The sequence below is a fragment of the Triticum aestivum genome, chromosome 7A, assembly GCF_018294505.1.
Source record: "Triticum aestivum cultivar Chinese Spring chromosome 7A, IWGSC CS RefSeq v2.1, whole genome shotgun sequence".
Taxonomy (NCBI): domain Eukaryota; kingdom Viridiplantae; phylum Streptophyta; class Magnoliopsida; order Poales; family Poaceae; genus Triticum; species Triticum aestivum.
This window is the reverse complement of record NC_057812.1, coordinates 129601130-129669320: the sequence shown is the minus strand read 5'-3', so window position 1 is coordinate 129669320 and position 68191 is coordinate 129601130. Positions and strand designations below refer to the sequence as shown.

The 68191-nt window shown below is 43.5% G+C and overlaps 4 protein-coding genes across 4 annotated transcripts; all 4 read left to right on the top strand.

Annotated features, from left to right (window-relative positions):
* The first annotated feature begins 8541 nt into the window (after positions 1-8541).
* LOC543046 (transmembrane emp24 domain-containing protein p24delta3) lies at positions 8542-11243 on the top strand. Its single transcript, XM_044570270.1, has 4 exons — positions 8542-8862; positions 10102-10311; positions 10416-10492; positions 10896-11243. Exons 1-4 carry the CDS (start codon positions 8644-8646, stop codon positions 11038-11040), a joined length of 651 nt encoding a protein of 216 aa, XP_044426205.1. The 5' UTR covers positions 8542-8643; the 3' UTR covers positions 11041-11243.
* A 2361-nt stretch (positions 11244-13604) lies between these two features.
* Positions 13605-19643, top strand: LOC123148906 (aminoacylase-1). Its single transcript, XM_044568427.1, has 4 exons — positions 13605-14500; positions 18715-18852; positions 18962-19201; positions 19280-19643. Exons 1-4 carry the CDS (start codon positions 13643-13645, stop codon positions 19358-19360), a joined length of 1317 nt encoding a protein of 438 aa, XP_044424362.1. The 5' UTR covers positions 13605-13642; the 3' UTR covers positions 19361-19643.
* Positions 19644-24773: 5130 nt separating this feature from the next.
* Positions 24774-25958, top strand: LOC123148905 (ethylene-responsive transcription factor ERF014-like). Its single transcript, XM_044568426.1, has one exon. It carries the CDS (start codon positions 24916-24918, stop codon positions 25651-25653), a length of 738 nt encoding a protein of 245 aa, XP_044424361.1. The 5' UTR covers positions 24774-24915; the 3' UTR covers positions 25654-25958.
* Positions 25959-65227: 39269 nt separating this feature from the next.
* Positions 65228-67019, top strand: LOC123151654 (scopoletin glucosyltransferase-like). Its single transcript, XM_044571332.1, has one exon. The coding sequence runs from the start codon at positions 65357-65359 to the stop codon at positions 66848-66850; it is 1494 nt and encodes a 497-aa protein (XP_044427267.1). The 5' UTR covers positions 65228-65356; the 3' UTR covers positions 66851-67019.
* The last annotated feature ends 1172 nt before the right edge of the window (positions 67020-68191 follow it).

Sequence of the window (68191 nt, the reverse complement as noted above, 5' to 3'; positions counted from 1 at the left end):
CGTCTGTCGCTCGGGCCTTCTTCGATGGTATTGTCCGTCTCCACGGGTTCCCATCTTCGATCGTCAGTGATCGGGACCCCGTGTTCATGGGACACATGTGGCATGACCTTTTCCAGCTGGCAGGCGTTAAGCTCCGCCTGAGCACAGCTTTCCACCCTTAGACGGACGGCCAGTCTGAGGTCGTTAACAAGGTGATTGCCATGTATTTGCATTGTGTCACAGGTGATCGCCCTCGCGCATGGGTGGACTGGCTCTCGTGGGCGGAGTACTGCTACAACGCCTCTTATCACTCCGCCCTCCGTGCTACACCTTTTGAGGTGGTTTATGGCCAGCCGCCCCCGTCGATTCTTCTTTTTGATCCGGCCCTGGCACGGACCAAGGCGGCCGGTGCTCTTCTACGGAACCGTGACGAGATGCTGGCAGAAGTTCGGCAACGCCTCCTTCAGGCCCAGCAGTTGGCCAAACACTACTACGATGGCAACCATCGTGAGGCGGAGTTCACGGTGGGTGATTGGGTGTGCCTGCGTCTACTTCATCACTCTATGCAGTCCCTGGACCCACGCGCAAAGAGGAAGCTGGGTCCTCGCTATGCCGGTCCCTTTGCTATCCTAGAACGCATTGGGAATGTGGCTTACCGTCTTCAGCTTCCAGCAGGTGCACGGATCCATGATGTCTTCCATGTGGATTTGCTCAAACCCTTCCGTGGAGAGCCACCCGCGGGTCCTCCCGCACTGCCGTCGGTCACCGACGGGCGTCTACTTCCTGAGCCGGAGAAGGCGTTGAAGGCTCAGCTGCGTCACGGTTTCTGGTACATGTTGATTCAGTGGGGTGGACTTTCAGAGGAGGACGCTACTTGGGAGCAGCGTGAGGAGTTCCGCCAACACTACCCAGACTTTCAGCTCGAGGACGAGCTGTTTGCACAGGCGGGGAGAGATGTTATGATCAGCCGGACCTACGGCCGTAGGAGTCCCACCGGGCAAGCTTAGCCCGCAAGTTATCTTAGTTTTTATTTCACATCGTGGTTATATATATAAGTTGCAAGACTATTTTGAGATTTAAGCAATAAGACTATTTCTATTGCCCGGCTCCCAGAGGAGTCGGAAACCCTAAACCTTAGCCACCTCCTGTCTTCGCCGCCACCGCACCGCGCAAGGACGGCGCCACGCCGGCGGCCGCTGCGCTCTAGCCCTCGCCCGCCTCCCTCGTTCCCCTACAACCTACGTCCGAGACCGGGAAGAACCCTAACTCCTATCAGTACCAAACAGGTCCTAAGCAACATATATCTCTCCTTGTATCTTAATGTGTTGGACATGATGGCCTGTGTCTTCAGTCAACTTGTCTATTATGTTTCAACTGACTTGTATGGTAGTATACGTTTGAAGAATCCATGTGGTTCGTTGATCTCCTATGCGACCTGTGTCTGATCAATGGTGATAATGTTGAAGGGCATAAGATTTGTGTGTGCCTTTTGTTTTCTAGACTGTCTTTCTACTTGAACCAACTTAAATTACTACTAGAGTGGTATTTACTTAATATGTGTCTTTTGTCCTTTCACATTGTACACTAGATCATGGTGGCACGCCATTGCTGTGCCTGCCTATTTTTTACAATAAAAACAATGGGAATTTATATAAATATAGAAACATGAAAGTTGAATTTGCATAAAACAATACATAGTTGTTAGCAATAGAAGAGGGAGTGAGGCTTTTGGGCTCTCAGACTCCTTCAAAAATTCAAAAACCAACCTTTTATGTTTAAAAAAACTGAAAATAAATACAGAAGTACTTATAGATGTATAATAGATGTGTATAAATTTCATTATAAAATGCGTTTTGATGTGACTTGTAAAAAAATCATGTATTTTTATAGTGAATAGTATATGTACTAGAAATACATGATTATGTGTAGATTGCGTGAAAATGCATTTGATGGTGAAACTTTGTAGACAAGTGCTATACATCCATTGGTGTATGTGTATTATTTTTAGAATTTTATGGAACCTAAAATTGTGATTTTTGAAATTTTCAATTTCGCAGAAGAGGTAAAGTCAACTATTTTCTGCTTATATCAAATTACAAGAGGCCGTTGTGCACTGTGATCTTATAAATTAAAGGAAACTACCAATTACATATTATGGTCTTGGTAATGAAAAGAATTCCTAAGCTTAGTGTTGCAGGATCTCCATCTGCCCCGAGATTTGCATGAAGTATATGACAAATACTCCCATCCGTTTCTAAATATAAGTCATTTTAAAGATTTCAATATGAAATACATACGGATGTATATAGACATAGTTTAGAGTGTAGATCCACTCATTTTGCTCCATATGTAGTCTATATTGGAATCTCTAAAAAAGACTTATATTTAGGAACGGTGGGAGTAGTATGCATGAATGATCCCGAACAAATGTTGTTGCTTTTTGCAAAAAGAACTTAGATCTATTATAAAGATTCACCAGAAGTACAAAGTACCTCAAACATAAGACAAATTGCAACAATGTCTATGGACCACCGAACGACCAGAATCGTTGATCGAATGTGTTGTTGGTGTCATTCTCATACCGGAGCCGGCATGGCCTTATTCATGACAGTTGGGAAGTCTTTATGCACCTGCCCTGAGGACCAACACCTCGGAGTCGCAGTCGTCGCCATTGAACCCTTGAATCGATTTGAAGAACCTGACGCCAATGTCAGCGTCGTGTACGCACGATGAGAATCGATGTTGGAGCTTCGTCTAATCCGTCCCAACAAACGAACTTGACAAAGATCAGAGCCCGGAAGACTAACTCGAAGAAGAAGCGCTTCCATCCGTCTGAGCATCACCTATGAAAGGACTAAAACCTTAATGTAGGATCGATAAGCATGTCTAGAGGGGTGTGAACTAAGCTCAAAATAGACTCTTTCCCAAGTTTTAATTTCTTGGCTGATTTTAGACTTTTCTAGCAATCTATAGAGCACCCTATAGGCAGTGGAAAGTAAAGATATGCAAGTGCAAAATAAATGAGATAGAGTTGAGAGAATCGCAAACACAATTGGCTTAGTGAAGGTTTTTCTCGTGCTTCGGATAGTTGGCACTATCTTACATCCACGTTGATGGAGGCTTCGATCTGCAAAGGATCTAAGATCACAAGTATCCCAGTTGCGATATTCCACGAAGGAATAAGGTCCACAAAGGCTCCACGAAGGAGAAATCACAACTATTCCACCATGGCACACGCCCATGAAGGAATTGTCTCACTAAGGTAGATCTCCATGAAGTAGGCGATCTCCAAGACTGTACAAACTTCTTGGGTTCTACACAGTCTTGAAGACTTCCAAGCAACACCTAGCCAACCTAGGAGGCGCACACCCTCCAAAAATAGCAAAGACAGAGGTTGATTGGTGATGAATCATTTGCTCTTGTGCTTCAAAAGATAATTTCCTCAACACTCAAACTCTCTCAAGATTTGGCTATGGATTTGGAGAAGTAGGAGTGGAAAGCAAGAGGGGATTAGATCTCAAAGGGTTTTACTAGATAGTTGGATTGGAAAGCCTATTGCACATCTCGGAGGTTCCGATAGGAATTGCTCGGTGGCTCCAAAGTGAACAAAAGTGTCAACTTTCATATGCATCTGTAGTTCCGAATGAAAATCAATTGGTGTCTCCAAAGAGAGCACTTCAACAGTGGCACTCTCTGTTAACGTTGCATAAGTTCTGGCTTGTATTGCTCGGAATTTCTAACATGGTAACGATAAGTTTACCAGGTTGCTTTGCTGGCTCTGGATGGACTGTTGGAGGCTTGGATTGAATAGGGTTTGTCCATCGATTATATCTTGATGATTAGGTGTTTTTCGAGTGGAGGTGCTTTAACAACACCGAGATGAATGTCACTAGGTATATATAGTGGAAACTTTTGACAAGCTTTTCGTGTTTGATCTTTAAGCACATGGAGCAGAAGGCTCATTACCAGATGAAAGAACATGCGGTGCCCCCATGTTTGGTTTTGGTAATTGATGACAATCTCTATGGACTAATGGTTGCCCTGAGTTATATTTAAAGGTTTTGTCCATATGCTTTTCTTGGAGTACATGTGTTGGTTTCAAGGAGAGTTTGTGTCGACCAAGGTGCTATTCAAGGAATTACCTAAAGATTGGTCTTGTGAGAGGTTGATCAAGACTAAGTCAAAGAGTGAATCAAGTTTATCAACCCACAAAGCGTAGAAAATGTACCGAGAGGGATCAACCCACAAAGCGTAGAAGATGTACCGAGAGGGATTAAGTGATCCCTTAGTATAGTAAGCATTGTCAATTACGCTTGGTGTACTAACCCATGGTCTTCGTGAGAGTTCTTTATGGGGTTAGGTTGCGGTGTGCAAGTTCAAGTGGAGCATCACGAAGAGATCAAATGCTTGAAGCTTGCCATCCTTTTTGGTGACAATGGACTTGTGAAGATGTGCGGAAGAGTGGCTCACCCATAGTGGAGTATGGGGGAGCAATCAACTAGTCTTCATCGAGTCAACCCAATCAAGAAAGGTGGTCCAACTTGAGGGAGTCAAGATCGTCATCATCTAGCTCAAGTGGACCATGTGCAAGGCAAAGGTTTGCCCTTGATAGGTTTTCTATTTTACCGGTCTCATGATGGTAGTTGGGAAACCGGGTTATAGGATCGATTATCGTACTATCAAGGGGGGGCTCTCGATGAGTAGCTTGATCGTATCGTTCGTAGAGAGCTCAAACCATTGCATCCTTGCATCATCTTTCTTGGTTCTTGTTTGGTTCTCTTTGTGAGTCTTAGAGCTTATGGTCATCTTGATGACAAGCTTGAGTTCATCGAAAACGGAGTTCGCATGCATCTTCTATGATGTTTTTGATGTCGGAGGTTTTGCCGGTTCTTCTCGGTTGGAGGTTTCACTCCTCTTCTTGTTAGGCATTTCTCGGTCGTTGTTTTGATGCTACTCGTCGTCTTGTATCCAACAAGCTTGAGTTTGCTCAATTCGAAGCTCGTATGAAGAAGTTATGGCAGTTCTTGTTTCTTGAGAGTGGCTTTTGTCTGGTCCCAGCGGTAGTATCACTTGGAGCTCTCAGCCATAGTACCACTGCAGTGCCGCTCTTCTACCGCCTCGATTTTTGGGTCCTGCTCTTCTCGTGTTGGGTTCAGCGGCAGTAGGAGTAGCAGTAGGAGCGGTAGTACCGCTGGGCCAAGCGGCAGCACCGCTGCGGCCAACGGTAGTACCGCTGGCTACAGCGGTAGTGCCGCTCATACTGCTCTACCTCTCTGGCAGTTTTTCAGCTCGTGTTTTTCTCTCTCGTTGGGGTGTTTTGACCATGCTAAGCGGTAGTACCACTCGTGGAGCGGTAGTACCACTCGTGGAGCGGTAGTACCGCTCGTGTGCGGGCTGAGCACATAACCGTTGGATTCGGGAGCTCCTATAAAAGGGGGTCTTCTTCCCCAATGAACCTTATCCTTTGAGCTCATTTTCTTCCCCCATTGTTGACCTTCTTCGAGCTTGCTAACTCTCAATCCCTCCATGGATTCTTGCTAGTTTTTGAGGGAAAAGAGAGAGGAGATCTAGATCCACATTTCCACCAATCACTTTCTCCTCTATGTGAGGGGAACCCCTTGGATCTAGATCTTGGAGTTCTTGGTGTTCTCCTTCTTGTTCTTCCTCTCATTTTCCTCCCTAGCATTAGTTGCTTCGGTGGGATTTGAGAGAGAAGGACTTGGGCACTCCGTGTGCCCTTGTCATTGCATTTGGTGCATCGGTTTGAGTTCTCCACGGTGATACGTGGAAGTTACAAGTTGAGAAGCTTATTACTCTTGGGTGCTTGGTACCCTTGAGCTTGTTACTCTTGGGTGCTTGAGCGCCCTAGACGGTTGGTGGTGTTCGGAGCTCAATCATTGTGGTGTAAAGCTCCGAGCAAGCATCGGGGTCTCCAATTAGGTTGTGGAGATCGCCCCGAGCAATTTGACGGGTACCGGTGACCGCCCCAAGGGTTGCCAAAGTGTACGGGTTTGGTGACCGCCCCCAAGGATTGCCATTTGTACGGGTTCGGTGACCGCCCTCAAGGGTCCCTTAGTGGAATCACGGCATCTTCCATTGTGCGAGGGCGTGAGGAGATTACGGTGGCCCTAGTGGCTTCTTGGGGAGCATTGTGCCTCCACACCGCTCCAAACGGAGATTAGCATCCGCAAGGGTGTGAACTTAGGGATATATCATCGTCTCCGTGTGCCTCGGTTATCTCTTACCCGAGCCCTTTACTTATGCACTTTACTTTGTGATAGTCATATTGTTTCTTGTCATATATCTTGCTATCACTTAGTTGCTTATCTTGCATAGCATAAATTGTTGGTGCACATAGGTGAGCCTAGTTGTTTTAGGTTTTGTGCTTGACAAATTAACCGCTAGGTTTATTCCGCATTTGTTCAAGCCTAAACCGTAATTATTTTAAAACGCCTATTCACCCTCCCCCCCTCTAGGCGACATCCACGATCTTTCACCACATCCTAGTCCCCTTTTGATAGTAGTGGCAATGCCTATGGACTCAATGTGATATTGGATCACTAAAATGAAAATGTATTCCATTTGGAGGGAAGCCTTTCAGTTCCAAGTTTGGAGGAGAGAAGGACATTTGACCATGTCAAAAGCTTCCAAAGTCAGTTTTAGAAGGACACCATAGACTCTTTTACTCTATCCAGTTTTTTTAGTGTTTCATGGGGAATCAGTATCCCCTCAAATTTGTATCTCCCTTTTAGGAAGGTTGTTTGAGAACACTAATCCCCCCTTTTATGACTGCAATTAGTCTTTAACCATGACCTTACTGATTATCTCAAAGACAAGATTCAAGAGACATATTGGCCTATACTTCCGCATTCTTTCAAGAAGACACCATTGTCATCTTGGCCAATATGTCTCTTGAATCTTGTCTTTGAGATAATCACCAAGGTCATGGTTAAAAAACCTTGTTTTATTCATCTTGGTGTCATCTCACCCCGTGGCAGCCCAAAAACCTTGTTTTATTCGTCTTCTTTTTGACCACCTTCTCCACATTGTACGTGCTCACCTCCTTCTACTTGTCAGTGTTGAGGCTACCGTTAAGTCTATATCAACCATTGCCTCCCACTCCTCCTCGAATGAAATCGAGCTCGACATTGTGATGATGTAATATCCTGCGATCTATTGTAGGAGAAAACCAGACGCTATCACAAAGATTTATATCATTGTGCCTCGGATAGAGACCTTCTTGAACGCGGTGACCATAACACAATTTGTAGAGTGCACCTACTCTTTATTAGCTAATGATAGTTTGATGAATACAAATTTCCTTGGGGGAACTATTAGCCAAATGTTACGGCCAACTGAAGGTACAAAGCGCTACAAGCTAGGTTATGAGCATATTTTTTGACTTCATGTTCTCGTGCATGAAATGAACTTCCCGAAAAGCCTTATCCCTCCCTTGTACCATCAAAATGTGTCCATACAAAATCGATGACGATGCCTGAAGAATCATCACAACAACCCGACAATCTCTTGTAATTGTGATTTTATGTAATATGGGATATTCCGCTACAACGCCTCTCAACATGCCAATGCTTGGAGGGTTTACAGATAGGACAATTCCTCGAAGAACAGTGTAGATGCTCCCAAGAAGACACCGTTGTCATCTCTTGTCACTGCCACCAGCAAACCAACACACATATTCTTATATATCCCTGCGTCGACATTGATCTTCGTAGTTCCTGGTCTTGGTGTAGTCCCATCTAGGATGACCGCAACACGATTTGGCCCATAGGAATTTTGGTGAAGAAGCTCAGTTTTGTGCTTGATGCATGAAGCATAGTTTTGTTCTGGTGCATAACCTAATGCAGCCAGCATAGGGCGCTCCTCCTCATCATTTATAGCGTCGATTGGGGAACCAACACCCATGCGATAGTTATTGGGCCGTAGTCCATTAGCGCCGCTCTCGCTACTTCGCTCGTGTGGTTTAGCTAGCCAAAATTTTGTTTGCGCTAGCTGCTAGCTAAAAAACAGCTCTCAGTTTTTTGGGTATAATTTTAAAAATCCACATATTCAAATAAAATGCTTCTGAGTTTGAAAGGTTCAAAAATAAAAAAGTTCATGAATTCAAAAAAAATCATGAATTAAAAAATTCATGATTTTAAAAAATTCCACGAACTCAAAAAATGTTCACGAATTATAAAAAATGTAAATTAAAAAATTCTGACGAATTAGAAAAAACGAATTTGAAAATTTTTCACTGATTTTAGAAATGTTCAGGATTGTTTTTAAAAGTTCATGGATTTTTAAAGTTAAAATTTAAAACTAAAAAAATGAACAAAAACCTGCCCCCAAAAGAAGAAAAAACCGGTTATTCACAAAACGAGAGCGAGCCTTCCGAGCCCATTACAGGCGATACAGATGGTCCAGCCCACTAGCTGTGCCTTCGGCGAAAACAGTAGAAACCGGCGCTCCTCGGGCCAAAAAAAAGCAGCACGTCGCGCGTGGGTAAGGAATTTCTTCGCGTGCACCCAAACGGAGTACATAATTCCAAAAAGACCCTCCCCCGGGCCAACGCCACGCCATTACTACCGTCCAACGCTACTCCAAGCTCCACACGATTTCCCCAACCGGAGACTCGGACAGACAGGGTCGCCCAGATCGGAGCAGATGACGGCGGCAGCGGGAGCGGCGACCCGGCCGGCGCTGGTGGTGGGGGCGCTCGTGGCGGCGCTGATGATGCTGGGCTCGGAGGCGGTGTGGCTCGACCTGCCGCCCTCGGGGACCAAGTGCGTCTCCGAGGAGATCCAGCCCAACGTGGTGGTGGTCGCGGACTACATGCTCATGTACGAGGCCCACGCCACCGCCCACCCCACCGTCGCCGTCAAGGTAAGCGCGGCGCGATCCCCTCCCTTCGTCTTCGCATGTTTGCTTTCTTGTTCCAGTGGTTTGATCTTGATCTAGACCGGTGAACTCTCGCGTGTTGGGATCCAGGTGCAGGCGACTTTGGGGGCGATAGATACTAGCTTGTTTTAATTATTTGTGTTAAGTTTAGTTGGTGGATTGAACTTTTTGAGTCAAAATTAGAGCCTCCGTGGCAATTGAATTTGGGCATTTTTAGAAGAGAAAACTGACCAGCTTAAGTTAACATCTCCTAGAGAAGTCAACAGGCAAAAGTTTTACATTTAGTGTAAGTTGGTGCACAGGGTCTGTGCTATGTGGATTATGGTAAGGTTAAATGATGTTAATCCAGTACTCCAGTAGTTTGTCATGAATCTGCTCATATGCTCCAGTGCTTTGTTCTGGAGGAAGCAGCTGAGGTTTGAACCGTTGAGCTAGACATGGTGGACTTGATGCGAATTGACCCAAAGTGCCACTTCCTAGTTGCTTCACATCGGGGCAACATGCTGTGGACTGATAATTTCTATGCATGTAGCAATATCCCAAGTAACGTGACCTGCAGCTGCAGGACTCTTTGGGCACCTGGCACCTATTATTAGAATAGCATGGTCGTAGGTACTGAGACTAATAAAAGATGATTGGGGTTAAGAAAACAAGCGAGGGATGGATTGTTATTCATTATCACCGCTATGGATGGGCTGATGAGATTCTGGTAAGATGCAATCATGTTTGCATGTGGGCAGACGGATGAACATACAGGGATATGACATAAGGTCCCACTTCTCACCCATCCTGTTGTAGATAATGAGAACTTCAGATTTCAGACTCATGATGTGTGTTGCGCAATCCAGGGAACCAGAGATTCGATGATACATGTGTATTGTAGCTCATAACTGGAAAAGTACCAGTAAGTAACTGGGATTAGCCACATGTTCACAACTCTGTCGTTCATATGTCCAAGAATTCTGCAAGCAACACATGGATGTTGTATTGTACTTTTGCGGTGCCTATGTTTTCTTCTGTAAAACTTTTGTGGTGGCTAAATGGTGCTTTGGCATGCTGAGTGTGTATGAATATGGTGACTTTTTTTGCTAATGTTCACACACATAATTAGCATAGCATGTCCATATATCAGTTAGTCTTATGGAAGATTTTTTTAGAAATGATGATTTCTGAAGACAATTTTTTTTTCTTGCTTACTCATTTGTATTGTACATGTTTGTGTAGGTTACCTCACCATATGGCAATACTGTACATCACAAAGAAAATGCCACAGTGGGCCAGTTTGCATTTACAACTTCAGAAGCTGGAAACTACCTTGCTTGCTTCTGGCTAGACAGCGCAGAGAAAGGATCAGGAGTATCTCTAAATCTTGATTGGAAGATAGGGATTGCGACAAAGGACTGGGACTCTGTTGCCAAGAAGGAGAAGATTGAGGTGTGCCAATTATTTAAATACACCTAGTCCAAATGGCACTATACTTCAATGTAATGCATTGTTTTTTGTTCCTGATTATTTTAATCTGAAATTTCTGTGTTCAGGGTGTTGAATTAGAGCTCGCGAAACTTGAAGCTGCAGTGGAATCCATTCATCATAACTTATTATATCTCAAAGCAAGGCAAGTTATCTATTCTACTTTTTGTGTGTGTTTTAATAGCCAGACAACAGATTGTGGTCGTTGTGCTACGTTGCACCAGTCTATTTAGGTAGGGGAGTCTGTAGTCTGTACTATTTCCAGTTGGATGTTTTTATATAGGCTAAATATAAATATACTTTGAACTAACTGTTACATATAAAAGTTGGTGACTATGAAACTACAGCATTGTGATTTGTGAAACAGAACCTACGGGTCTCATCTGTCTTGGGCTGTAGATTGAGCTGCTATTTGAAGTTCTTAGGTGGTCTTACAGTTCTTGGGATATGGACAAGCAAACCTACTAGCTTTACTTATCTTTACTACAATATAATATTTGGAACTGGCAATGCATAGCATAATGCGTGATCTTGATGTGTTTATGCAGGGAAGCGGAGATGCGGGAAGTGAGCGAGAAAACGAATTCCAGGGTTGCCTGGTTCAGCATCTTGTCACTGGGCGTGTGCATTGTGGTCTCCGCTCTGCAGCTATGGCATTTGCAAGGCTTCTTCCAGAAGAAGAAGCTCATCTGAATTCACTCGTTTCACCATGTACTCCTGTGCTGTTAACTACCTTAGCAAGAGGACAGTTTTGTCGTATTTATTTCGACAAACTCATGTGATGGACAAAACAGTTCCCTGGTACAAGATACATGATTTCAATACCAAGCAGTTCCTTGGTGTTTGGTGCTTGATACATGATATTATGTGCAATAGAAATATTTTCAAATCTGCTACTTCTAGGATTATATTTGGCCTTTGTGTGTGACATAGTATATATAGATTGTGAAATTTTATCATTGTCTCATCTGAATTTCTTTTGGTACCAGGGAATTGAAATACTCCTAGTATTAAAATTTATTACCATCTACTCCCTTCGTTCCATAATATAGAAGTGTTTTTGATACTACGCTTTGACGGAGGGAGTATTTTCTTGCCGGGGTAATTAGAGCTAGGGGAACTTCAAATCTATTGTTTGGCTGGAGGGATTGAGAATTCACAAGGGAATATGCATAAGACTTGAGACTCCAACTAACAGGCGAGGGAGTGTGCTGAAAGGGAATTGTTTTAGTGAGTCAATCGTAACCCTTCATCCTAACTTCTCTTGTCTAGTCCCTTGTCAATTCTCATGAACCAAATAAGGGAGTACAATTTCTTCGCAAATTGTCAAACATAATAATTCCTATCATGCACCAAACAGAGGATTGGGATAAAACGACTTATCTCATGTCTAATCTCAATACAACTCCTTACTTTAAACTCTCATTCCCCCTCTCAAATACTCCCCCCGTCCGAAAAAGCTTTCTCTCAAATGGATGTATCTAACATCAAGTTAGTGCTAAATACATTCATTTTAGGGACAAATTTGAGACAAGTTTTTTTGGATGAAGGGAGTATTGCCAAACATGCTGTAGAGCACTTGGGGCCTGTTTGGTTTGCGCCCTAAGCTTGCCACGCCTAACCTTAGTCGTGCCACAATAGCTTAGGCATATATTTGGTTTATTGCCATATTTGTGGCTTGCCACACTTTTCTAGCCACTTGGTCCACATGTCATAGGCCTAACTTTTTACCAAATCTTGCCACACTTATGGTGGCCATTTTGTGAGCCACACTTTTTGTGGCAGCCACACTTTATCTAAGATTAGTTGTCGTAAAGTTAGCCATGAACCAAACAGGCCCTTGATTTTGGGGCTGTACTAGGCTTGGCCGGGCCATGTCAGACACAGACAGTGGGCTTCCCTAAAAAGTGGTTAGACAGTGCCCAGTGGGGCTTCGCCGGATAGACGAATCACGGTCGGTCAAACAAGGGAACTGTTTGTGGCCGGGGCACCGGCCGAACCGTTGCGCCGGTCCAATCCACGCGCGCCTCCTCCCAGCCACTCGGCTAACGGCACGTAGGATGGGCCCCTGCCCACGTGGGTCTTCTTCCACCTTTTTCTCTTCTCCCCGTCGCTCGTCGCTCGTCTCTCTCTCTTTCTCTGCTCCTTCTCAGGCCCCGCTGCCTTGGTCAATCGTCGTCGCCCGGAGGCCTCCCAGGCCGCCGCCGCCATGGGAATCAGCCGATCCGGCTGTCCTCGGCCAGATCCGCTTGGTTCCGCGCCACCGGAGCTCTGCCTACCTCGTCAGACCCGGCCATGCCGGAGCTGCAACCGGCCACGCCGGACTACACCCGCGGCACAAGTTTGCTGGATCGAGGTTACAACCATGGTCATTTTTTGCTACAACCGACGAGCCTCGGTGCTACAACCTGCATCGGTTTTTGCTACAAACAGTCACGGCGAGACGACGGGCGACGAGATTTTTGCTACAACCGTTATTGGTTTTTGCTACTACTAGCGACCTTTTTTGCTACATCAGTGACCGCGGACGACACGGCATAACAAGGAAAAGCTGCAACCGTAGTTAATTTTTGCTACTACCGACGAAGTTTTGTGCTACACCGATCAAGCCGGAGCTGCGACCTCGTGACGGCGGCAATGGCGATTTGCTGCAACCATAATAGGTTTTTGTTACTATCATCGAAGTTTTTTGCTACAACCGCTGCGCCCCTGCGACGATGACGACGGTGTGTTTTTGCTGCAACCGCAGTTGTTTTTTGCTACTACCGGTGAAGTTTTTGCTACATCCGTTCAAACTGCGCTGATTAACTGGCGGCCGTCGTCGATGCAATCCCCTGCAGCCAGCATCCACGGCGAGGGCGGCGGCGGAGCTACAACCATCGCAGTCGAGAGCTGCAGTCGCAGGTAGAGTTGTTGCATGGGTCGAGGCGACGACGAGGACGGCCGGGGATGGTGGGGACTGGCGACGAGGACGGCCGGCAAGGGCGGGGGACCGGCGATGAGGAAGGCCGGCGAGGGGTGGGGCTCGGCGACGAGGATGGCCGCAGAAGGGGGCAGGAGGCGCCGCGCCGTGCTCCCCCGAGCGAGAGATGCGGATCTGGCCTGACCACGCGAGGAAGAAGCTGTTGGGGCGTTTTTTTTTAACCAGATCCAAAGGCTGCGCGGCTTACATCCAACGGCTGGGGCTGGACCGGCCGAACGATTCGGCCGGCGCACCGGCGCCTATCGGTGCCCGTCAAACAAGGCAGTCCAAACACTCCGCAGCGTCAGACCGCACCACAACCAACCGCGCACCATGCGTCGTCTCGGCCACTTCCCCCTCCTCGCCGCCGTCCTCCTCGCGGTGGTCCCGCACCCGGCCCACCCGCTCACCGAGCTCGAGACCTCCCAAATCCGGCGCTTCCAGGACTACCTCCGCATCTGCACCGCCCACCCCGCCCCGGACTACGCCGGCGCCGCCGCGTTCCTCCTCCCCTACGCCGCGTCACTCGGCCTCAGCTCCAAGACGCTCCACTTCAGCCCCTGCAAGTCAAAGCCGCTCCTCCTCCTCACCTGGCCGGGCACGGACCCGTCGCTCCCCTCCATCCTCCTCAACTCCCACCTCGACTCCGTGCCCGCGGAGCCCGAGCACTGGATCCACCCGCCCTACGCCGCGCACCACGACCCCGCCACGGGCCGCGTCTACGCCCGCGGCGCGCAGGACGACAAGTGCCTCCCCATCCAGTACCTCGAGGCCATCCGCGGCCTCCAGGCCGCCGGCTTCGCGCCCGCACGCACCGTCCACGTCTCGCTCGTCCCCGACGAGGAGATCGGCGGCGAGGACGGCCACGAGAAGTTCGTCCAGTCGGAGGAGTTCCGCGCCCTCAATGTCGGGTTCATGCTCGACGAGGGGCAGGCCTCGCTCACGGATGTTTACAGGGTTTTCTACGCGGATAGGCTGGTGTGGAAGCTGATCGTCAAGGCCACGGGGGCTCCCGGGCATGGGTCGAAGCTGTTTGATGGGGCCGCCGTGGAGAATCTGATGGATTGCATTGAGACCGTGGCTGGATACAGGGATGCACAGTTCGAGAAGGTGAAGTCGGGCAAGTACGGTCCCGGAGAGGTGGTGTCCGTGAATCCTGTCTACATGAATGCCGGCACGCCAAGCCCCACTGTAAGGATACTCCTACTTGTTACTTTGTTAGCTATTTCGTTCAGTGCACGCTGATGAAATAGTAGAGAGCAATGATTATAATTTGAGATGGTCAGACAACATCATATAGAGCATTTATTATTATTAGCACAACTGAGATCAGCTCTGTCAGCCAGTGCAAACTGACGAACTTCGTAGGCTTATCCTAAATTATTCTTTCTACAAAACGTACATCAATGGGTCGAAGTAGTAAACCTAATTAATTTGTTCAAGAGATCTAGTACAAAATGAAGACTTGAAGCAATGCCGTCACGCACTTCGTCAGTAAGTCAATACTGTGGGAGGCAATTGCAAAACCAGATATTTTTTTGTAGAAAACAGTGTTTGGGCGCTAACTGCAAAACCCACACATATCTAATGAGGATAACTAACAGGGAAAGGCTAGATGGCATTGCTTCAAGGGAACTGGAATATGTGCAAGGGAGGAAGGGTAGAGGAACATAGATTAGAATGCGAGAAGATTAGCAAAGAGTAGATTAATTCTTCTTTACTAATAGATGCATGTTGATAGGGACTGTGTAACTCTATCTAATCCCTAGGTTACAATCTGAACTGTAACGAAACTTTTACTTTACATGGAATATACCAAGGACATAAACTCAACTAACAACGGTGCTCATTATTCTTATGTCTAGTTTCCAACTAACAGTAGCAGAACAAAGCACAGTTCAGCATGAACAGTACTTTGCTGTTACATATGCCAAACAGTACCACAACACAGCATATCCTCCTGCTCTACGCCTATTCCATTCCTTTTGCTTTATTAATTGAACTTTTCTATGAACTGAGATGAGATCATATTATTTTCTATTACTTCCAACGTAGCAACTGGCAGTTCAGAACAAGCAAAAAGGTAAAAGAGTTCGGAGTACTAACAAGAAGCCCACTGATCAAATCAGGTCTGGGGCCCAAACTGTTGAACAAAAAACATGTTAGCAACCAGTGCCATCTCAGATTTATTAACTAAACTTATGTTGCTCTCTCTGCATTGCACTTTGCAGGGGTAAGACTAGGTTCCTATAATCCCTCCCCAGACCCCACCTTGTGTGGGAGCTTCTATGCACTGGGTCTGTCCTTTTTTTATGTTGCTCTCTCTCTCATACTAGCGTTTTTGTTAAGGCCAATGTTCAGGAAATCGTTAACTGGTAACTTCTCGGTCAACTGGCTATTAGGGGATTAGTAGGTGAATCGGCCAATTAATCGGATGATAAATCAGTTAATCGGCTACTCGGCGACCCACCAAGCAGGGATTAAGCAGTCAGTTAAACTGATTTATCGGCCGATATTTTGAACACGTGGTTAAGGCATTGGAATTATCTAAACACAGAACTCTTGTGTGATTTACTTAAATGTTCTATCTTCTATGTTCATGCAAGTATGTAGTTCATGTAGTACGATATTAGCATGCATGCCAGCATCATGTTGCATGCACATGAGCTTGCTGGACGATGAGCAGAGCATTGAACAAGGGCAGTTTTGCTATATGGCTAGGAGCAACCAACTGCTTGCATTGACCACCCCCTGTTCCAAAATGTGGAGTTAAAGGATCACAGCTGACCAAGCTGCAAGTCTTAAGACCCGCTTATTTCTACACTTCCAATCCTTCTTTAAAATATTCTCGCTTAGATCAGACAAATATCCTAGTACTTGACATGCAGGAAACATAATCTGACTTTTTTCCGTAGATGTTCATCATTCTATTACCTTGTTTTATACTATATTTTAGATCACTTTGAAGGTAATCATCTGTCGGAATGAAAAGGTCTAGACCTGATAGCAATAGAGGATAATTTACAAATTTGTGCAGTAGATGCCACTATTACCTTGTGATTTGCAAGTAAAATTGAGGTAGTCACGTTAATCTAATATTTTGGGAGAGCACTTTGAAGATAGTATTTTGACAAAAAGGGCAAATATGTAGATCTTGCAGTAATGGGATGATCTGCAAAATGTGTGGTACATGCTGCCATTACCTTGTGATCCCATAATTTTGAATTACTGTATAAAATATAGTTATTTTACTTGCATATTTTTGGAAAATACTGAAGCAAATGTATAGAATATGCCATATTATATTAACATCACAGAGTCTGGAATATGATTTCCAGGAACCAAGGTCTAAAACATAATTTCTTGACAGTATAAGGTCTGTAGTACACATATTCAATACATGAAAAAACTAAAATGGAATTATACAAATACAGGGTGTCAGGGTCTAAAACTTAATTTACAACACTTTGTAATCAACTAGAGGGTTGCTATGCAATATACAAGAACCTAGGTTGAAGCCTGTTTGCCCTTTCAGATTTTACAATTCAAATTTTTTGGATCACAAGGTAATGGCAACATCTACTGCACATTTTGCGGATTAACCCGCTACTGCAAGATCTACATATTTGCCTTTTTGGCAAGATGACTGTCTTCAAAGTGATTTTCCAAAATATTAGAATTAATGTGACCACCTCAAGTTTTTACTTGCAAATCACAAGGTAATAGTGACAGCGACTACACAAATTTCCAGATTATCCACTATTGTTGTGAGGACCTTGTCATTCTGACAGATGAATAACTTAAAAGGATTTTCTGAATATAGCATAACGCAAGGCAATAAAACTATGTAATTTCTTCACCCATTAAAATATACGTCTCCTACTGTCCTTTCCTTAAAAGAAAAGGTAACAGCATTATGAACATCTATTCTATTGACACAACTCACTCATCAAATCATGTCTTGGGCCCAAACTGTTGGGTCATAATAAACATTTTAGCAACTAGTTCCTATCTTAGATTTATTAACTGGTCTTATGTTGCGCTCTCTCTCTCTCTCTCTCTCTCTCTCTCTCAAACCAATGTTTTTGTTAAGGCATTTGAATCATCTTAACACAGAACATTGTAGTCTGATTAACTTGGATGTTCTATGTTCAGGCAAGTATGTAGTTCTTGTAGTGTGATATTTGCATGCACGTGGTCCTGCTGGACGATGAGTTGAGCACCGAACAAGTGCAGTTTAGCTATATGGCTGGGAGCACTCAACTGCTTGCATAGACCATGCCCTGATCCTAATTTCTGGATTAAAGGATCACCATTGACCAAGCTGCAAGGCTTAATACCCACGTATTTCTACACCTCCAATCCTTCTTTCCAATATCCTTGCTTAGATCAGACATGAATATATATCCTAGTACATGTATGAGATCGTTGGGAGTCCCATCTCTTTGTGTAACCTAGTATTCATAATATTTTCTGGCAAAATCCAGTATTTGCTATCAAATTGATTTTAACTTTGGCTTCCACTTTTCGCTATGGAAAAGTTAGAATAGTTCTTGAAGCCAATGTTAGAATCAATTTGATCGTTGAAAGTTTATTTTAAAATATCACAGCTATTAGGCTATGTATAGATATAGGGCTTCATGTGAGCTTATTCACAATAATTATTACTTCCTCTGTAAAGAAATATAAGAGCGTTTAGATCACTACTTTAGTGATCTATAAATGCTCTTATATTTCTTTACGGAGGAAGTATTTATCATCATGCATGTAGGTAGTAGAGTAATTTTTGAAGCAAAAGTTAGAATCAATCTGATTGTGACAAGCTGGGTTCTTTAAGAACTTTCAGAACTTTTAGGCTATGTATAGAGATAGGGCATGCGAGCTTATTCACCATGATTATTTCTCATCATGCATGTAGTTAGTAGAATAATTTTTATGTGTTTGTTCTAGCCCAACGATACTGGAGTGGAAGTGGTCCTTCGTCTTGCAGTTTGGTGAATGCTGAATTGATGATCCATTAACCCAGAGTAGGGATGAATGCATCTGGTTGGTTGCTCCTAACCATCAAATCTGAGCAAAAGTTGATTTGCTCAGTTGTCTACACATTGGTCCAGAGCTCAGCAGCTGCAGTTCTTTTAAGCAGACGTGCACTTGGTCAAAGGTCTAACTATCAATGTCAGTGAGGCACTAAAGCAAACCTGCATTAGGCATGCTCTATTTTATTGCACTTTATCTGCACTGCTGCTATCTTTGTAATGTTCTCGAGATGCCAAACCCATCACAATAAGACAAATTAATAGAGGTCTGGTATAGACAGTGGCATACGCCAAAAATCAACATTGTCACAGAATCTATTCATTTCTACACATGGCTTCTGTGTAGTCTCTAAAGACTAATCGATGCAGGGCTTTGTGATGAATATGCAACCTTCAGAAGCAGAGGTGGGTTTTGATCTCCGCCTTCCTCCAACCGAAGATATTGAACAGATCGAAAGAAGAATCAAAGAAGAATGGGCACCAGCTCATAAGAACTTGACTTACCAGGTGAATATAGTTTAACTTTTATGTGGGTAATGGAATATAAATCGAATTTTGCATTGGCAGTCTTCTTCTATTACTTGATTTTCTAAGTTCCTGTCTTTGTATTGTACAGCTGATGAAGAAAGGACCAGTGAGGGATGTTACAGGACGTCCCTTACTTACACCAGCCAATGAGTCAAACCCATGGTGGTCTGTATTTGAACAGGCTATTATCTCGTCAGGTGGAAAACTAGCAAAGCCTGAGATCTTATCTTCAACCACGGACGCCCGATTCGTGAGGCAGATGGGTGTTCCAGCCCTTGGATTTTCTCCAATGATAAATACTCCAATTTTACTTCACGATCATAATGAGGTAATTGATCTTTGCCTGCTATTGTAATTTCTGTTTACATAGTGTGATGGCTGAGTCAATTTTATCTCAAAATCGCAGTTTCTGGAGGACAAAGTGTTCCTGAGGGGCATCGAAGTGTATGAACATCTTATTAGGGCGCTAAGCTCTTTCAAAGGCTGATTCAAAATAGACACATAAATTCTACCATTGTTGTACTCCCGTCACATGTAAATTGAATGTAGCAAGAGAACTCGGACGCCCACAACTATCATGCTCCAACCTACAGTTAGATTGGTTCGGGCTCAACCACATAATCTGCGGATAATGGAAATCTGCGGATGATGATCTCTGAAATAATGGAAATCTGCAGATGATGATCTCGGCGCAGGTTAAATTTGTATGTAATGTAAATACAGAGTTACGAACTGTAACAAAGTCGATGTGTAAGGTATTTCTCCATTTATGGTCTGCTGGTAGCCTGGTATCATGTCTGCCGAGGGAAAGCAGAAGTGCTTTTTGAAACAAGACACCCAGCATCGTAAATGGTTCTGCTGCATTTGTTCTTTGCCCCATCTTGCAGGAAGTAGATTGTTTCGCATCCGGGGCAAAGATTTGGACATGAATCTTGCTTCTCTCCCATCCGGGGAAGCTTCTCCGCTCCTTCCGGCCCATCCACTCCATGCCCCTGTGTCACCCCGCTCCTCAAGTCGTGATGCCTTCCAGCTGCACGAAGATAAGCCTGTAAAAGATGGCGATAATATATTCGCGCTGTCCATTTCCCCAGCCTCGCCGAATAAAAGAGAGCAGGAAGCCACTGCAGGGCTACTACGTCATGTCAGTCAGCCAGGGGTTTAAGTCCCGCCAGCTAGGCTGTTAAAACGCGTGAGCGTGGCGTGGGCCACGCACGCAGCCTGCCGTGGGCCGATCTGATTTGCTCTCTCTCTCTGAGAGAGAGAGAGAGAGAGAGAGAGAGAGAGAGAGAGAGAGAGAGAGAGAGAGAGAGAGAGAGAGAGAGATGAGAGAGAGAGAGATGTGAGAGAGAGATGTGAGAGATCTAATGCGTGCTTTGTTATGATTAGGTCGTTTTTCTTCCTGCCCACGCCCAGCTGTCTGTCTGCCAAAGTGTCTGATGAAAGAGAGTGTGTCCGGTCGAGAAAGGCGCCTCTGTGAACTCTGAAGTGGACGTGCATGTTACATGTAGGTTGGTTGTGGTACGAGAAAATGCGTGCGTATGTGGTGATGCAAGTCGTGTAACCACGTGGCGTGTTGACCCTCGGCCCTCGGGCACTGGATGGCATGCGTTCAGATTCATGTAGCATCATCATCTGGATAACCAATTTTTCACGGTGGGGTTACTTTCATGGAGATCCTGCCTGGATAATTAACCGTGATTATATCATCACCCGTTGCTCTCCAACGGTTAGTCGGCAGGTGTTGTGCACAAGCGTGATACCGTGATACGTTCTTACCACTCCACAGGTGTGCACGCGTGCTCTACTGCTGTGTAACATCGTCGTCGTCGGCAGGTACCCTACCCTACCCACGCCAGGTCGAGGCGGTTGCGGTTCAGTCGATCGACACCATCGCCTTCTTCCACTGCTCCGAGGTCCGAGCTACGCATGGCACAGGAGCTCACGCGTTTTGGGACGCCGCTGCCACCGGACGCGTGCAACTTGCAGCGCTGCCGGCTGGCTCCAGCTAGCCTGGCTCTGCTGCCGCTGCCGCTGTCCGGATGAGACGATCCACGACGCGACTTCGTACGGGTTGGTTGTTGCATCTCTGATGCCGTGCCTGACGCCGTACTACGCCGCCGCATCCCCCCAACTAAACCCCTGTCTCCGTCTGAATCTCGCCCCCACGGACCCACGGCCCCCAAATCCGCGAAGCTGCCGCGCCCGATAAACAAATGGCCCGCTCCTATTTCCCTAAAAAAAAAGAGAAATGGCCCGCTCCTCTGGCGCATGTTACCCTGCCGTTGCCGTGCGCGTGAATTCCCACTGGGAGGGGAGGACATTGGTCTCGCCTCGCCAGGGGCGATACGTCTCCAATCGTGTGCAGTCAACTCGTCGGCAGGGTGTAGTACTGGTGAGTTGATTAGTTAACAGTTAACCACAGCTGGAACCAACCGACTTTGGCTAATTACACATGCGGCCAGGGCCAGGGGGGGTGGTTAATCCGGTCGCGGGATCGAGACGTTAATGTCAATGTCCACGGCGCTTGTGCTTTGATACTCGCACGTCATGCGATCCTAGCTCTGGATTTTTCACTCCGACGCCGCCGCCCACATGCTCGGAGGAACACGCCTCATGTGAAAGGACCACACAAGTCCGAGTGAACGTTGTACACTGGTAGTGTTTGGCAGTGCCTTCATGTCGACGTCCATGGTGTTTGCGCCTTGATACTCACACAATCTAGCTCTGGATTTTTTACTCCGACGCCACGTGCCGGACCATGTTCAGTAGCACTCCCTTCGGCCCTTTTTACTCTGCATATAAGAATTGTCTGGAATCAAACCTCGTAAAATTTGATCATATTTATATGAAAAAAAATATCAACATCAAACCTTGTAAAGTTATACAATATGAAAAATTTAAGTTACGAAGCATCTAATGATAATGATTTCATGTTGTGAATATTATTTTTTACTATAAAATTGGTCAAACTTTATGAGGTTTGACTTTAAACAAATTTTATATGCAAACTAAAAAAGACTAGAGGAAGTACTCTTTTTTAAATTTTGTTCCATGTTCAGTACTAACTGACGAACATGACACATGTGAAAGTGCCACGGAAGTCCATGGATCGCCAGTGGCCGGGCGGCAACTTGCGATCTCACACACACAACTCCCAGGGCGGCGTTTACCATGGCCCGCCCAGAGACCTCACCTGTCAGAAAGTACTTAGAGCAACTTCAACGGGGCGATCTATTTTGTCGGTGGCCGTTCGTTTGGGTCGGCGCGGACACAAAAGACGGCCTAACGCATTGACCTAAAATGAACGCACGTCTGTTTTTCATCCGTAAACGACCAATTCTCAGTCCATTTTTAGCCTGATTTGCGTCGACGCGGACACCCGACGGACACGCGCGCGCTCGTCTACTCCTGTCTCCGGGGCCGCCGGTCTGTGGCACATTGGCCTCCCATTCCATCCTGCGGCCAACAAAGCAACCCTCCCGCCTCCTCCGTTGTCGACGCCGCCGTCCATTTTTTCCGGCGACTCTTCCAGCTGGCGCCGCCTCCACATCCGCCCAGCAACGCCGCCCCCTTCCCTCCGTCGCCCTCCGCCGTCGTTTTGCCGCCGGGGAGCAAACTGCTTCCCACCGCCGCTTCCCCCACCGCACAGCCGCCCGTCTCCAAGAAGCCGCCTCACCGCCCCTGCCACATCCGAGGGGCACTCTCGTCGGACGTCGGCACACTCGTCGGACGCCGGCAGGGCAGCTAGCTGGTCTGTGGGCGCCGCGACTCCCCTCGCCGGCCGTCTCCTTCGTCGACGCCCGCAAGCTGTTCGACAGTTTGCCAAGGTACGAAATGGACTCCGCCGACGAGTTCTTTTTCCACAATTTCCTTTGCGACTCCGACGATTCGTCGTCCGACGACGAGGAGGAGATATTGGCTGCCGTGTTGGTTCATCGCCACCTCAACAGCCAGCGTCCGTTGTTTCGTGGCTCCATTCCAGGCCACCTTCCGGCGTTGAATCGCAACCGAGAGAGCGGGCATTTCCTTCTCTGGAAGGACTACTTTGATACAACAAACCCGTTGTTCAAACATCATAAATTCCGCCGCCGGTTCCGTATGAGTAGGCATGTTTTCAACCGTATTAGAGAGGGAGTGGTCGGCTATGATGGCTACTTCGAGTGCAAAGAGGATGCCGTCGGCAAGATTGATTTCTCCTGTTATCAGAAATGCACTGCCGCCATCCGAATGCTTACATACTGCCCAGTAATCTCATTGACGAGTATGTCCGTATGAGCGAGTCTACATACCTAGAGTCCCTGTATAAGTTCTGCAAGGCTGTGATTGCTGTGTTTGACCCTGAGTACTTGAGAGAGCCGACAACTGAAGATACAGCCCGTTTGTTGGCGATGAATGCCAGTAGGGGCTTCCCGAGGATGATTGGTAGTATAGACTGCATGCACTGGGAGTGGAAGAACAGCCCTTCTGCTTGGCAAGGGTAGTATAAGGGACATGTCAGGGCTTGCACTGTCATACTAGAGGCCGTGGCGTCTCAAGATCTCTGGATCTGGCACTCTTTCTTTGGCATGGCTAGATCACATAATGATATCAACGTGCTTTAGCGCTCGCCGGTGTTTGCTAGGCTTACCGAAGGCAACAGCCCACCGGTGAACTTTACTGTCAACGGCCACAACAACGACAAAGGATACTATTTGAGTGACGGTATCTATCCTCAGTGGACCACTATTGTCAAGACAATACCCAACCCTGTCGGAGAAAAAAGGAAAAGATTTGCCCAAGAGCAAGAGAGTGCTAGGAAGGATGTCGAGCGTGTCTTTGGTGTTTTGCAATCTTGATGGGGCATTGTTCAGTATCCTGCTAATACTTGGAGCACGCAGAAACTATGGAAGGTGATGACTGCTTGTGTGATCATGCACAATATGATCGTAGAAGACGAGCGTCCGGAACGTCTGTACGATCAAGGCTTTCAGTTTCAGGGTGAGAATGTTATGCCTGAGCATGGAGTAGCGGCAACATTTGAGCAGTTCACTCAGTTTCATGAAGACATGCGTGATTGGAAAACTCACTTGCAATTGCAGAATGATTTGGTTGAGCATATGTGGACTCATATTGGCAACCAATAAATGTATCTTTTTTTATTCGTTTGCAAAACTATGTGAAACATTTTTATTTGTATTTGGCTTGTAAAACTATACTATTTATTTGGGCGGCCGAACTATTTGGCTTGTTTTAAACATTTTCATTTCACAATATCTTTGAATGAAAAATCAATGTAAAATTAGGCGGCCAGCCGGCCACGCCTGCACATATGGATTGACGCGTTGGGCGCGCTGCCGACCCATATCAAAAACAGGGCGGACGGCCGATCCAAACAAATAAAAAGCGGACGAAATCGCCGTCCGTTTGGGTCGGCCCATTGGAGTTGCTCTTAGCACATGTTCCAAGACAGGTAGGTGTGGTTGACACTTGAGGCCACTTGATGCACTCTGCAGTCTCCACTCGGTTTGGCCAGGCAGGCAACAAGTGCATCATGCATGCCACAGCCCACAGCCCACAGCTGTATGTCCGAGCCGTGCCCGGGCAAGCCACACTCGAATCAAGGCACTATTATTTTATGCTAACACTGTACGCCCAAGGCAAAGACGCAGCGTCGAGTCGACTACCTTAGTAGGAGTAGCACACAGGATGCTTCCTTGCTTGGATTTTCTTACGCTATTATTTGCTCCGTATGCATTATTGCCAAACGTACGACCGCGGATTGTATATGCCACTGTTTTGTCAGAGTATCGCTGTGATGTGAACGTAATGCTTCATTACTTGTGTTCCACCAGTAAACAAATCCATGGACGAGGCACACACTGTTTTGGGCTGTGGCTTTGCGTCCTATAAGTAGAAGTAGCCCGTCGGAGCATCGACCAGACCAGTGAGCGCAGCACACAGATCAGCACTCAGCAACAAGCCTCGCGTCGCAAACCAAACCATCGACCGGAGGAACCGACTGAGCTAGGAGGAGGTTCTCGGAGAAGCTAGCCGTACGTGGCAATGGTGAAGACCGCGGCAGCAGGGAGCAATGGCGGTGGCGCCGTGGCGGCGAAGCAGCAGCAGCAGCAGCTTGGTGGGAAGATGAGGACGTACAAGGGGGTGCGGATGAGGAGCTGGGGCGCGTGGGTGTCGGAGATCCGGGCGCCGGGGCAGAAGACGCGGATATGGCTCGGCTCCCACTCCACCGCCGAGGCCGCCGCGCGCGCCTACGACGCCGCGCTGCTCTGCCTCAAGGGCGCCGCCGCCGCCGCCGACCTCAACTTCCCCGTGCGCTTCCCCTTCGACCTCCCCGCCGCCGCCATGTCGCCCAAGTCCATCCAGCGCGTCGCCGCAGCCGCCGCCGCCGGGGCCAGCGCTAATGCGTTCGACTTCACCGCCGGGGCCGACGACAGTCCCAGCGCTGATGCCGTCGACTTCGCCGGTGCCGACGACTACAGCGCCGGCGCCGTCACCCCGGAGTACTGCAGCTCCTCCAGCAATAATGCCTCGCCGGTGAGCTCCCCGGAGACGGCTAGCAGCGGCGCCGCCGACCTCGACGGCGTAGACCTCCTGGGTTACGGTTACAGCCAGTGCTCGCTCGCGGAGATCGAGGCCTTCTTCCAATCGCCCAAGTGCATGGAGTACGCCATGATGGACCCGTGCAGCGCGTTCTTCGCTCCGTCGCCGATGGCCATGGAGGACGAGTGCAGCTGGGAGGAAGGAGGCGACATTGGGCTCTGGAGCTTCTCAATGGACTGAGCTGGAGTCCGGCAAGCCGGAGCACCGAAGAAACTGACAACTCAAGCGAAGACCACAACTGGTCATGCATGGTGATAACTATACTTGATTCCATATAAAAATTGATGTGATTCTTTGTACACAGCAACAATAAGGTAGTTGAGCGTTGTGGGGGGAGCTCTCGTGGAGCTACATGTTTTAAGGCAGCTTCCATGGAGTTAACCTCCCTTCAATTGCTTGTTACATCCATGTTAAAGAACCTGCTTTGCAATTGCAAGCATATATTTCTTTTGGAACAACGGGCCCTCTCGTCAACTGTGTGGGTGTCTGGACTATTCACTTCGAATGATAAGGGATTTCAGTAAGGTTTTCATGCTTATCCAGAAGAGTGCACCGCTACAATTTTTGTGCGGATTTTTGAAGCTTTATTTGGAGTTGGACTCGGCCACAAGGACATTTAGGGGGTTAATTCTTTTTCACACTACATGGGAGGAGGGGGTCAATTTAATCATGCCCCCGTAAAATAAAAATAAAAATAAAAATTAATCATTCACCTTTGATGTCGCCTGGATCGAGCTGAACAAGGCCACAAGGACCTTCTTGCGCTCATCTGAAAGTGATGAGAGCGACTAGCTGACAGATACCCCTTTGGGGGCAACCACAACGGTCATTTTCCTTTTCTTCAGTTATTTCCCTTTTAATTGTTTTCTTATTTTTTAATTTTTTATTTTACTTTTCTCCTTTTGTTTTTTGTTTGTTTCTCATTTTATTCCATTTTATTAATATTTTTCATGTTTCTTCAAATTTTCAAATACATTACAACTATCTTTTTAAAATATGTGTTTTTCTATGTTTGATTTTCTTTCATACACATTGTATATTTTCAGTATACATCAACAACATTTTTTCAGTAGATGTTTAACATATTTTAAAATATTGTATTAGATGAATATATTTTTCATGCACATTGTATATTTTTTATAAATTAGAAACATTTTTTTGTAGATGTTTGAAAATTTTAAAATACGTGATTAATATTTTATTAAATATGTTTGACGATTACATTTTTCTACACATTTTATATATTAGTTACATATTTTTATACAAATGTAAATTTTATAAATATATTATTAACATATGTTTTTGATACTCAATCGACATTTTTAAAAAAATTATGTTTTTTTAACACAGTACAAACGCAAGCGCTCATATAAACGCGCATACACTCACCCCTATGAACGCACACACGCACACCCTACCCCTATGAGCACCTCCGAGAGACTATCATCTTGAGATTTTACGAAGTCACCGTAGGCGCCTCGTAGTCGACGGGAACGTCTCCTCCCACTGAAAGTGTACCGCCGGAATTCCTGAAATAAATCCAGGATAAATGCGAGCATCAGGATTTTATGTTTTGATGTTTATTTTTTTAATACATGTTCTATATTTTTCATATACATCAAGAACATTTTTTATTTCTACAAAATACGGTGAGACATATTGTGCTAATAGATCATCTCTTAAATAAGAGAAGATAAGTATTTTCTTATGATTTCTTTTTCGTCCACCTCAACATTTATCCTATGTGGCACTCCTAATATATCACCATTGTACATGCCCCAAGTGATATAGTCACGCCCCTCGTACTTGGCGCCTTATTCGCTATTTGTTGAAGGACTGACCGCACGATGCCCGCTCGTGGGCCGACCCGATAAAGGGGCAAGCGTCTCGCATGGTTGACTTGACGAGTCGACCATTGACGAGTGACACAGTTGACAGTTAAACTTTTAAAAAAAGTTTAGTAAACTCAAAAATAGTTTGCAAGATTTAAAAAGTTTGAGAATCTGAAAAAACATGAAGAATGACAAACTTCATGATTTTTTTTTCTGAATCAAGAATGTTAAAAAGTTCATAATTTTGGAAAAAAACTGTTAGAGGATTAAAAAAAATCATGAATTTTAAAAGTAATTGGCTCTGAAGGCATCGAATAGGGTTTGACTTTGATTTCAGGATTTCCTAATCCTCACATAGGGCGATGGAGGCCGAGCAAACGCGCAGGAATGCTCCCTGTGTGGCTGCCACCACCAGAGCGGTAAATGCGCACCAACCCATGCGACTTTAGTCCAGCCTAGTGCGCGTGCAGGTTGCTTTATTGGAGTTTTTTCTATTTCCTTTCTTTTTTTGGCACCTTTCCTTTTTTATTTTAACAAAATTCAAATAATATTCAAGAAAAAATTGAAAAAATATTCAAGATTTTTTTAAAAATGTTTGTGATTATATAAATATTCATGAAATTTGATTTCAACAAATATTTATTTTTTAAATGTCCATGGATTAAAAAGATGTGCAGAATTTTTAAAAAGTTTGTGAAACAAAAAAATCTCTCTGAAATAAAAAAACGTTCATGAATTTCCTAAAATGCTCACGAAGTAAAACTATGTCACAAATTAAAAATATATGTGAATTAGAAAATTGTTCATGATTTTTTAAAAATGTGCGGGTTTTCAATAGATGTTAACAAATTTCAAAAAATATTCAAAAATTAGAAAATGTTCATGAATTCATTTATTAAGGAAAAGGGAGAAATTGTCATCTAGTTACTGTTATGAACTTATAGTCCAAGGAGGACTACTCACAAATGGACATGATGTCAACAAGGTTGATGTAGGTGATCTCCACGATGAATTCCCCCTCCGGCAAGTAATGGAACATGCCTCCAAACTAGATCTCCATGGAACATAGAGAGGTGGTGTCGACGAAAAATCCTCGATAAATAGTTCAACTTTTTTGGGTAAATACAAAGGCAGGGGTGACGAGAGGTGGTAGAGGCGCCTCCTCTCGGGCACACGCGCCCCCTTCGTGCAACTAGTGGCTAGGCAGTGCCGACCTACCATGTGGGGCCCACAGGGGTCCTTGGTGGGGCCGGTGACCTCCGGCTACATTTTCTCTTAAATCTTCTTGATGTATTTTTCTTTGTTTTTTTGTCTCTAGAAAATTGATTTTGAAAAGCCCAAAAAAGAAAACAACAACTGACACTCCGCACCGAATTAATAGGTTAGTCCAGAAAAAGATAAATGATGATGCTAAAATTATGCCATTATGATATTAATATGGCATGAGGCAATATAAATATTATAGACACGTCTATGACGTATGACACGTGCAACCCCTACCTGGCGCGCCAACTGACTTGGTATTTTCCTGTCAATACATATTCGAGCATAACGAGGACAATTTACCCATGCTCAGGCCTTCGTATTGAGGTAATAATCTACTCTTGCTTGTCTGCACTCATGATCTAGCCTTGTATGAGAAACTAGGGTTTGCATCTACAAGGGATCGTTCGCAAGATCATAAAAAGGTTGAAGCCTCAGATGCATATTAGAATGAGGTTCCCATCAGGGGTCTCTGCCGGGACATATATTGGTGGTTGAGGCAGGGTTATAGGTCCTGAGTCGGTCAAGGAGTTGTCCTATGCTACGTTTGGTAAATAACCGTGGTGGGTTAATATATGCCATATCCAGACTTGTTTCCTAGCCTAATACGAAGGGGTGTCTATGTCTTGTCCCCCAAGGTGGTGATGCGCTCTGGATTATCGATGGACGTTGAGTTGTTGCTTGGGCTGCACTAATGTCATTGGACCTCTTTTGTCCTCCGGAGCTATACCCCGGGGTCATCGCATCGTCACTTAGTCACTTTTGAAGATTTTTATGGGATAAGTTGATGACTAAATGCTTGGTTAGTACTAATGTCATCACCAAACTGATGGACAATTGAAGTAGTCAATAGAAAATTACATACTATGCTTAGGGATGTCGTCTTAGAAAAAACTTAAATAATATTTACTCCGCTCACTACATTCTACCACTAAAATGTGTCCATTTGAAGTTGGTTATGATCTTATACCCCATGTACCCATTGATTTTTTTTGTCACTTCCATCTTTGGAGAAGATTAATTTTGATGTGACACATCATTCTAAACTAATATTAAAGATGCATGAGAAGACAAAGGACAACATAGCATTCATGAGTGTTAATCACAAACTTGTAGGTGATAAGGGTAGAAAGATTGTTGTGTTTGAACTAGGAGATCTTGTTTGGTTGCATCTAAATAAATTTGAAGTCTTACTTGGGAGAAGATGAATTTTTGGACTAAAAGATTACATGCAATTTTTTAGCATGTTTATAGAGGATACTCACTTAAGGTTGTATTTGGCACCCGCTCCTTGTTTTGGCTGAATTCCCCCTTTGTCCCTCCTTAAATACCCCGAGGGGCGGCGAGTTAGGATTTGGGTTTTGTTGATTACGTTTTGGTGTTTGCTACACTTTGTCATAGACACGAGAGTAGGCGAGACCACCTGCACCATGTGGCATCAGAATCCCACTATGCTAATCAAGTACTTCAATTTACATCCTCAATTTAGATTGCATTTTTTTATACTTTTCTTGTTCCTCGGTTGTATGCAGTGATTGATCTTTGTGATAAGGTTGATTGCGTTTTCAACACCGTCAATAACCATACTAGAGTTGGTTTAGTGCCTGCTAAGGCACACCGTCATGTGTTTGTGTAGTTGGGTTGTCAAAGTCTCCTCCAACAAAATTTATACTATCTCATCAAAAGACCATGGCACTTTATCCCTAGCAGGTGACACCAGCAGCGAGCAGGTAATGGCCGGAGCGGCAAGTAGCATGGCAAGTAGGAGTGGCAGCAAGTAGCAATAGCAAGCATCAATGATTGGGTTCTTTCTTGCTTGACATTCTCCTTGAAATACTTAGTACTCAGCTTGATTAGAGCATCTCCACTCATTCGCCCCCCCCGGCGTAAAGGCCGCTGCTCTTTCGGGCGGCCGCCCGACGATTTTTAGGCCCTAGAGGCAATCTAGGTCCCAGCCACGCCCCCAGGCGCCACCCCCGAGGCGTCACAAATTCAAACGGGTCCATTTCCCGCCCCCATAAAACGCCACAATTCCAATGATCATCGTAGTTCGGCGATCAGGTTGCCATAGTTCGGCGCGCAAAAAAAGAAAGGACTCAACGCATCAAACGGCGGTGTCGGCCTCCGGCGTCGCATGAGTCGGCGTGCGCGGGCTGGGCGGCGTCGGCGTGGCTTCTTCTGTGCAGGGAGGCGTCGGCTCGGCTTCTGTGCTGCTGGGCGTCGTGGATGCATCATCACTCAGGCTTGGCGGCGGCGTTGGTGGCAGCGTGGGAGTTGGCGGCGCCGCCGACGACATCTGGTTCAGGATAAGGCCGCGCTCCGTCATGTACCACACCTTGACTTTCTTGTCCATCGCCGACATGTCCGCCCCGCCCATCAGGAAAGCCAGGTCAGTGTTCCTCTTCTCCGTGGCGACGTTGGTCCGGAGCAGGTCGAGCTTGACGGTGCTATTCATCATCAACGCCGACCACCGCGCCTCGGTCTTCTCCTCCTGCCGGGCAGCCCGGGTCTTGGCGTCGGCGAGGCAATGCTTGATGGACTCGTGCACACGTGTGCTGGGTCGGGTGACCATGGGCGAAGGTAATGTTGGGGTTGAACCTGTTGTGCGTGTCACCATCGGCGTAGCCCGGCGACGGCGTGCAGCCCCATGGTTGTGGCGATGACGAGAAGCCGACCAGAGACCCGACGCTTTGCTGGCTCTAGGACGCGTATGGGCCGTGGCCGCTAGGTGGATTCATCATCCCCATGCGAGCCGCCTCGACTTGTTCGGCCGAGCGCTCCGCCTGCTCCGCCACCGCCGTAGCCGCGAGCGTCACGTTGTCCTGGGCCTTCTTGGCATTGGCCCTATTCCGCCGGTCAGTGGTGACAACCTCCCGGCGCTAAACTTCCGCCCTCTAGTCGGCATTAGACATGCCCGGGGGCTTGGACAGCAGCGCCCTCTGCTTCGGTTGTGCGACGGCGGCGGTGTCATCCGTCGCGGCGTGGGGAACCACGTACTTCTTTGGCGGCATGTGATACGTCTCCAACGTATCTATAGTTTTTGATTGCTCCATGCTATATTATCTACTGTTTTGGGCAATATTGGGCTTTATTTTCCACTTTTATATTATTTTTTGGGACTAACCTATTAACCGGGGGCCCAGCCCAGATTTGCTGTTTTATGCCTATTTCAGTGTTTCGAGGAAAAGGAATATCAAACGGAGTCAAAACGGAATGAAATCAACTGGAGAAGTTATTTTTGGAAGGAAACCTACCGGATAGACTTGGACCCTATGTTAGAAGATGAAGGAGGTGCTCACGAGGGTAGGGGGCGCGCCCCCTGCCTCATGCCCCCCCCCCCTTCGGTCCATCGACGTACCCCTTGTACCCATATATACCTACATATCGTACAACTTCTAGAACGGAGATTAGATCGGGAGTTCCGCCGCCAGAAGCCTCCGTAGCCACAAAAAACTAATCTAGACCTGTTCCGGCACCCTGTCGAAGGGGAAATCCTTCTCCGGTGGCCATCTTCATCATCTCGGTGCTCTCCATGACGAGGAGGGAGTAGTTCTCCCTTGGGGCTGAGGGTATGTAGCAGTAGCTATGTGTTTGATCTCCCTCTCTCTCTCTCTCATGTTCTTGAGGTGATACGATCTTGATGTATCGCGAGCTTTGCTATTATATTTGGATCCTATGATGTCTCTTCCCCCCTCTACTCTCTTGTAATGAATTGAGTATCCTCTTTGAAGTAATCTTATTGGATTGAGTCTTTAAAGATTTGAGAACACTTGATGTATGTCTTGCCGTGCGTATCTGTGGTGACAATGGGATACCACGTGATTCACTTGATGTATGTTTTGGTGATCAACTTGCGGGTTCCGCACATGAACCTATGCATAGGGGTTGGCACATGTTTTCGTCGTGATTCTGTGGTAGAAACTTTGGGGCACTCTTTGAGGTTCTATGTGTTGGTTGAATAGATGAATCTGAGATTGTGTGACGCATATCGTATAATCATACCCACGGATACTTGAGGTGACATTGGAGTATCTAGGTGACATTAGGGTTTTGGTTGATTTGTGTCTTAAGGTGTTATTCTAGTACGAACTCTAGGGCTGTTTGTGACACTTATAGGAATAGCCCAACGGATTGATTGGAAAGAATAACTTTGAGGTGGTTTCGTACCCTACCATAATCTCTTCGTTCGTTCTCCGCTATTAGTGACTTTGGAGTGACTCTTTGTTGCATGTTGAGGGATAGTTTTATGATCCAATTATGTTAGTATTGTTGAGGGAACTTGCACTAGCGAAAGTATGAACCCTAGGCCTTGTTTCAACGCATTGCAATACCGTTTACGCTCACTTTACCTTGCTGTTTTTATAATTTCAGATTACAAATACATTTATCTACTATCGATATTGCACTTGTATCACCATCTCTTCGCCGAACTAGTGCACTTATACAATTTACCATTGTATTGGGTGTGTTGGGGACACAAGAGACTCTTTGTTATTTGGTTGCAGGGTTGCTTGAGAGAGACCATCTTCATCCTACGCCTCCTACGGATTGATAAACCTTAGGTCATCCACTTGAGGGAAATTTGCTACTGTCCTACAAACCTCTGCACTTGGAGGCCCAACAACATCTACAAGAAGAAGGTTGTGTAGTAGACATCAAGCTCTTTTCTGGCGCTGTTGCCGGGGAGGTGAGTGCTTGAAGGTATATCTTTATATCTTGCAATCGAGTCTTTTAGTTTCTTGTTTTATCACTAGTTTAGTCCATAAAAGAAAATTATAAAAAAATGGAATTGAGTTTGTCTCATACGCTTTATCTTTTTAATATCTTTCGTGAGTATGATGGAAAGGATAGTTGTGCTCAAGTGCTGGAAGAAGAAATCTATAAAATGTTTGGCACTAAATATTTGAATGATGAGCATGATTGCAATGTTGTTAGTATGAATTCCTTGAATATCCATGATGCTAATGATATGCAAAGCCACAAGCTTGGGGAATCTATGTTTGATGAAGATGATATTTTTTGTCCCCCAAATTTTGATGAGAAAATTTATTATGATGAAAGCATGCCTCCTATTTATGATGATTATATTGATGAAAGTAGATTTGGAGAGGTCATGACTTTATTTTGTGATGAATCCACTATTCTGGAAGAGGTTCCAATTGATTATGAGAACAAAGTTGCTATCTATGATGATTATTGTGATGACTTGTATGCTATAAAGAATAATGATATCCATGAAACTTGTGATCATGATTTTAGTTTTCAATTGGATTATGCCTCACATGATAATTATTTTGTTGAGCTTGCTCCCACTACTATTCATGAGAAGAAATTTGCTTGTGTGGAGAGTAGTAAATTTTCTATGCTTGTAGATCATGAAAAGAATGCTTTAGGTGCTGGTTATATTGTTGAATTAATTCATGATGCTACTGAAAATTATTATGAGGGAAGAACATATGCTTGTAGGAATTGCAATAATATCAAGTTTCCTCTCTATGTGCTTAAAATCTTGAAGTTATGCTTGTTTTGCTTTCCTATGCAAGTTGATTCTTGTTCCCATAGTTGTGTGCTCACAAAATCCCTATGCATAGGAAGTGGGTTAGACTTAAATGTGCTAGTCATATTCTTCATGATGCTCCCTTTATGTTTTAATTCTTATCCTTTATGTGAGCATCATTGAAATCATCATGCCTAGCTAGGGGCGTTAAACGATAGCGCTTGTTGGGAGGCAACCCAACTTTATTTTTGTTCCTTGCTTTTTGTTCCTGTTTAGTAATAAATAATTCATCTATCCTCTGTTTATATGTGGTTTATGTGTTTAATTAGTGTTTGTGCCAAGTAGAACCTTTGGGAAGACTTTGGGAAAGTCTTGTTGATCATGCTGTAAAAAACAGAAACTTTAGCGCTCACGAGAATTGCTGCCATATTTATTTGGAGAGTGATATTTAGTTAATTATTTTTCAGATGATTAATAGATAAATTACTCAGGTCCAGCAATTTATTTGAGAATTTTATGAGTTCCAGAAGTATACGTTTGATCCAGATTACTACAGACTGTTCTGTTTTTGACAGATTCTGTTTTTCATGTGTTGTTTACTTATTTTGATGAATCTATGGCTAGTAAAATAGTTTATAAACCATAGAGAAGTTGGAATACAGTAGGTTTAACACCAATATAAATAAATAATGAGTTCATTACAGTACCTTGAAGTGGTGATTTATTTTCTTATACTAACGGAGCTTACGAGTTTTCTGTTAAGTTTTGTGTTGTGAAGTTTTCAAGTTTTGGGTAAGGATTCGATGGACTATGGAATAAGGAGTGGCAAGAGCCTAAGCTTGGGGATGCCCAAGGAACCCCAAGGTAATATTCAAGGATAGCCAAGAGCCTAAGCTTGGGGATGCCCCGGAAGGCATCCCCTCTTTCGTCTTCGTTCATCGGTAACTTTACTTGGAGTTATATTTTTATTTACCACATGATATGTGTTTTGCTTGGAGCGTCAATTTATTTTGTTAGGATTTGCTTTTTGTTATTTAGAAAAATGTTTTTCATCTTTTATTTCAATAAAAGTGACATTGATAGCCTTTACTATGCCTATGTTACAAGTATACATGTTGCCGTTTGAAAACAGAAAGTTTACCGCTGTTGCAATAATTCCCTAGAAAAGTCAGAATGTGATAAAATGTTGAAACCTTTTGCATATTAAGCTATGATAAATTTACTACAGCGGGAATTTTATTTCATAATTTTTGCAGCTCGGGCCCCCCTAGGGCGCGCCCCCTGCCTCGTGGCCCCCCCTTCAGTCCACCGACGTACCCCTTGTACCCATATATATCTACGTATCGTACAACTTCCAGAACGGAGATTAGATCGGGAGTTCCGCCGCCAGAAGCCTCCGTAGCCACCAAAAACCAATCTAGACCCGTTCCGGCACCCTACCGAAGGGGGAATCCTTCTCCAGTGGCCATCTTCATAATCCCGGTGCTCTCCATGACGAGGAGGGAGTAGTTCTCCCTCGGGGCTAAGGGTATGTATCAGTAGCTATGTGTTTGATCTCTCTCTCTCTCTCTCTCTCTCTCTCTCTCTCTCTCTCTCGTGTTCTTGAGGTGATACGATCTTGATGTATCGCGAGCTTTGCTATTATATTTGGATCCTATGATGTCTCTTCCCCCCTCTACTCTCTTGTAATGAATTGAGTTTCCCCTTTGAAGTAATCTTATCGGATTGAGTCTTTAAAGATTTGAGAACACTTGATGTATGTCTTGCCGTGCATATCTGTGGTGACAATGGGATACCACGTGATTCACTTGATGTATGTTTTGGTGATCAACTTGCAGGTTCCGCCCATGAACCTATGCATAGGGGTTGGCACATGTTTTCGTCGTGATTCTCCGGTAGAAACTTTGGGGCACTCTTTGAGGTTCTATGTGTTGGTTGAATAGATGAATCTGAGATTGTGTGACGCATATCATATAATCATACCGACAGATACTTGAGGTGACATTGGAGTATCTAGGTGACATTAGGATTTTGGTTGATTTGTGTCTTAAGGTGTTATTCTAGTACGAACTCTAGGGCTGTTTGTGACACTTATAGGAATAGCCCAACGGATTGATTGGAAAGAATAACTTTGAGGTGGTTTCGTACCCTACCATAATCTCTTTGTTCGTTCTCCTCTATTAGTGAATTTGGAGTGACTCTTTGTTGCATGTTGAGGGATAGTTTTATGATCCAATTATGTTAGTATTGTTGAGGGAACTTGCACTAGCGAAAGTATGAACCCTAGGCCTTGTTTCAACGCATTGCAATACCGTTTACGCTCACTTGTATCATTAGTTACCTTGCTGTTTTTATAATTTCAGATTACAAATACCTTTATCTAATATCCATATTGCACTTGTATCACCATCTCTTCGCCGAACTAGTGCACCTATACAATTTACCATTGTATTGGGTGTGTTGGGGACACAAGAGACTCTTTGTTATTTGGTTGCAGGGTTGCTTGAGAGAGACCATATTCATCCTACGCCTCCTACAGATTGATAAACCTTAGGTCATCCACTTGAGGAAAATTTGCTACTGTCCTACAAACCTCTGCACTTGGAGGCCCAACAACGTCTACAAGAAGAAGGTTGTGTAGTAGACATCAGCATGGCGGCCGGCTGGGAGGGGAGGAGGAGGAGATTGGTGGGAGGAATGAAGAATGAGAGGGAAGCCGAGGAGGTAAAGTGGGAGGAAACGACGGGAAAAGGCCCTCCTCTCACCGACAAAGTGGGCCCACACCCCTTCTCGCTTCTGCCGGCACCCCCGGGCGCTTGGGTTCAGCTCGGATGTGACGGCTGTTATTTCGGCCCAACCTGGCACTAAATGAGATCCTGGCGACGTGACTGGGCCGATTTTCGCCCGCTGGCGCTAAAAATTGCATGGGGGCCTGTTGGGGGCGTGGCTGGAGATGCTCTTAGAACTAGATCTTTGTGTTGTGTTGAGATTGGTGATAAATTTTGCTGTCATTAACACTTTGTGATCTATTTTCAAATAAGTTTTTTTAAATGTTTTACATAGACTACGGGTTAGCAGGTTAAATGTTGATTATAAATCACTGTGAAATTCAATGTTGTTGAAAACTACTCATTCTTATGAAGGGAATTGTAAGTTATTTATGCTACAAATACAATTGAAATATTGTTGAAAACTCGCATAATTTGTTGTTAAACATACAAAAGGTTACAGTTACCCATATGAATGTTAGAGTAATCTCATGAAGATACGAGGAGAACCAAATCCATTGCATTCTACCTCTTCAACCAAACACCGGAATGTAACTATTCGAATCCTATTGTCTCCAACAAAACACAAAATCGAAACCGACCAATTCTAATGGAATGAAATCATGATATTCTATTCTAACTCATTCCCAAATCAAACACACCCTACGCTAGTGTTAATTATTTCTTTAAATGGCCCCTAGAAAATATGCATCACTCTCTTGCAACTAATGACATTCGGAGAATAATAAATCATGTGATGATGGCATGCACTGGGAACACTTTACATTCCTGTGTGGTACTCCATGGTTGGTTACGCCGTGTTGTGTGCATATATAGAAAGCCAAAATGACAGCCCGTCCAGCTTCTCCTCCTCGTTGCTACCTCTTGAGCACTGCGTTGGTTTTCCCTTGAAGAGGAAAGGGTGATGCAGCAAAGTAGCGTATGTATTTCCCTCATTTTTTGAGAACCAAGGTATCAATCCAGTAGGAGACTACACGCAAGTCACCTCGCACCTGCACAAACAAATAAGAACCTTGCAAGCAACGCGGTAAAGGGGTTGTCAATCCCTTCACGGCCACTTGCAAAAGTGAGATCTGATAGAGATAATAAGATAAATATTTTTGGTATTTTTATGATATAGATTGAAAGTAAAGATTGCAAAGTAAAATAGATTGGATACTTATATGATGAAAGATAGACCCGGGGCCATAGGTTTCACTAGTGGCTTCTCTCAAGATAGCATAAGTATTACGGTGGGTAAACAAATTACTGTCGAGCAATTGATAGAAAAGTGCATAATTATGAGAATATCTAGGATGATCATGTATATAGGCATCACGTCCGCGACAAGTAGACCGAAACGATTCTACATCTACTACTATTACTCGACACATCGACCGCTATCCAGCATGCATCTAGAGTATTAAGTTCATAAGAACAGAGTAACGCATTATGCAAGATGACATGATGTAGAGGGATAAACTCAAGCAATATGATATAAACCCCATCTTTTTTTATCCTCGATGGCAACAATACAATACGTGCCTTGCTGCCCCTGCTGTCACTGGGAAAGGACACCATAAGATTGAACCCAAAGCTAAGCACTACTCCCATTGCAAGAAAGATCAATCTAGTAGGCCAAACCAAACTGATAATTCGAAGAGACTTGCAAAGATAACAAATCATACATAAAAGATTTCAGAGAAGAATCAAATATTGTTCATAGATAATCTTGATCATAAACCCACAATTCATCGGATCTCGACAAACACACCGCAAAAAGAATTACATCGAATAGATCTCCAAGAAGATCGAGGAGACCTTTGTATTGAGATCCAAAGAGATAGAAGAAGCCATCTAGCTAATAACTATGGACCCGAAGGTCTGTGGTAAACTACTCACACATCATCGGAGAGGCTATGGTGTTGATGTAGAAGCCCTCCGTGATTGATTCCCCCTCCGGCGGAGCTCCGGAAAAGGCCCCAAGATGGGATCTCATGGGTACAGAAGGTTGCGGCGGTGGAATTAGGGTTTTGTGGTGCTCCCAGATGTTTTCGGGGTATATGGATATATATAGGATGAAGAAGTACGTCAGTGGAGCTGCGATGGGCCCATGAGGGTGGGGGCGCACCCCCCTGCCTCGTGGCCTCCTCGCTTATTTCTTGACGGCCACTCCAAGTCTCTTGGATCACGTTTGTTCCAAAAATAACTCTCCCGAAGGTTTCGTTCCGTCTGGATTCCGTTTGATATTCCTTTTCTGTGAAACACTGAAGTAGGCAAAAAACTAACAATTTGCACTGGGCCTTGGTTAGTAGGTTAGTCCCAAAAATAATATAGAAAGGTAAATTAAAGCCCAATAAACATCCAAAACATATAATATAATAGCATGGAACAATCAAAAATTATAAATACGTTGGAGACGTATCAAGCATCCCCAAGGTTAATTCCTGCTCGTCCTCGAGTAGGTAAGTGATAAAAACAGAATTTTTGATGTGGAATGCTACCTAGCATAATTCTCAATGTAATTTTCTTTATTGTGGCATGAATGTTCAGATCTGAAAGATTCAAGACAAAAGTTTAATATTGACATAAAAAATACTTCAAGCATACTAACAAAGAAACCATGTCTTCTCAAAATAACATGGCCAAAGAAAGTTATCCCTACAAAATCATATAGTCTGGCTATGCTCTATCTTCACCACACAAAATATTTAAATCATGCACAACTACGATGACAAGCCAAGAAATTGTTTCATACTTTTGATGTTCTCAAACTTTTTCAATCTTCACGCAATACATGAGCGTGAGCCATGGACATAGCACTATAGGTGGAATAGGATGGTGGTTGTGGAGAAGACAAAAAAGAGGAGAAGATAGCCTCACATCAACTAGGCGTATCAACGGGTGTGTCCCCACCCTTGTGGATGGTGGGTGGCCCCCTCTGGTATTTTTTATATATTTTGAAACGTGCTCCCGTGATGTTTTAGGACTTTTGGAGTTGTGCAGAATAGGTCTCTAATATTTGCTCCTTTTCCAGCCCAGAATTCCAGCTGCCGGCATTCCCCCTCTTCATGTAAACCTTGTAAAATAAGAGAGAATAGGCATACGTATTATGACATAATGTGTAATAACAGCCCATAATGCAATAAATATCGATATAAAAGCATGACACAAAATGGATGTATCACTACTCTTTGTCATAGACACGAGAGTATACGAGAACTCCTGCACTATGCGACATTGGAATCTCACTATGCTAATCAAGTACTTTAATTTATATATGCAATTCATATTGCATTCCTCATATTTTTACTTGTTCCTCAGTTGTATGCAGTGATTGATCTTTGTGATCGTTGATTGCATTTCCAACCTCGTCAATAACCATACTGAGTCTGTTTAGTGGCCGCTAAGGCACACCATCAGTATTCGTGTAGTTAGGTCATCAAAGTCTTCTCCAACAAAATTTATACTATCTCTTTGAAAGATCAGTCCACCTTATCCCTGGCAGATGGTAGACACACATGGGCGGCACCAGTAGTGAGTAGGTAACTGTTGGAGCGGCAAGTAGCATGGAAAGTAGGGAGTGGCCGGGGCGGCAAGCAGCAACGACATCAAGCAGTAGTAGCAAGCATCACGATTGGCTTTTTCTCGCTTGACATTCTCCTTGAAATACTTAGTACTTGGCTTGATTAGAGCTAGATCTTTGTGCTTTGTGTTGAGATTGGTGAATTTTTTTGCTGGCATCAATACTTTGTGATCTATTTTCAAAGCAGTTATTGCGACAAATTTTATAGACAACGGGTTAGCAGGTTATATGTTTATTATAAGTCATGGTGAAATTCAATGTTGTTGAAAACTATTCATTATTGTGAAGGGATTTGTAAGGTATTTATGGCACAAATTCAATTTAAATATTGTTGAAAACTCATATAATTTGTTGTTAAACATACAAAAAGTTATAATTACCCATATGCATGTGAGAGTAATCTTATCTAGAGATGAGGAGAATATTGCATTCTATCTCTTCAATCAAACACTGGAATGTAACATTCAAATACACCAACGCTATGTTTGGATGTTTGCATTCGGGCCTAGTATTGGGTATTGGCATTCATCTCAGCCGAATATCCCGAATAGAGCGTTTGGTTGTTCCTGGCATTCAACCGTGGCATTCGGGCTCGATATTGAGTGACCCGTCCCAAAGGCAATAAGCTCCCGGCCCAATTCAGAGCCTACTGCTCAACATCGTTGAGTATTCGGGATAACGCTCAACTGCTCGAGAAAGGAGGTCTCACCCGCGTGTGCCCTAGGAACGGCGGCGGCACAGGTAGCCCATCCAGCCCTCCTCTTGTCCAATGACCAGCGCACCTTCCTGCCCCGCCATACTTCTCTTTCCTTTTTCTTCCTCCTGGTGGAGCAGTTCGCTCTCATCTCTCTCTTCTGTGCATCCTGGGCGGGGATCCTGCAGCTGCTCGCCGGCTACTCGGTCCGCGTCCTGGACCTCGACGCCGTCTACTGATAACCCACAAGTATAGGGGATCGCAACCGTTTTCGAGGGTAGAGTATTCAACCCAAATTTATTGATTCGACACAAGGGGAGCCAAAGAATATTCTCAAGTATTAGCAGCTGAGTTGTCAATTCAACCACACCTGGAAACTTAATATCTACAACAAAGTGTTTAGTAGCAAAGTTATATGATAGTAGTGGTAACGGTGGTAAAAGGTAACGGTAGCAAAAGTAATATTTTTGGTGTTTTGTAGTGATGATAACAATAGCAATGGAAAAGTAAATAAGCGAAGAACAATATATGGAAAGCTCGTAGGCAATGGATCGGTGATAGAGAATTATGCCGGAAGCGGTTTATCATGTAACAGTCATAACATAGGGTGACACAAAACTGGCTCCAGTTCATCAATGTAATGTAGGCATGTATTCCGAATATAGTCATACGTGATTATGAAAAAGAACTTGCATGACATCTTTTGTCCTACCCTCCCGTGGCAGCGGGGTCCTATTGGAAACTAAGGGATATTAAGGCCTCCTTTTAATAGAGTACCAGACCAAAGCATTAACACATAGTGAATACATGAACTCCTCAAACTACGGTCATCACCGGGAGTGGTCCCGATTATTGTCACTTTGGGGTTGCCGGATCATAACACATAGTAGGTGACTATAGACTTGCAAGATAGGATCAAGAACTCTCATATATTGATGAAAACATAATAGGTTCATATCTGAAATCATGGCACTCGGGCCCTAGTGACAAGCATTAAGCATAGCAAAGTCATAGCAACATCAATATCAGAACATAGTGGATACTAGGGATCAAACCCTAACAAAACTAACTCGATTACATGATAAATCTCATCCAACCCATCACCGTCCAGCAAGCCTGCGATGGAATTACTCACGCACGGCGGTGAGCATCATGAAATTGGTGATGGAGGAAGGTTAATGATGACGATGGCGACGAATTCCCCTCTCCGGAGCCCCGAACGGACTCCAGATCAGCCCTCCCGAGAGAGTTTAGGGCTTGGCGGCGGCTCCGTATCGTAAAACGTGATGAATCCTTCTCCCTGGTTTTTTTCTCCCCGAAAGTGAATATATGGAGTTAGGGTTGAGGTCGGTGGAGCGTCAGGGGACCCATGAGGCAGGGGGTGCGCCCAGGGGGGTAGGGCGCCCCCACCCTCGTGGACAGGTGGAGGCCCCCCTGACGTGGATCTTCCTTCCAGTATTTTTTACATATTACAAAATAATTCTCCATTGATTTTTAGGTCATTCCGAGAACTTTTATTTCTGCACAAAAATAACACCATGGCAATTCTGCTCAAAACAGCGTCAATCCGGGTTAGTTCCATTCAAATCATGCAAGTTAGAGTCCAAAACAAGGGCAAGAGTGTTTGGAAAAGTAGATACGACGGAGACGTATCAACTCCCCCAAGCTTAAACCTTTGCTTGTCCTCAAGCAATTCAGTTGATAAACTGAAAGTGATAAAGAAAAACTTTTACAAACTCGGTTTGCTCTTGTTGTTGTAAATATGTAGAGCCAGCATTCAAGTTTTCAGCAAAGATTATGAACTAACCATATTCACAATAACATTTAAGTCTCATGTTTACTCATATCAATGGCATAATCAACTAGCGAGCACTAATAATAAATGTCGGATGATAACACTTTCTCGAAACAATCATAATATGATATAACAGGATGGTATCTCGCTAGCCCTTTCTGAGACCGCTAAACATAAATGCAGAGCACCTTTAAAGATCAAGGACTGGCTAGATATTGTAATTCATGGTAAAAGAGATCCAGTCAAGTCATACTCAATGTAAACTAACAGTAATGGATGCAAATGACAGCAGTGCTCTCCAACTGGTGCTTTTTAATAAGAGGATGATGACTCAGCATAAAAGTAAATAGATAGGCCCTTCGCAGAGGGAAGCAGGGATTTGTAGAGGTGCCATAGCTCAGTTTTGAAATAGATATGAATAATATTTTGAGCGGTATACTTTCATTGTCAACATAACAACCGAGAGATGGCGATATCTTCCATGCTACACACATTATAGGCGGTTCCCAAACAGAATGGTAAAGTTTATACTTCCCCTCCACCAACAAGCATCAATCCATGGCTTGCTCGAAACAATGAGTGCCTCCAACTAACAACAGTCCCGGGGGAATTTTGTTTGCAATTATTTTGATTTGATTTGCATAAAGCATGGGATTGGGCATCCCGATGACCAGCCATTTTCTCGTGAGTGAGGAGCGGAGTCCACTCCTCTTGAGAATAACCCGCCTAACATGGAAGATACAGACAACCCTAGTTGATACATGAGATATTCGAGCATACAAAACAGAATGTTTATTTGAAGGTTTAGAGTTTGGCACATACAAATTTACTTGGAACGACAGGTAGATACCGTATATAGGTAGATATGGTGGACTCATATGGAACAACTTTGGGGTTTGTGGAATTGGATACACAAGCAGTATTCCCGCTTAGTACAGGTGAAGGCTAGCAAAAGACTAGGAAGCGATCAGCTAGAGAGCGACAACAGTCATGAACATGCATTAAAATTAATCAACACCGAATGCAAGCATGAGTAGGATATAATGCACCATGAACATAAATATCGTAGATGCTATGTTGATTTTGTTTCTACTACATGTGTGAACATGTGACAAGTCAAGCCACTCGAATCGTTCAAAAGAGGATACCACCCTATCATACCACATCACAACCATTTTAATAGCATGTTGGCACGCGAGGTAAACCATTATAAGCTCCTAGCTAATTAAGCATGGCATAAGCAACTATAATCTCTAATTGTCATTGCAAACATGTTTATTCATAATAGGCTGAATCAGGAATGATGAACTAATCATATTTACAAAAAACAAGAGAGGTCGAGTTCATACCAGCTTCTCTCATCTCAATCAGTCCATCATATATCATCATAATTACCTTTCACTTGCACGACCGAATAGTGTGGATAATAATAATAGTGCACGTGCATTGGACTAAGCTGGAATATGCAAGCATTCAATTCAAGAGAGAAGACAAGGTAATATGGGCTCTTTGTCAGATCAACGATAATGCATATAAGAGCCACTTTAACATTTTAATTATGGTCTTCTCCTCTCGACCCCCAAAGAACAAGAAAAGAAATAAAACTATTTACACGGGAAAGCTCCCAACAAGCAAAAGAAGAACGAGAAATATTTTTGGGTTTTCTTTTTAATTACTACTACAAGCATGGAAATTAAACTAATTAAAAGCTACAACTATTTTTTTGTTTTTATTAAGGTTTATTAAACACACAAGGAGAAAGCATAAAAAGGAAAATAAACTAGCATGGATGATACAATGAAAAAGTATAAGCACCGACAACTAGCAATGAGTGTGTGAACATGAATGTAATGTCGGTGAGAAATACATACTCCCCCAAGCTTAGGATTTTGGCCTAAGTTGGTCTATGGCCACGGCTGGCCTGGCGGATATCCAAAGTAATAGTTGGGGTTGTACTGTGAAGAAGCCTCAGATTGCCACTGGTTGGCAATCACCTCCGGATCCCACTGGTAATCAGACTGTCGTGGAGGATCAAATTGTGGTTCCTCTACGCTGCCCTCGAAAGGGATCAAACAAACCCGACAAAAATCATGAAGTGACATCTTCTTATGCTCATCATATAAATAAAATTCCACCGTAGGTGGTGAGCTCCTAGCATGGAAATGAAAGTTTTGCACAAAGATATTGGTGAGTAAGAGATATTGTTCGTGTTGGTCGTGGAGGAAGGCGGTGAGGCCTGCATTCTCAGCCAATTCATAGAAATCATCATAAATCTCGGCTGCTCTCAAGAAATCATCACAAGGCCATTCACATGACCGAACCTCCGCGGTGCGAGGAAGATTATATTTGGGCCTCTTATCCCCCTCACTTTGCTTATCCTTCGAGCTTCGGCTCGATGAGCCCCTCAAAAATCTCTTCATCTTTTTCTGAAAATTTCTGAAATTTTTAGTAACTTCAAAATAAAAGTGAACCAAACTCAACAAAATTGATAGCAACTACTCCCACAAGTGCCTAGAGGATATATCATGCATTAAAACTACTTTGACCATATAAATTTGACATGCAAGCTCAAGAACAGGGTCACCTAAGCAGCAAAAATATGCAATGAATAAAGCACTAGAACAAAAACTAATTGGACCATTGGAGGAGTCACATACCAAGGAACAATCCCCCAAAGCAGTTTTTTGAATGGAGCTTTGAGCAAGGAGATCGAAAATGGCAGCAACATGAGCTTGGACTCGGGTTTGAGCTAGTTGGTGATGTTTGTGGGAGGAAGGAGTGTGTCATAGCTGGAATAAGTGGAGGGGAGTCACCGTGGGCCCACGAGGTAGGGGGCGCGCCCAGGGGGGTAGGGCGCGCCCTCCACCCTCGTGGCCAGGTGCTTGCTCCCCCTGATGTGTTCTCAGTGTCAGATATTCTAAAATATTCTAGAAAAAATCATATTTAATTTTCAGGGCATTTGGAGAACTTCTATTTTTGGGGTATTTTTTATTGCATGGATAATTCAGAAAACAGACAGAATATACTATTTTTTTCTTTATTTCAACTAAATAACAGAAACTAGAAAGAGGGTACAGAGAGTTGTGTTTTCTAAATTCATCCATCTCATGCTCATTAAAAGGAATCCACTAACAAGGTTGATCAGGTCTTGTTAACAAACTCATTCCGAATAACATGGAACCGGAGAATTTTCGAATAACACTAGGTTACCTCAACGGGGATATGCACATCCCCAACAATAAGAATATCATATTTCTTCTTGACAGTAGGAAGAGGAAATTCAAAACCTCCAAAAATAATTGATGGAATTTTTCCAATAGAGTTTATACTATGAACTTGAGGTTGTTTCCTCGGAAAGTGTACCGTATGCTCATTGCCATTAACATGAAAAGTGACATTGCCTTTGGTGCAATCAATAACCGCCCCTGCAGTATTCAAAAAGGGTCTTCCAAGAATAATAGACATACTATCGTCCTCAGGAATATCAAGAATAACAAAGTCCTTTAAAATAGTAACGTTTGCAACCACAACAGGCACATCCTCACAAATACCGACAGGTATAGCAGTTGATTTATCAGCCATTTGCAAAGATATTTCAGTAGGTGTCAACTTATTCAAATCAAGTCTACGATATAAAGAGAGAGGCATAACACTAACACCGGCTCCAAGATCACATAAAGCAGTTTTAACATAGTTTCTTTTAATGGAGCATGGTGATACGTCTCCAACGTATCTATAATTTTTGATTGTTCCATGCTATATTATATTCTGTTTTGGACATTATTGGGCTTTATTATACACTTTTATATTATTTTTGGGACTAACCTATTAACCGGAGGCCCAACCCAGATTTGCTATTTTTTTTGCCTATTTTAGGGTTTCGCAGAAAAAGAATAAAAAACGGAGTCCACACGGAATGAAACCTTCAGGAACGTGATTTTCGGAACGAACATGATCCAGAGGACTTGGACCCTACGTCAAGCAATCAACGAGGAAGGCACGAGGTAGGGGGGCGGGCCTACCCCCCCAGGCGCGCCCTCCACCCTCATGGGCCCCCTGTTGCTCCACCTACGTACTCCTTCCTCCTATATATACCTACGTACCCCCAAACTACCAGATACGGAGCCAAAACCCTAATTCCACCGCCTTAACTTTTTGTATCCACGAGATCCCATCTTGGGGCCTTTTCCGGAGCTCCGCCAGAGGGGGCATCGATCACGGAGGGCTTCTACATCAACACCATAGCCCCTCCGATGAAGTGTGAGTAGTTTACTTCAGACCTACGGGTCCATAGTTATTAGCTAGATGGCTTATTCTCTCTTTTTGGATCTCAATACAAAGTTCTCCCCCTCTCTTGTGGAGATCTATTCGATCTAATCTTCTTTTGCGGTGTGTTTGTTGAGACCGATGAATTGTGGTCTTATGATCAAGTTTATCTATGGACAATATTTGAATCTTCTCTGAATTCTTTTATGTATGATTGGTTATCTTTGCAAGTCTCTTCGAGTTATCAGTTTGGTTTGGCCTACTAGATTGATCTTTCTTGCAATGGGAGAAGTGCTTAGCTTTGGGTTCAATCTTGCGGTGTCCTTTCCTAGTGATAGTAGGGGCAGCAAGGCAAGTATTGTATTGTTGCCATCGAGGATAACAAGATGAGGTTTATATCATATTGCATGAGTTTATCCCTCTACATCATGTCATCTTGCTTAAAGCGTTACTCTGTTCTCTTGAACTTAATACTCTAGATGCATGCTGGATAGCGGTCGATGTGTGGAGTAATAGTAGTAGATGCAGGCAGGAGTCGGTCTACTTGTCTCGGACGTGATGCCTATATACATGATCATACCTAGATATTCTTATAACTATGCTCAATTCTGTCAATTGCTCAACAGTAATTTGTTCACCCGCCGTAAGAACTTATGCTCTTGAGAGAAGCCACTAGTGAAATCTATGGCCTCCGGGTCTATCTTCCATCATACTAATCTTCCAATACTTAGTTATTTCCTTTGCCATTTATTTTACTTTGCATCTTTATCATAAAAATAGCAAAATTATTATCCTATCATATCTACCAGATCTCACTCTCGTAAGTGACAGTGTAGGGATTGACAACCCCTTATCGCGTTGGTTGCGAGGATTTATTTGTTTGTGTAGGTGCGAGGGACTTGTGCGCGGCCTCCTACTGGATTGATACCTTGGTTCTCAAAAACTGAGGAAAATACTTACGGTACTTTGCTGCATCACCCTTTCCTCTTCAAGGGAAAACCAATGCAGTGCTCAAGAGGTAGCAAGAAGGACTTCTGGCGCCGTTGCCGGGGAGGTTCACGCAATACAAGTCAAGATTTGACTCCCGACAACGAGTCACTTGTGGCACCGTTGCAAGTCAAGACATACCAAGTACCCATCACAAACCCTTATCTCCCGCACTACATTATTTGCCATTTGCCTCTCATTTTCCTCTCCCCCACTTCACCCTGGTCGTTTTATTCGCCCTCTCTCTCCATCCTCCCTCTCTTTCTCTATTTGCCTCTTTTTGCCCGTTTCTTGTTCGCTTGTGTGTTGGATTGCTTGCTTGTCATTATGGCTAGTCCCCTATCTTCTCCGTTTTCTACTGAAAATGAAGTTCTTAATTTTAAGCAAAGGGAAGGAGAAAACCTAAAAGATGCTTGGTATAGAATTTGCAATGCTCAAAATAGATCTACCAGGAAGCAATCTACTTCTATTTTTCTCTGCAATTTTTATGTAGGTGCTATTCCTTGGCACAGATATGTCCTTGATACCATTGCCGGAGGGAATTTCTTGGGTAGCCACACTTTCGATTCCTATAATGCTATGATAGATTTGTTTGGCTCACCCCCTCTTTTGGTTAATGGAACTATGTTAACTTTGGAGCATGTAATGCAAAAACTTGAAATTATTAAACATAAAGTTGCTACCGTTGAGTTAATTGAAAATTTCGATAAAAAGATCCACAACCAAATTACCCAATATGGATCTAAAGTAGGAGTAACTTTGAAAAATATTAAAGAGAAGGAACCTATAGTTAATGAAAGAATAAATCATGATTCCACTAGAATCGATAAACTTGAGGGTATCATTACCAACTTGGGAACCGCTTTTTCTTCCGTAAAGAATACTCCAAGTCCTCCAACTAAAATTGCCAAGCTTATGTATGTTCCTAAAAATAAGGGTGATTCCTCTAGCAAAAAAACTGCGGATCTCAAATCTATAAGTATTCATCCTAATCTTTTTGCTATCATTAAGGAACCATTTTCTACTAATGATTTTTTCGATCTTGTGCCTAGAAGTTTGATTATCGATAAAAGGAAAGAAACTCCTAAAGGTGATAGATGTCTCATTAAAGAGTTACCAACTAAAGATACCTAGATCTATCCTTGCTTTTATGCCTAGCTAGGGGCGTTAAACGATAGCGCTTGTTGGGAGGCAACCCAATTTTATTTTTATTCCTTGATTTTTCTCCTGTTTAGGAATAAATAATTTATCTAGCCTATGTTTTGGTTGTGTTTTTTGTGTTTAATTAGTGTTTGTGCCAAGTAGAACCGTTGGGAAGACTTGGGGAAAGTCTTTTTAATCTTGCTGTAAAAAACAGAAACTTTAGCGCTCACGAGAGTTCCTGCCATTTTTATTTGGAAAGTTATATTTAGTTAATTATTTTTGCAGATGATTAATAGATAAATTCCTCACGTCCAGAAATTTATTTTATAATTTTTGGGGTTTCAGATCTTGCGTTAGCTACAGATTACTACATAATGTTCTGTTTTTTTTGACAGATTCTGTTTTTCGTGTGTTGTTTGCTTATTTTAATGAATCTATGGCTAGTAAAATAGTATATAAACTATAGAGAAGTTGGAATACAGTAGGTTTAACACCAATATAAATAAATAATGAGTTCATTACAGTACCTTGAAGTGGTGTTTTGTTTTCTTTCGCTAACGGAGCTCACAAGATTTTCTACTTTAAGTTTTGTGTTGTGAAGTTTTCAAGTTTTGGGTAAAGATTTGATGGATTATGGAACAAGGAGTGGCAAGAGCCTAAGCTTGGGAATGCCCATGGCACCCCAATATAATCTAAGGATACCTAAAAGCCAAAGCTTGGGGATGCCCCGGAAGGCATCCCCTCTTTTGTCTACTTCCATCGGTAACTTTACTTGGAGCTATATTTTTATTTACCACATGATATGTGTTTTGCTTGGAGCGTCTTGTGTTATTTGAGTCTTTATTTGTTAGTTTTACACAATCATCCTTGCTGTACACACCTTTTGAGAGAGACACACATGATTCGGAAATTGTTAGAATACTCTATGTGCTTCACTTATATCTTTTGAGTTATATAGTTTTTGCTCTAGTGCTTCACTTATATCTTTTAGAGCACGTCGGTGGATTTGTTTTATAGAAACTATTGTTCTCTCATGCTTCACTTAGATTATTTTGAGAGTCCTACAAAACAGCATGGTAATTTGCTTTAATTATGTTAGGCATTCAAGATTAATAAAAAATTTCTTATGAGTGTGTTGAATACTATGAGAAGTTTGATACTTGATAATTGTTTTGAGATATGGAGATGGTAATATTAGAGTCATGCTAGTCGAGTAGTTGTGAATTTGAGAAATACTTGTGTTAAAGTTTGTGATTCCTGTAGCATGTACGTATGGTGAACCGTTATGTGATGAAGTCGGAGCATGATTTATTTATTGATTGTCTTCCTTATGAGTGGCGGTCGGGAACGAGCGATGGTCTTTTCCTATCAATCTATCCCCCTAGGAGCATGCGCGTAATACTTTGCTTTGATAACTTGTAGATTTTTGCAATAAGTATATGAGTTCTTTATGACTAAGGTTGAGTCCATGGATCATACGCACTTTTCTTCCTTTCACCATTGCTAGCCTCTCTAATACCGCGCACCTTTCGCCGGTATCATACACCCACCATATACCTTCCTCAAAACAGCCACCATACCTACCTATCATGGCATTTCCATAGCCATTCCGAGATATATTGCCATGCAACTTTCCACCGTTCCGTTTACTATGATACGCTCCATCATTGTCATATTGCTTTGCATGATCATGTAGTTGACATTGTACTTGTGGCAAGCCACCATTCATAATTCTTTCATACATGTCACTCTTAATTCATTGCATATCCCGGTACATCGTCGGAGGCATTCACATAGAGTCATATTTTGTTCTAAGTATTGAGTTGTAATTGTTGAGTTGTAAGTAAATAAAAGTGTGATGATCATCATTTTTAGAGCATTGTCCCAAGTGAGGAAAGGATGACGGAGACTATGATTCCGCCACAAGTCGGGATGAGACTCCGGACGAAAAATAAAATAATAAAAAAAGAGGCCAAAGAAGCCCAATTAAAAAAAAGAGGCCATAAAAAAGAAAAGGCCCAAATAAAAAAAACATGAGAGAAAAAAGAGAGAAGGGACAATGCTACTATCCTTTACCACACTTGTGCTTCAAAGTAGCACCATGATCTTCATGATAGAGAGTCTCCTATGTTATCACTTTCATATACTAGTGGGAATTTATCATTATAGAACTTGGCCTGTATATTCCAATGATGGGCTTCCTCAAAATGCCCTAGGTCTTCGTGAGCAAGCGAGTTGGATGCACACCCACTAGTTCCTTTTGTTGAGCTTTCATATACTTATAGCTCTAGTGCATCCGTTGCATGGCAATCCCTACTCACTCACATTGATATCTATTGATGGGCATCTCCATAGCCCGTTGATACGCCTAGTTGATGTGAGACTATCTTCCCCCTTTTTTGTCTCCTCCACAACCACCATTCTATTCCACCTAAAGTGCTATGTCCATGGCTCACGCTCATGTATTGCATGAAGATTGAAAAAGTTTGAAAACACCAAAAGTATGAAACAATTGCTTGGCTTGTCATCGGGGTTGTGCATGATTTAAATACTTTGTGTGGTGAAGATAGAGCATAGCCAGACTATATGATTTTGTAGGGATAACTTTCTTTGGCCATGTTATTTTGAAGAGACATAATTGCTTAGTCAGTATGCTTGAAGTATTATTATTTCTATGTCAATATTGAACTTTTGTCTTGAATCTTTCGGATCTGAATATTCATACCACAATTAAGAAGAATTACATTGAAATTATGCCAAGTAGCATTCTACATCAAAAATTCTGTTTTTATCATTTACCTACTCGAGGACGAGCAGGAATTAAGCTTGGGGATGCTTGATACATCTCCAACATATCTATAATTTTTGATTGTTCCATGCTATATTATATTCTGTTTTGGACACTATTGGGCTTTATTATACACTTTTATATTATTTTTGGGACTAACCTATTAACCGGAGGCCCATCCCAGAATTGCTGTTTTTTGCCTATTTTAGGGTTTCGCAGAAAAAGAATATCAAACGGAGTCGAAACGGAATGAAACCTTTGGGAACGTGATTTTCGGAACGAACATGATCCAGAGGACTTGGACCCTACGTCAAGCAATCAACGAGGAAGGCACGAGGTAGGGGGGCGTGATACGTCTCCAACGTATCTATAATTTTTGATTGCTGCATGCTATATCATCTACTGTTTTAGGCAATATTGGGCTTTATTATCCACTTTTATATTATTTTTGGGACTAACCTATTAACCGGAGGCCCAACCCAGATTTGATGTTTTATGCCTATTTCAGTGTTTTGAAGAAAAGGAATATCAGACGGAGTCGAAACGGAACGAAATCAACTGGAGAAGTTATTTTTGGAAGGAAACACACCTGATGGACTTGGACCCCATGTCAGAAGATACGGGAGCTGCCCCACGTGGGGCCCCCGTGGCTCCCCTGACGTGCTTCTTCTGCCTATATAACTCCACGTACCCTAAAACTTCCAGAATGGAGATTAGATCGAGAGTTCCGCCGCCAGAAGCCTCCGTAGCCACCAAAAGTCAATCGGGACCCTGTTCCGGCACCCTGCCGGAGGGGGAAACCCTCACCGGTGGCCATCTTCATCATCCCGGTGCTCTCCATGACCAGGAGGGAGTAGTTCTCCCTCGGGGCTGAGGGTATGTACCAGTAGCTATGTGTTTGATCTCTCTCTCTCTCTCTCTCGTATTCTTGATTTGGCACGATCTTGATGTATCGCGAGCTTTGCTATTATAGTTGGATCTTATGTTTCTCCTCCCCCTCTTCTCTCTTGTAATGAATTGAGTTTCCCCTTTGACGTAATCTTATCGGATTGAGTCTTTAAAGACTTGAGAACACTTGATGTATGTCTTGCCGTGGATATCTGTGGTGACAATGGGATACCATGTGCCACTTGATGTATGTTAAGGTGATCAACTTGCGGGTTTCGTGACATTGGGAACCTATGCATAAGGGTTGGCACACGTTTTCGTCGTGATTCTCCGGTAGAAACTTTGGGGCACTCTTTGAGGTCCTTTGTGTTGGTTGAATAGATGAACCTGAGATTGTGTGATGCATATCGTATAATCATACCCCTGGATACTTGAGGTGACATTGGAGTATCTAGGTGACATTAGGGTTTTGGTTGATTTGTGTCTTAAGGTGTTATTCTAGTACGAACTCTAGGGCTGTTTGTGACACTTATAGGAATAGCCCACCGGATTGATTGGAAAGAATAACTTTGAGGTGGTTTCGTACCCTACCATAATCTCTTCATTCGTTCTCCGCTATTAGTGACTTTGGAGTGACTCTTTGTTGCATGTTGAGGGATAGTTATGTGATCCAATTATGTTAGTATTGTTGAGGGAACTTACACTAGCGGAAGTATGAACCCTAGGCCTTGTTTCAACACATTGCAATACCGTTTACACTCACTTTTATCACTTGCTACCTTGCTGTTTTTATTATTTCAGATTACAAATACCTTTATCTACTATCCATATACCACTTGTTTCACCATCTCTTCGCCGAACTAGTGCACCTATACAATTTACCATTGTATTGGGTGTGTTGGGGACACAAGAGGCTCTTTGTTATTTGGTTGCAGGGTTGCTTGAGAGAGACCATCTTCATCCTACGCCTCCTACGGATTGATAAACCTTAGGTCATCCACTTGAGGGAAATTTGCTACTGTCCTACAAACCTACGCACTTGCAGGCCCAACAACGTCTACAAGAAGAAGGTTGTGTAGTAGACATCAAGCTCTTTTCTGGCGCCGTTGCCGGGGAGGTGAGTGCTTGAAGGTATATCTTTAGATCTTGCAATCGAGTCTTTTAGTTTCTTGTTTTATCACTAGTTTAGTTTATAAAAGAAAATTACAAAAAAATGGAATTAATCTCATACACTTCACCTTTTTAATATCTTTCGTGAGTATGATGGAAAGGATAATTGTGCTCAAGTGCTAGAAGAAGAAATCTATAAAATGTTTGGCACTAAATATTTGAATGATGAGCATGATTGCAATGTTGTTAGTATGAATTCCTTGAATATCCATGATGCTAATGATATGCAAAGCCACAAGCTTGGGGAAGCTATGTTTGACGAAGATGATATTTTTTGCCCCCCAAGCTTTGATGAGCAAATTTACTATGATGAAAGCATGCCTCCTATCTATGATGATTATTGTGATGACACATATGCTTTAAAGAATAATGATAACCATGAAACTTGTCATCTTGATCTTAATTTTCAATCACATGATAGTTATTTTGTTGAGTTTCCTCCCACTATTATTCATGAGAAGAATCTTGCTTGTGTGGAGAGTAGTAAATTTTCTATGCTTGTGGATCATGAAAAGAATGCTTTAGGTGCTGGTTATATTGTTGAATTCATTCATGATGCTACTGAAAATTATTATGAGGGAGGAATATATGCTTGTAGGAATTGTAATAGTATCAAGTTTCCTCTCTATGTGCTTAAAATTTTGAAGTTATGCTTGTTTTACCTTCCTATGCAAGTTGATTCTTGTTCCCACAAGTTGTTTGCTCACAAAATCCCTATGCATAGGAAGCACGTTAGACATAAATGTGCTAGTCATATTCTTCATGATGCTCTCTTTATGTTTCAATTCTTATCCTTTATGTGAGCATCATTGAAATCATCATGCCTAGCTAGGGGCGTCAAACGATAGCGCTTGTTGGGAGGCAACCCAATTTTATTTTTGTTCCTTGCTTTTTGTTCCTGTTTAATAATAAATAATTCATCTAGACTCTGTTTAGATGTGGTTTTATGCTTTTAATTAGTGTTTGTGCCAAGTAGAACCTTTGGGAAGACTTGGGGAAAGTCTTGTTGATCATGCTGTCAAAAACAGAAACTTTAGCGCTCACGAGAACTGCCGCCATTTTTATTTGGAGAGTGATATTTAGTTAATTATTTTTGCAGATTATTAATAGATAAATTCCTAAGGTCCAGAAATTTATTTGAGAATTTTATGAGTTCCAGAAGTATACGTTTGATCCATATTACTACAGACTGTTCTGTTTTTGACAGATTCTGTTTTCATTGTGTTGTTTGCTTATTTTGATGAATCTATGGCTAGTAAAATAGTTTATAAACCATATAGAAGTTGGAATACAGTATATATAACACCAATATAAATAAAGAATGAGTTAATTACAGTACCTTCAAGTGGTGATTTATTTTCTTATACTAACGGAGCTTACGAGTTTTCTGTTAAGTTTTGTGTTATGAAGTTTTCAAGTTTTGGGTAAGGATTCGATGGACTATGGAATAAGGAGTGGCAAGAGCCTAAACTTGGGGATTCCCAAGGCACCCCAATATAATCTAAGGATAACTAAAAGCCAAAGCTTGGGGATGCCCCGGAAGGCATCCCCTCTTTCGTCTTCGTTCATCTGTAACTTTACTTGGAGCTATATTTTTATTCACCACATGATATGTGTTTTGCTTGGAGCGTCAATTTATTTTGTTAGGCTTTGCTTGCTGTTTGAATAAAATACAAAGATCTGAAATTATTAAATGTTAGAGAGTCTTCACATAGTTGCATAATTATTCAACTACTCATTGATCTTCACTTATATCCTTCGGAGAAGTTTGTCATTTGCTCTAGTGCTTCACTTATATCTTTTAGAGCATGGCGGTAGTTTTATTTTGAAGAAATAGATGAACTCTCATGCTTCACTTAGATTATTTTGAGAGTCTTAAATAACATGGTAATTTGCTTAAAATCCTAATATGCTAGGTACTCAAGAATAATAAAATTCTCTTATGAGTGTGTTGAATACTATGAGAAGTTTGATACTTGATAATTGTTTTGAGATATGGAGATGGTGATATTAGAGTCATGCTAGTTGAGTAGTTGTGAATTTGAGAGATACTTGTGTTGAAGTTTGTGATTCCCGTAGCATGCACGTATGGTGAACCGTTATGTAACAAAGTCAGAGCATGAGGTGTTTATTGATTGTCCTCCTTATGAGTGGCGGTCGGGGACGAGCGATGGTATTTTCCTACCAATCTACCCCCCTAGGAGCATGCGCGTAGTACTTTGTTTCGATAACTAATAGATTTTTGCAATAAGTATATGATTTCTTTATGACTAATGTTGAGTCCATGGATTATACGCACTCTCACCCTTCCACCTTTGCTAGCCTCTCTAATATCGCGCACCTTTCGCCGGTATCATACACCCACCATATACCTTCCTCAAAACAGCCACCATACCTACCTATTATGGCATTTGCATAGCCATTCCGAGATATATTGCCATGCAACTTTTCACCATTCTGTTTATCATGACACATTCATCATTGTCATATTGCTTAGCATGATCATGTAGTTGACATAGTATTCGTGGCAAAGCCACCGTTCATAATTCTTTCATATATGTCACTCATGCATCATTGCACATCCCGGTACACCGCCAGAGGCATTCATATGATCATCATTCAATAGAGCATTGTCCCAATAAAAAAGGCAAAAAAGGCCAAAAAAAAGAGAAAGGCCAAAAAAAAGAAAGGCCAAATAAAAAAATAAAAAAAATAAAAAATAAAAGGGACAATGCTACTATCCTTTTACCACACTTGTGCTTCAAAGTAGCACCATGATCTTCATGTTAGAGAGTCTCCTATGTTATCACTTTCATATACTAGTGGGAATTTATCATTATAGAACTTGGCCTGTATATTCCAATGATGGGCTTCCTCAAAATGCCCTAGGTCTTCGTGAGCAAGCGAGTTGGATGCACACCCACTAGTTCCTTTTGTTGAGCTTTCATATACTTATAGCTCTAGTGCATCCGTTGCATGGCAATCCCTACTCACTCACATTGATATCTATTGATGGGCATCTCCATAGCCCGTTGATACGCCTAGTTGATGTGAGACTATCTTCTCCCTTTCTGTCTTCTCCACAACCACCATTCTATTCCACCTATAGTGCTATATCCATGGCTCACACTCATGTACTGCGTGAAGATTGAAAAAGTTTGAGAACATTAAAAGTATGAAACAATTGCTTGGCTTGTCATCGGGGTTGTGCATGATTTAAATATTTTGTGTGGTGAAGATGGAGCATAGCCAGACTATATGATTTTGTAGGGATAGCTCTCTTTGGCCATGTTATTTTGAGAAGACATAATTGCTTAGTTAGTATGCTTGAAGTATTATCATTTTTATGTCAATATGAACTTTTGTCTTGAATCTTTCAGATCTGAATATTCATATCACAAGTAGGAAGAATTACATTGAAATTATGCCAACTAGCATTCCACATCAAAAATTATATTTTTATCATTTACCTACTCAAGGACGAGCAGGAATTAAGCTTGGGGATGCTTGATACGTTTCCAACGTATCTATAATTTTTGATTGCACCATGCTATATTATCTACTGTTTTAGGCAATATTGGGCTTTATTATCCACTTTTATATTATTTTTGGGACTAACCTATTAACCGGAGGCCCAACCCAGATTTGCTGTTTTATGCCTATTTCAGTGTTTTGAAGAAAAGGAATATCAGACGGAGTCGAAACGGAACGAAATCAACTGGAGAAGTTATTTTTTGAAGGAAACACACCTGATGGACTTGGACCCCACGTCAGAAGATACAGGAGCTGCCCACGAGGGTGGGGGCGCGCCCCCTACCTCGTGGGGCCCCCGTGGCTCCCCTGACGTGCTTCTTCTGCCTATATAACTCCATGTACCCTAAAACTTCCAGAACGGAGATTAGATTGAGAGTTCCGCCGCTAGAAGCCTTCGTAGCAACCAAAAGTGAATCGGGACCCTGTTCCGGCACCCTTCCGGAGGGGGAACCCTCACCGGTGGCCATCTTCATCATCCCGGTGCTCTCCATGACGAGGAGGGAGTAGTTCTCCCTCGGGGCTGAGGGTATGTACCAGTAGCTATGTGTTTGATCTCTCTCTCTCTCTCGTGTTCTTGATTTGGCACGATCTTGATGTATCGTGAGCTTTGCCATTATAGTTGGATCTTATGTTTCTCCTCCCCCTCTTCTCTCTTATAATGAATTGAGTTTCCCCCTTGAAGTAATCTTATCGGATTGAGTCTTTAAAGACTTGAGAACACCTGATGTATGTCTTGCCGTGGATATCTGTGGTGACAAGGGGATACCACGTGCCACTTGATGTATGTTAAGGTGATCAACTTGCGGGTTTCGTGACATTGGGAACCTATGCATAGGGGTTGGCACACGTTTTCGTCGTGATTCTCCGGTAGAAACTTTGGGGCTCTTTGAGGTCCTTTGTGTTGGTTGAATAGATGAATCTGAGATTGTGTGATGCATATCGTATAATCATACCCCCGGATACTTGAGGTAACATTGGAGTATCTAGGTGACATTAGGGTTTTGGTTGATTTGTGTCTTAAGGTGTTATTCTAGTACGAACTCTAGGGTTGTTTGTGACACTTATAGGAATAGCCCACCAGATTGATTGGAAAGAATAACTTTGAGGTAGTTTCGTACCCTACCATAATCTCTTCGTTCGTTCTCTGCTATTAGTGACTTTGGAGTGACTCTTTGTTGCATGTTGAGGGATAGTTATGTGATCCAATTATGTTAGTATTGTTGAGGGAACTTACACTAGCGGAAGTATGAAACCTAGGCCTTGTTTCAACACATTGCAATACCGTTTACGCTCACTTTTATCACTTGTTACCTTGCTGTTTTATTATTTCAGATTACAAATACCTTTATCTACTATCCATATACCACTTGTTTCACCATCTCTTCGCCAAACTAGTGCACCTATACAATTTACCATTGTATTGGGTGTGTTGGGGACACAAGAGACTCTTTGTTATTTGGTTGCAGGGTTGCTTGAGAGAGACCATCTTCATCCTACGCCTCCTATAGATTGATAAACCTTAGGTCATCCACTTGAGGGAAATTTGCTACTGTCCTACAAACCTGTGCACTTGCAGGCCCAACAACGTCTACAAGTAGAAGGTTGTGTAGTGGACATCAGGGCGCGCCTACCCCCCAGGTGCGCCCTCCACCCTCGTGGGCCCCCTGTTGCTCCACCAACGTACTCCTTCCTCCTATATATACCTACGTACCCCCAAACTACCAGATACGGAGCCAAAACCCTAATTCCACCGCCGTAACTTTCTGTATCCACGAGATCCCATCTTGGGGCCTTTTCCGGAGCTCCGCCGGAGGGGGCATCGATCACGGAGGGCTTCTACATCAACACCATAGCCCCTCCGATGAAGTGTGAGTAGTTTACTTCAGACCTACGGGTCCATAGTTATTAGCTAGATGGCTTCTTCTCTCTTTTTGGATCTCAATACAAAGTTCTCCTCCTCTCTTGTGGAGATCCATTCGATGTAATCTTCTTTTGCGGTGTGTTTGTTGAGACCGATGAATTGTGGGTTTATGATCAAGTTTATCTATGAACAATATTTGAATCTTCTCTGAATTCTTTTATGTATGATTGGTTATCTTTGCAAGTCTCTTCGAATTATCAGTTTGGTTTGGCCTACTAGATTGATCTTTCTTGCAATGGGAGAAGTGCTTAGCTTTGGGTTCAATCTTGCGGTGTCCTTTCCCAGTGACAGTAGGGGCAGCAAGGCACGTATTGTATTTTTTCCATCGAGGATAACAAGATGAGGTTTATATCATATTGCATGAGTTTATCCCTCTACATCATGTCATCTTGCTTAAAGCGTTACTATGTTCTCTTGAACTTACTACTCTAGATGCATGCTGGATAGCGGTCGATGTGTGGAGTAATAGTAGTAGATGCAGGCAGGAGTCGGTCTACTTGTCTCGGACGTGATGCCTATATACATGATCATACCTAGATATTCTCATAACTATGCTCAATTATGTCAATTGTTCAACAGTAATTTGTTCACCCGTCGTAAAAACCTATGCTCTTGAGAGAAGCCACTAGTGAAACCTATGGCCCCCGGGTCTATCTTCCATCTTATTAATCTTCCAATGCTTAGTTATTTCCTTTGCCATTCATTTTACTTTGCATCTTTATCATAAAAATACCAAAAATATTATCCTATCATATCTATCAGATCTCACTCTCGTAAGTGACCGTGTAGGGATTGACAACCCCTTATCGCGTTGGTTGCGAGGATTTATTTGTTTGTGTAGGTGCGAGGGACTTGTGTGCGGCCTCCTACTTGATTGATACCTTGGTTCTCAAAAACTGAGGGAATACTTACGCTACTTTGCTGCATCACCCTTTCCTCTTCAAGGGAAAACCAACGCAGTGCTCAAGAGGTAGCACATGGTGTAGTTGGTACTCCTGGATCTCCAAGTTTCTTTGGTATTCCACCCTTAAAAGTATAATTAGCAAGCATGATGGAAATTTCAGCTCCCGTTATCTTTCTTTTATTAGGAACAATATCTTTCATGTACTTAGCATAAGCATTCATTTTGAGAATATCAGTCAAACGCATACGCAAAAAGATAGGTCTAATCATTTCAGCAAAGCACTCAAAATCCTCATCATCCTTTTTCTTGGATGGTTTAGGAGGAAAAGGCATGGGTTTCTGAACCCATGGTTCTCTTTCCTTATTGTGCTTCCTAGCAACAAAGTCTTTCTTATCATAACGTTGATTCTTTGATTGTGGGTTATCAAGATCAACAACAGGTTCAATCTCTACTTCATTGTCATTACTAGGTTGAGCATCAACATGAACATCATCATTAACATTTTCACTAGGTTCATGCTCATTACCAGATTGTGTTTTAGCATCAAAAATAGAAATATCATTGGGATTCTCAGGTGTGTCATCAACAGGTTCACTAGAAGCATGCAAAGTCCTATCATTTTTCTTTTTCTTCCTTTTAGAAGGACTAGGTGCATCAATATTAGTTCTCTGAGAATCTTGCTCAATTCTCTTAGGATGGCCCTCAGGATACAAAGGTTCCTGATTCATTTTACCACCTCAAGTCATAACTCTAACAACATTATCCTTTTTCTTACTATTTAATTCATTGAGCAAATCATTCTGAGCTTTGAGTACTTGTTCTACTTGAGTGGTAACCATAGAAGCATGTTTACTAATAAGTTTTAGTTAACCTTTAACATTAGCCATATAATCACTCAAGTGTTCAATCAAATAAGCATTATGTTTCAATTGTCTACCAACATAAGCATTAAAATCTTCTTGCTTAACCATAAAGTTGTCAAACTCATCTAAGCATTGGCTAGCAAACTTAGTAGGAGGGATTTTAGCTTTATCATATCTATAGAGAGAATTTACCTTTACTACCTGTGTCGGGTTATCAAGACCATGTATTTCTTCAAGAGGCGGCAAATTAAGACCATGTATTTCATCAATAGGAGGTAAATTCTTAACATCTTCAGCTTTAATACCTTTTTCTTTCGTAGATTTCTTTGCCTCTTGCATATCTTCAGGACTGAGAAATAGAATACCCCTTTTCTTCGGAGTTGGCTTAGGAGTTGGTTCAGGAATTGGATCAGGAAGTGTCCAGTTATTTTCATTAGTCAACATATTATTCAATAGAATTTCAGCTTCGTCTGGTGTTATTTCCCTGAAAACACAACCAACACAACTATACATGTGGTCTCTGGAAGTATCGTTTAGTCCATTATAAAAGATATCAAGTATTTCATTTTTCTTAAGAGGATGATCAGGCAAAGCATTAAGTAATTGGAGAAGCCTCCCCCAAGTTTGTGGGAGACTCTCTTCTTCAATTTGCACAAAATTATATATTTCCCTTAAAGCAGCTTGTTTCTTACGAGCGGGGAAATATTTAGTAGAGAAGTAATAAATCATATCCTGGGGACTACGCACACAACCAGGATCAAGAGAATTAAACCATATCTTAGCATCATCCTTTAATGAGAACAGAAATAATTTAAGGATGTAATAATAGTGAGTTTTCTCATCATTAGTGAACAGGGTGGCTATATCATTTAATTTAGTAAGATGTGCCACAACAGTTTCAGATTCATAGCCATAGAAAGGATCAGATTCAACCAAAGTAATTATATTAGAGTCGACAGAGAAATCATAATCCTTATCAGTAACAAAGATAGGTGAAGTAGCATAAGCAGGATCATATTTCATTCTACCATTTAGAGTTTTTTATTTCAGCTTAGCTAATAATTTCTTAAGATCACTCCTATCATTGCAAGCAAGAAAATCTCTAGCAGTTTCTTCATCCATAACATAGCCCTCAGGCACAACAGGTAATTCATATCTAGGGGGAGAATCTTCATCATCACTTTCATCAATATTATCAGTTTCAATAATTTCATTCTCTCTAGCCCTAGCAAGTTGTTCATCAAGAAATTCACAAAGTGGCACAGTAGTATCAAGCATAGAAGTAGTTTCATCATAAGCATCATGCATAACAGAAGTGACATCATCAATAACATGCGGCATATAAGAATTAATAGCAGAAGCAGGTTTAGGTGTCGCAAGTTTACTCAAAACAGAAGGTGAATCAAGTGCAGAGCTAGATGGCAGTTCCTTACCTCCCCTCGTAGTTGAGGGATAAATATTGGTTCTTGGATCTTTCAACTTCTTCATAATGATAAGCAGATATAAATCCCAAGTGACTCGAAGAATAGAGCTATGCTCCCCGGCAACGGCGCCAGAAAATAGTCTTGATAACCCACAAGTATAGGGGATCGCAACAGTTTTTGAGGGTAGAGTATTCAACCCAAATTTATTGATTCGACACAAGGGGAGCCAAAAAATATTCTCAAGTATTAGCAGCCGAGTTGTCAATTCAACCACACCTGGAAACTTAATATCTGCAGCAAAGTGTTTAGTAGCTAAGTAATATGATAGTAGTGGTAAAGGTGGTAAAAGGTAACGGTAGCAAAAGTAATATTTTTGGTGTTTTGTAGTGATGATAACAATAGTAACGGAAAAGTAAATAAGCGAAGAACAATATATGGAAAGCTCGTAAGCAATGGTTCGGTGATAGAGAATTATGTCGGATGCGGTTCATCATGTAACAATCATAACATAGGGTGACACAGAACTAGCTCCAGTTCATCAATGTAATGTAGACATGTATTCCAAATATAGTCATACATGCTTATGGAAAAAAAACTTGCATGACATCTTTTGTCCTACCCTCCCGTGGCAGCGGGGTCCTATTGGAAATTAAGGGATATTAAGGCCTCCTTTTAATAGAGTATCGGACCAAAGCATTAACACATAGTGAATACATGAACTCCTCAAACTACGGTCATCACCGGGAGTGATCCCGATTATTGTCACTTCGGGGTTGCCGGATCATAACACATAGTAGGTGACTATAGACTTGCAAGATAGGATCAAGAACTCTCATATATTGATGAAAACATAATAGGTTCAGATCTGAAATCATGGCACTCGGGCCCTAGTGACAAGCATTAAGCGTAGCAAAGTCATAGCAACATCAATCTCAGAACATAGTGGATACTAGGGATCAAACTCTAACAAAACTAACTCCATTACATGATAAATCTCATCCAACTCATCACCGTCCAGCAAGCCTATGATGGAATTACTCACGCACGGTGGTGAGCATCATGAAATTGGTGATGGAGGAAGGTTGATGATGACGATGGCGACGGATTCCCCTCTCTGGAGCCCCAAATGGACTTCAGATCAGCCCGCCCCCCGAGAGAGTTTAGGGCTTGGCGGCGGCTCTGTATCGTAAAACGCGATGAATCCTTTTCCCTGATTTTTCTCTCCCCGAAAGTGAATATATGGAGTCAGGGTTGAGGTCAGTGGAGCGTCAGGGGGCCCACAAGGTAGGGGGCGCGCCCAGGGGGTAGGGCGCGCCCCCACCCTCGTGGACAGGTGGAGGCCCCCCTGACGTGGATCTTCCTTCTAATATTTTTTATATATTCCAAAATAATTCTCCGTTGATTTTTAGGTCATTCTGAGAACTTTTATTTCTGCACAAAAATAACACCATGGCAATTCTGCTGAAAACAGCGTCAGTTCGGGTTAGTTCCATTCAAATCATGCAAGTTAGAGTCAAAAATAAGGGCAAAAATGTTTGGAAAAGTAGATACGACGGAGACCTATCGTCTACCTGAGGCCTCGCCTTGCACCTCGACGGCCGGCTACCCAGACACCGCCGTCGTGCCATCGCTTTTCAGATACTGCAAGGACGACACCTCGCTCGAAGTCCTCTTGCCGGACTGGTCATTCTGGGGCTGGCCAGAGGTCAACATCCGTCCCTAGAGGCCACTCATGAAGCAGGTAGCAGTCCTCATCTCTCTCTCCGGTGACCTCCTTATATCATTTGGCACTCAATAGTTCAACCTCAATATCAAGTCTGTGGTCTGAATATCTAAACATCCAAACAAAAATATTGGCATTCAGTCTCAATACTATATCCTGTGATATTGGTACTCAACCCAATGCAATGTCAAGGCTCCGAATGCAAACATCCAAAGGAGCGCAATTGTTTCCAACCAAACACCAATCGAGACCAACCAATTCTAATGGAATGTTTTTTCTAGAAAAGGAGGATGACCCCTGACCCGTGCATTTAATGGAATGTAATCACATCAATCTATTTCACTCAATTCCCAAACCAAACACAACATGCATAACTGTCTTGCAACTCACGGCGTTTGGAGAATACTAAAACATGTGATAATGGCATACACAGGGAACACTTTACATTCCTGTGTAGTGCTTAGTACTCCATGGTTGGTTACTCCCTGTCATGCGCATATATAGAAAGCAAAAATGGCCGCCCGACCAGATTCTCGTCCTCGTCAGCTAGAGAAAGCGGTAAACCATATGAACAAAGCTACCACTATAACTTAATAACTTATTGCTAGTTGCTAAAGTTAACACTATACTAACTTAATTGCTTCCCCCGCAAAAGAAAACTTAATTGCTACTTGCTGGCCACGGTTTCTCTTGCTATAATGGCCTCATTTCGCACCTCAACATGCAGCACAAGCTTGACGATTTCAACTCGTGGCAAACGCTCACTCGGCCAAGTCAGAGTCAGGTGAGAGTGGTGGTTAACTGTGGTCTGTGGTCACTGTAGGCCGGCACGCAGCCATGGCCGGCGACGATGAGCAGCGGCCGCTGCACATCCTCTTCTTCCCGTTTCCCGCTCCGGGCCACCTCATCCCGATCGCTGACATGGCCGCGCTCTTGGCGACTCGCGGCGCCAAGTGCACAATCCTCACCACGCCGGTCAACGCTGCCACCATCCGCCCGGCCGTCGACCGTGCCAACGACGCTCGCCGTGGAACTGCGGATTCCCCATCCCCACCGGCGATCCAGATCTCCGTCGTGCCCTTCCCTGACGTTGGGCTCCCGCCGGGCGTGGAGAACGCCACGGGCCTTACCGGCGACGCCGACCGCGACAAGTTCTTTCACGCGATCCAGCGGTTCCGCGGGCCCTTCGAGCAGTTCTTTGCCGGCGAATGCCCTGACGCCGTCGTCGCCGACAGCCACTTCCAGTGGTCCGTCGACGCCGCGGCGGAGCACGGCGTCCCGCGGCTGGCGTTCCTCGGCACCAGCATGTTCGCGCGGGCCTGCACCGACAGCATGCTGCGCAACAACCCGCTGGCGTCTTGCCCCGACGCCGTCGTCTCCCTACCGGGGCTGCCGCACCGCGTCGACATGTTACGGAGCCAGATGGTGGACCCCTCCAAGCGGCCGGAGAGTTTTGCCTTCTTCCAGCGCGTGAACGCCGAGGACCAGAGGAGCTACGGCGAGGTGTTCAACAGCTTCCACGAGCTGGAGCCGGACTACGTCGAGCACTACCGCACGACGCTCGGCCGCCGCGTATGGCTCGTTGGGCCGGTCGCGCCAGCCGGCGGAGACATGGGCGCGACCAAAGGCGCCACCAGCGAGCTCTCGTCTGACGGCGCCGGCTGCCTGCGGTGGCTCGACACGAAGCCGACCGGCTCGGTGGTGTACGTCTCCTTCGGCACGCTGTCCAGTTTCTCGCCGGCCGAGCTGCGCGAGCTCGCCGGCGGCCTCGACCTCTCAGGCAAGAACTTCATGTGGGTCATCAGCCACGCAGGCGCAGGAGCAGACGCCGACACCGATGCACAACCGGAGTGGATGCCCGAAGGCTTCGCCGAGCGTATGGCGCCGCCGGGCGGGCGCGGCTTCATCATCCGCGGCTGGGCGCCGCAAACGCTCATCCTGAGCCACCCGGCCGTCGGCGCGTTCTTGACGCACTGCGGCTGGAACTCTACGCTGGAGGCCGTCAGCGCCGGCGTGCCGATGGTCACGTGGCCGCGGTTCGGCGACCAGTTCTTCAACGAGAAGCTCGTCGTGGAGGTGCTCCAGGTCGGGGCCAGCGTCGGCGCCTGCGACTACGCGTCGTTCATGGAGACCCATCATGGCGTGGTGCGCGCCGAGGTGGTCGCTGGATCCATCGGGACGGTGATGGGCGACGGCGAGGAGGGCGAGGCGATACGGAGCAAGGCCAGGGAGCTCGGTGTCAAAGCTAGGATGGCAGTGGGCAACGCCGGGTCGTCGTACGGCGATGTTGGGCGGCTAATGGACGAGTTGATTGCTCGCCGACGGACCTAAGAGCATCTCTGGCAGACCCGCAAAAGTGATCAAATCCGTAAAAATCCGCATTTTCAGTTTCATGATGTCAAAAAAATCCTGAATAGATCCTGCAAAAGCGATCAAACCCATAAGAGTTAAAAGCATCAGGAGTCCTACAACTTGCATCGAATGTGATGGTTTAGTCCTAGAACTTGCATTTTGACCTTACCCAGTCCCAGAACTTGCATCAAATGTGCAAATTTGGTCCTGACGAATCACATAACGCCATGTGGACGCGTGGGTGCCGACCCGGTCAGCACGTGCCATTTTGCAGAGAGGCCCTTGCCTTTCGTTCGAATCAAGTTGCGCCCACACGCTGTATTGATTGCATTTGTAGAACAGTAGCACAAGTATAAAATTGGAATCATCTGTTGTTTTGAACTTGGTAGGTTTCTAGAGTGGTAATGGGAAGCTATGCGATAGGGGAGATCTGATGGTGTGTCATTGAGTTAATTGTACAGAAGTATCACAATTAAGGTATTACATGCAGATTAGTATCATTTTTCGTAATTTTTACGTGTCAGTATCAAGTTTGGAGCGAGCCGTTATAAAAAGGTCTAAATCGCGTATAAACATGTATTGACAGTGTATCTGACCGAAGGGTCCTCCCTGTCAGATGCCTATGTGGCAGGTTTTTTTATAGAAAACCCCCTAGCTTTATATGTAATCACATAAATACCCACTATTTCGCGAGAAAAAGGCTTCTGAGAGGGGTTTTTCTTGGTTCGCAAGTTTTCCACATACTAGTTTGAAAGTTTCCGGCGAATTGAACAAACAAATAACAGAAACGAAAAATAACGCGCGCCATGATTCGAAACCGCGACCTGTGGTCGAAGCGCTGCGCCCGCTACACACAACGCCACAGCGACGCCGCTGATGAGTTCCAGGCGGAACTCTTATTATACTAGAGACGCACAAGCCACTATCGCGTACGGGCCGGCCCACTAGTGTCCCTCAACCAGTTTTCTTTCTGTTTTTTTTTCTTTTAACGGGTTTTCCTGTTTCTTTCTTTTTCCCTTGTTTTGTTTTGCTGTTTTTGTTTCTGTTTATTTTATTTTATCCTTTTTCGTTTTATTTTTTTACTTTGTTTTCAAGAAAATGTTTTGAAATCCCAAATTTTGATCATGATTTCGAAACTGTTCACGGTTTTCAAATTTTGTTCACATTTTAAAAAATGTGCTCATAATTCAAAAAAAATCAGTATAGATCACAAAAATGTTCAATGTGTATATCAATAGAGTTTCGTGTATATCACAAAAATGTTCAAGGTGTAACAAAAAGTTGTTCAACATACATTAAAAAATGTTCAATGTATATGTA

Bases quoted from the DNA above. Each gene is read 5' to 3' on its own strand.
- LOC543046 (XM_044570270.1), top strand. From the start codon at position 8,644: ATGACGGCGGCAGCGGGAGCGGCGACCCGGCCGGCGCTGGTGGTGGGG. The intron at 8,863-10,101 runs GTAAGCGCGGCG...ATGTTTGTGTAG, and splicing joins ACCCCACCGTCGCCGTCAAG to GTTACCTCACCATATGGCAA. The intron at 10,493-10,895 runs GCAAGTTATCTA...GTGTTTATGCAG, and splicing joins TTATTATATCTCAAAGCAAG to GGAAGCGGAGATGCGGGAAG.
- LOC123148906 (XM_044568427.1), top strand. From the start codon at position 13,643: ATGCGTCGTCTCGGCCACTTCCCCCTCCTCGCCGCCGTCCTCCTCGCG. The intron at 14,501-18,714 runs GTAAGGATACTC...TAATCGATGCAG, and splicing joins CCGGCACGCCAAGCCCCACT to GGCTTTGTGATGAATATGCA. The intron at 19,202-19,279 runs GTAATTGATCTT...TCAAAATCGCAG, and splicing joins TACTTCACGATCATAATGAG to TTTCTGGAGGACAAAGTGTT.
- LOC123148905 (XM_044568426.1), top strand. From the start codon at position 24,916: ATGGTGAAGACCGCGGCAGCAGGGAGCAATGGCGGTGGCGCCGTGGCG.
- LOC123151654 (XM_044571332.1), top strand. From the start codon at position 65,357: ATGGCCGGCGACGATGAGCAGCGGCCGCTGCACATCCTCTTCTTCCCG.